The sequence below is a fragment of the Pan troglodytes genome, chromosome 9 (assembly GCF_028858775.2).
Source record: "Pan troglodytes isolate AG18354 chromosome 9, NHGRI_mPanTro3-v2.0_pri, whole genome shotgun sequence".
NCBI lineage: Eukaryota > Metazoa > Chordata > Mammalia > Primates > Hominidae > Pan > Pan troglodytes.
The window spans coordinates 37,856,811-37,928,719 of NC_072407.2; the positions used below are offsets into that span (position 1 = coordinate 37,856,811).

General features: G+C 44.8%; 1 protein-coding gene across 19 annotated transcripts; it reads right to left on the minus strand.

Moving 5' to 3' along the window:
* Positions 1–9,709: 9,709 nt before the first annotated feature.
* Positions 9,710–46,089, minus strand: LMO2 (LIM domain only 2). 19 transcript variants are annotated; one of them, XM_063782839.1, is made up of 7 exons: positions 42,794–46,089; positions 33,228–33,320; positions 32,868–32,931; positions 20,847–21,142; positions 20,483–20,720; positions 15,732–15,947; positions 9,710–10,704 (listed from the first exon to the last, which is right to left on the minus strand). In XM_063782839.1, the coding sequence occupies exons 4-7, from the start codon at positions 20,851–20,853 to the stop codon at positions 10,485–10,487; spliced, it is 681 nt and encodes a 226-aa protein (XP_063638909.1). In that variant the 5' UTR covers positions 20,854–21,142; positions 32,868–32,931; positions 33,228–33,320; positions 42,794–46,089; the 3' UTR covers positions 9,710–10,484. The 19 variants fall into 19 exon arrangements, with proteins under 19 accessions (XP_063638909.1, XP_063638910.1, XP_063638921.1 ...); XM_063782840.1 differs by having other exon boundaries at positions 32,868–32,968; XM_063782851.1 differs by lacking the exons at positions 20,847–21,142; positions 33,228–33,320 and adding an exon at positions 18,273–18,385.
* Between the last annotated feature and the right edge of the window lie 25,820 nt (positions 46,090–71,909).

Here is a 71,909-nt window from a genome sequence, read left to right on the forward strand (position 1 = left end):
ATCTTTCCTGACATTCGGTCCTAGCTCAAAGCCACTGCCTCACAAAGGCTTTCCCTGACCACGCCCTCCCTCCTCTAAAAACGACATCTCTCTGCATCTCTTGACATTCTATCGCATTGCTCTATTTTATCCTAATTCATTGATCACTTTCTGAAATAAATTTGTTCATTTACTTGTGTATTTATTTATTTTGTTTCCTCCCACTAGAATGTAAGTGCTGTGGTAACAGGGACCTTGCTGTCTTGCTCACCACTGTATTTCCATTGCCAAGAACAGTGCCTGGCCTTTTGGAAACGCTCAATACATATTTATTGAATGCATGCATGCATGAATGCCAGCAACTGTTCTCATTGCTTCATGTAGATTACCCATAACTTTTACAATGATATGCTAATGTAAGTATATTATCTTCATTTACAAATGAGAAGACTAACTAGAACCACATCCATTTGTCTCCAAAGATGACTCTTATACATTTACACTCCCTCCCATTTTGTTAGGTAACATTAAATGCAATGAAAACATTTATTGTTGGCAAATGCTTTTAACACTTGGTTTACATTGGCTATATTAATATTTTTGTTTTACACAGGGTCTTACTATGTCATCCAGGCTGCAATGTAGTGACACAATCTTGGCTCACTGCAGCCTTGACCTCTCAGGCTTAAGCTATCTTCCCACCTCAGCCTCCCCTCCCCCCAGTCCCTCAAGTAGCTGGGACCACAGGTGTGTGCCACCAGGCCCGGCTAATTATTTTATTTTATTTTTTGTTTATTTTATTATTATTATTTTTGAGACGGAGTCTTTCTCTGTTGCCCAGGCTGGAGTTCAGTGGCACAATCTCAGCTCACTGCAACCTCTGCTGCCGGAGTTCAAGCGAATCTCCTGCCTCAGCCTCCTGAGTAACTGGGATTACAGGCATGTGCCACTATGCCTGGCTAATTTTTGTATTTTTAGTAGAGACAGGGTTTCAGCATCCTGGCCAGGCTGGTCTTGGACTCCTGACCTCGTGATCCACCCCTCTAGGCCACCCAAAGCGCTGGGATTATAGGCATGAGCCACCGCACCCAGCCCTTGTTTTATTTTTTATAGAGACAGGGTTCTTGCTATGTTTCCCAGGCTCATCTTGAACTCTTGGGCTCAAGCAATCCCTCCACCTCAGCCTCCCAAAGTGCTGGAATTACAGGCATGAGCCAGCGCACCTGGCCTAGGATTTGAATTCTGTCTCTTTTTCCTTAAAATAAGTGAGAAAGTAATTTCCAGCAGTCTGAAAATATATATATATGTTATTTGGTTCTATAAAATTAAGTTTTGGGAGATAAACAAATTAATGAAGCTAGAGGCAATATAGTCTAGAATGAGATGACCTCGATGAATTAAAGTCTTGGCTTTATCCCAAGCTTCAGTTTCCTCTTCTGTAAAATTAAGATAGAAATATTTGCTGTGTAGAGTTGGTGTAAAGACCATAAAATACTTAGGATAGGGCATCTACCTGGCAAATGCTCAATAAAAGTCATGTTTAATAACATTGATGGTGATAATGCTGCCAAGAATTAGAATTTTATTGCTAGAAAACTGTAAGAGACAAGTTATTCACTCAGTGAGAGGATGGGCTGGATAATTTCAAAAACTTTTTCAGCCTTCATCTAAGATTGTACTATTCTGATCAGCGCTTTTCGAACTCTGGAGTTTTTAACTTTCAATCTACCATGGATTGATACTTTTGTACAATATAATAAAAAGTGGATGACTGGGAAGATAAGAATTTAAAAATGCATACAAAATAAAAGCTTGTTGTATAACAAATTGCCCCAAAACTCAGTGGCTTAAAACAACAATTATTTATCTTGTATCACTTCTGTAGGGCAGAAATTGAAGAACAGCTTGGTTGACTGATTCCAGCTTGGGGGTTTCTCACGAGGTTATATTCAAGATATAAGCTGGGACTGCAGTTGTCTGAGGCTTTGACTGGGCCAGAGGCTCTGCTTTCAAGGTGGCTCATTTATAAGATGGGCAGATGAGTGCTGGCTGGTGGCAGGAGGCCTCAGTTCCTCTTCACCACATGGAGCTCCATGTAGAGCTGTCTGAACAGCTTCAAGGCATGACAGCTGTTTTTTTGTTTTTGTTTTTGTTTTTTTTTCTCCAGAACAAGTGATCCAAGAGACAGCAAGGTGGAAGCAACAGTCTGGATCTAGCCTCAGAAGTCACATTCCATCATTTCAATATCCTATTGGTTAGACAAGTTAGCCCTATTCCATGTGAATGGAGACAACACAGGAGGTGAAGCCAGGAAACAAGAATCACTAGGGTCACCTTGGGGAGTGGCTACCACAAATGCTTCCTCCCAAATTCCATACTTACCTGTCTGTAAACCAAAGTCTGACTACCAAATTCCTAGAGATCATCTACTGTAAGCTCCTCAGTTTGCAAATGAGGAAACTGAGACCTACCTAAAGACACTCCACTAATTAGTGGCAAAATCAGGTTTCCTGATTTCAGTGTTCTTTCAATCACATCACATAGGCTATTTTGCCTACTATATATCTATTTTGCCTGGGATGTAGTTACAGGGGGGGCATTTGCCTTGAGCTGCTCATTAAGTGATTTGAATGAATGGGGTGGGGTGGGGAGGCTGACACAGAGATACTGCTGTGGGTTTGCTGAGGCTCACAACAAAGCCATCTTTAAAGTGGTCATCAAATAGGATAATTCAGTGAGCCCAGTTCAAAAGCATCACAATGTGACAATGGAAATTGACTTGATTTAGCTTCAAAGATTCTATTAACTCGGAGAAATGATTTTCCGGGAGAATTAATACATGGCCACTGGTAGAGAATGGATGTGACTTCTTCATTGCTTTGAAACATCTTTTAACTCAATTCTTAGATGTACATACAAAACATTATAGCTTAGATTCCTACCCCTATAATATACACATTTCAGGGCCAGATGATTACATCTTGATCCTAATTACAAAGGAAATGCAGAATTTCTGGTAATCTCATTTTATAAGGTTGAGAAATAACCTGCTTCAGAAATAAGCACTAAGTGAACCCTTCTAAACACATTCTTCCCATTATGGGGAGTGGGTGTGGAGAGGGGAATTACTTGCTTGAGGTACATTTGTAAGGTCAAAAGTACATTAAAGTTGTGACAAATGAACAGTAGTACATTACTGAATTCTACACTATATTTTTTCCTCTCTTTATCTGCCTTGTTCTTCTCCTAATCAAACCAAAAAGCCCAAAACAAGAAAAAGCCGAGATTTGTGAGTGAAAAAAAAAAATACCTTTTTATTTGGAAATAGTTTCAAACTTACAGAAAAGTTGCAAGAATAAAAACAGTGTACCAGTACATCCTTTACCTAGACTCACCTGTTGTTAATATGTTCATCTCATTTGCTTTATCATTTCTCCTCTCTCCTCTCTCTCTCTCCCTCTCTTGAAACACACACACATACACACACACACACACACACACACACACACACACACACAGAGAGACAACTTTTTTCTCAACTATTTAAGTTACATATATAATGGCTCTTTGATGCAGGAGTTTTTCTCCACCCCTTCATCAGACTTGCGATAGGCGTGCCCAGTTCACTCGGCCCGCCATGCTCAAGCTCTTCTTGCGAGGAACGCGTGGGTGAACAAGTGCAGGATCTGGCCGGCTGCTTTGGGCACCGGCAAGAGTAGGCTCCCTGCAGGCCCTGCAGCAGTGCCCAGGTGGGAATGCCTGTGACCCCCAAAGCCCCAGAGGGCATGTTACAATGCTCTCTTAGCTCCGGTGTCTGTGGACAGTGGTGTGTTGTCAGCTCAGTGGGCCTCTTGCCTCATCGCATGGGGAGGCTGCCCTCCACCAGTGAGGGCAAAGGGCCAGTGTGACAGCCTTTTTTGGGTACCATCACTCAGTGGGTCCCGAGCTCTTGTTCAGCATCCAAGAAGGATGAGGTCGCACGGATTCTTGAAGGATGGTGGAGGTGGAGAATTGTATTTATTGATGGAGATGGCTCTCAGTGGAGAGGGGAGCTGGAGAGGGGATGGGACAAGCAGATAATCTTCCCTGAAATCTGGCCTTTTCCAGCCGGCTCTTCTCTGAAGTTAATCTTTCCTCTGAAGTCCAGCTCTCCCTCTGAAGTCAAGTCGCCTCTCTCCAGTCAAGCTGCTTCTCTCCTCTACCGACTGAGTCTGGGGTCTATATAGGCACAGGATGGCGGGGGGGTGGAGTGTGCCATAGGTAGTTTTGGAAAAGGCAACATTGGATTGGTAAAAAGACATTAATCAGAAAGAACCAATGGGGAGAGAGTGGGCAAACAGGGATAGAAGTTCTCACTTTGGGCAGAGGGTTGCAGGGTTTTTGGCTGGAAGGTGGGGTTTTGCCAGGGACCCACCCCTGTCTGCCTAGAATTTCTCTTCTTCCTGCGTCTATCACTTTAATCCTAAATATTTCAGGGTGCATTTCCTAATAATAGGGACATTCTCTTACATAAACAGTACAATTACCAATTTCAGTAACATTTACATTAACACCTAATACATTTTAACTAATCTATCCATTCATATTCTGACTTTATCACTTGACCCAATGATGCCCTTTGTAGAATTTGTTCCCTCCAGCACTGGACTGAGTACAGGGGCCAGGTGTTGGATTTAGTTGTCAGGTCTCCTTAGCCTTCTTTAACCTGAAACATTCCCACAGCCTTCTTTATTATTCATGACATAAACATTTTCAAAGAATAGAGTCCACACTCCCCCCCCATCAACTTTTAAAACTAGAATGTTCATCATTTTGGGTTTGTCTAATGATTTGTCTCATAATTAGACATGTTATATATTCTCAGCAGAACTACTAAAAAGAGTGATCCTCTCTGTCCTTTTCGGATATCACATCTGGAGGCCTGAGATGCTCATCTGCCCCACATAGATCACCTGGTCAAGGTGCTATCCAATTTCTCTACTGTGTAATTAGCGTTTTTCCTTCTCATAGCTAGTGAGGAATATATGGGAAGGTACTTGAAGACCATCCAAATATCCATATCTTGTTCTTTGTTTCTCTGTTGAAATTTAGCATCTATTGATAATGCTTGCTTGATTCTATCTTAACTGTCACAGTTGCAAAATGATTTTTCCAGCTCTCATGCTGTCTTCCCATTTACCAGTTGGCATCCAAGATTCTGCTGTAAACACAAGTCCTTCCTTCTCCCTCATTTATTTATCACTGGAATAAACTCATGAATTCTGCCCCCTGCCATGCTTAAAACTCATTACTATCCTTAATTCATTACTGTCCTTAATTGTTTTGATAATCAAATTGTCTTAGATTTGGCTATTGAGAGCCCCTTTAAGCTGGCTCCTTTGTCTTTATGACATGTTTACATCATTTTTTTCATTTCATTTATTTATTTAGTTTTTACTATTTCCTTACTTTCTGGAATAACAAGATGTTGCAGACTTATCTTCTATCTTCCTTGCCCCTTCCCTGCAAATTCCTGGGTTTTACTTCCTACTTTGACTTTGATTTACCATTTATTCTTAAAATTATAGAAAACCTCATCTCCCCTATTTATTTACTTACTGGCCCTCTCTCTTAGCTACTCATGCCATAAATATTTGTTCCTGCTTTTCCACATGCGTGACATTGGCCTAAATGCTGTGAGCGATGATAAAGAACTTAAAGGCTAGTTTCAGAAAAGGCCTTCTTCTCAAATCAAGTTTTAAAGTAGAGAATAGGTGGGGCGCAGCGGCTCATGCCTGTAATCCCAGCACTTTGGGAGGTCGAGGTGGGCGGATCACCTGAGGTCAGAAGTTCGAGACCAGCCTGGTGAAACCCTGTCTTTACAAAAATTAACCTAGTGTGGTGGTGCCTGCCTGTCATCCCAGCTAGTCGGGAGGCTGAGGCAGAAGAATCTCTTGAACCCAGGAGGTGGAGGTTGCAGTGAGCCAAGATCATGCCACTGCACTCCAGGCTGGGCCACGGACTGAGACTCCATCTCAAAAAAAAAAAAAAAAAAAAAAAAGAAAGAAAGAAAGAAAAAAGCAGAGAACAAAGTTTTAAATAAAACAAAGAAAATATAACAATCAGGCTGGGAATGGTGGCTCAAACCTGTAATCCCAACACTTTGGGAGGCTGAGGCAAGAGGATTGCTTGAGCCCAGGAGTTCAAAACCAGCCTGGGAGACAGAGCAAGACCCTGTCTCTAAAAAAAAAAAAAAAAAAAAAACAGGAGGAAAGAAAGGGAGAAAGAGAGAGGGAAGGGAAGGGGGGAAGGAAGAGAAGGAAAGGAAGAAAAGGGAAGGAAGGAGGAAGGACGGAAGGAGGAAGGAAGAAAGGAAGGAAGGAAATATATTGGGCACTACGTGCCAGGCAGGTGCTACAGTCTGGCAAGGGTAAACCAGAGACAGTGTCCCTGATTTTGCGGAACTCAGGGTTCAGGGTTTAGCAGCAATGTTCTATTGAAGTCAGGGGACAACAAAGGAAGAGGAGTTGCTTGATGAATGTGTAGATTCCTGGGTCCCATCCAAGAGATCCTGATTCTGTAGATTTGCAGTTTGGTCCAGGAGCCAGCATATTAATAGTTTCTCCTATTAATTAGAAGATTTCTAGTACTTGAGAATGATTGGATGAGCAGCTATAAATTGGAGAGATTGAGGGGGCTACCTGGAAGAGGCGGGGCTTGAGCTGAGGGTCCAAGGTCAAGTCACAGGTCAGCAATGTCCACAGGGCCCAGATCTTGTAGAAACTGGCAATTAAGGGCACCCCACCAGAAAGTGACAGCATCAAAATTTAAACCCTTCACTGGCTGGCCTCCAGCCAACACCCATACACAAACTGGGCTCACTGAAATACTCATGCTGCAAGTCAAGGTCCCCAAGTCTTTGCTCTTCCAGGTCCAAGGCCATTTCAAATGTCTCTTCCTCTTTACTCCAGACAGATATGCTTGGGCCAATTTAATTGTTCCCTTATCTGCGTTTCCAGAGCACTTTTTACATTGCTTTATTGTGGTGCTAATCCTATATCATTGTGCGTTGTTTACATTTCTGCCTAGACTAAACTCAAATATCCCCAAATAATCTGGGACGGAAGGTGTTCATTCTCCCTCTTTTGCAGATGGGAAACCTGCTGTTCAGTGAGGTGAGACTTCGAGAGAGCAGCAGGGCACAGGGTGAAGCGCCTTGGTTAAAGCGACTTCTGTCACTTCTCAGCCGCAGGACCTTAGGAAGTTAGTTACTTAACCATCTGTGCTTCATTTTCCTTGGCAGCACAATGCAGGTGATAAGAAGTAGAAACTGCCACCGAGGCAGGTTATGTGGCCTCAAGGAGTTAATATATGTAAAACTAGAAGAGTGCCTGGCAAATGGTAAGCGCTATGTAAATGGTTATTAAGCAATTAAAGTCATGTCACTGGAATTCAAATCCAAGTCTTCAGATGATAAATCTCCTAGATGCTTGTTCTATTTTAACTTTGTAGGACTCCAAGTTTTCCTGAAAAGTAGTAGTTATTTTAGAAGCAGCAATAAAAGGAAGCTGGTTTGGGGCAAAAGACATTCAAGAGATAAGAGGATGGTTCCAGCCAACTGCTTTAATGAAGGCACGGACCAGGGAAGAGAGCAGATGTCAGTTCTCCTGACCCTAGGTCAGGCACACACAGTAACACATTCATGCAAGGACCACCAGGGTAGACCTTGGGAGCTGGTCCCACTGAGTCCCTTTACATGTCTTTCCTCTTAAGTCAGTTGTGGGTTAGATATTTGGGCCCCTGGGGTGACGTGCTACAAAGATTGCCTGCGCATCCACAATTCTGCAAGATGGTGCCATTGACAAACGGAAAAGGTTAATTATTGCTTTGTTGAGCATGACAAAAATATTGGCTGATTTCTTGAATCTTAATGTGTGTTGTGCTACAATGGGGATTAAGAATAAAGTTTAGATTTCCAAAGCAATGATCATTTGTATTTTTACTTAATACTGCTTATAAGATAATTGCATAGATAAAATCTATTACCATTACTATTATTACTGTAAATATGGTTTAAAATGGTGAATTAAATTGTGATTGATTTTGAAGATGATGTGCAGAACAAATGAGTGATGAATGTATGTGAAAGTTTTCAGTTTAGGAACCAAGGGTAGACAGTATCTACATGTGGAAGAGTTTCAGTGATTAACCTTTGCATCAAATATTAATAACTTAGAATGCTTGATCTTCCTAACTGGGAGATATTTTAGAATAGCCATTCTCAAACTTGAGCATGCGTCAGAATCATCTTTAAGGCATATTAAAACACAGGTGGGGCACGGTGGCTCATGTCTATAACCCAACACTTTGGGAGGCCAATGCAGGTGGATTACTTGAGTCCAGGAGTTCAAGACCAGCCTGAGCAACATGGGGAAACCCAATCTCTACCAAAAAGATAAAAATTAGCTGGGCGTGGTGGTGTGAGCCTGTAGTCTCAGCTACTACAGAGGCTGAGGTGGGAGGATTGCTTGAGCCCAAGAAGTCAAGGCTGCAGCGAGCCAGGATCATAACACTGCACTCCAGCCTGGGGGACAGAGAGAGATCTTGTCTCAAAACAAAGAAACAAACAAACAACCCACAAATTGCTGAACCCCATCCCCAGATTTTCTGATTTAGGGTATCTGGGGTGGGGCCCATGAATCTGTTTCTTTATTATAATAAGTTACCAGGTGATGTTGATTCTGCTGGTCCCCAGAGAGTTTGAGAACCACTGACTTAGAACAAACATCCCCTCGCTGGTAATGCCTTTCCATCACCTGAGCTGGAATGCAATGTAACTGGATTTGTTTTAAATAGGCCACCTTAAGCAGTCAAATTTCCCAACTACTTGTAGCATTTTACAGACCAAGAGAGCCATCACTTCATTATTTCTCCTCTAGAAGAAAAAAAATCATTTGTCTCTCTGTCCTGGGATTTAAAAAAATTAAAAATAACAAAGATCACAAACCTTAGGAAGATTTAAAGGAATCTTATAGTTAACATGCAGCCTTAGCTGCATGTTTCTTGTGTCTTAATAACTGAACACATTTAGACTTCTTGCATTTCCGAGTACTCTAAGGAAATCATTGAAAAGCATATTCTTCTTCATCTAGGTTTGTCCTACGTCGGGACCCTCCTGGGCTAGCGCGCTTCAAGGTGATGGCCAGAAGGTGGCGCTCTGCATCAGTTCATGGGGGCGGCCTGACTCGGAGGAAGGCAAACACACAAACCAAGGTGCCTGCTTTAAATCCGCAAAGTAAAGGTCCTCTTAACCACTTGTCATAAAACACCCTGAGACACCCGTCTTGGAAAATCGAAGTGTCAAGCTCAGCATCTTTGCCACATTTCAAACTAGGTAATTACCTTCTCTCCCAAAGGGAATCTGCTTTATGTATTTGTGTCCTTTCTAGGTTACAAGTTTCCCAAAGGCAATGATCTTGCCTTCCACTCACTCCATACAATGCTGAAGTGAAATGCATATTTTACAATAACAATTTAATTATTCTACATTCCTCGGAGCTACATGATGACCTGTTACATAATTGCCAGTAATATAGAAATGTGCCTGCCTCATACAAACCCTTGCAATACACAGAAGTTTTTATTTGACCTAAGAGTAAATTGCTTATTTGCTTCTCCTTTAGAAAAGAAAAAGCAGAGCATTTCCCCGCCATCCCAAATTATAAGTCGTAATCAAATAAACAACACTGTATTTCAGTCTGTCATTTTTATTAAGCCTGCAGAGCTGTTTTTTTTTCTACACACGACAAATACTTTGATATAATCTAGGATAATAAAATAGTTGAACAACTTTTTAAGATTTATATTTGTATAGAAACAATCTGTGGAACTCCTCACCTCAAAATGAAGGTGTCTAAAAACAGTGATTCATCAGCATTGCTTTAAATAATTGTTTGGTTAAAACTTGTGGTTTCCATTCTCAACCGAAATGTGTCTCCATGCAGTTTTCCTTGGGTCCAAAGCTTAAGGCCTTGGGAAGGGGGCCAAGAAAAAAAGAATGGCCCCTCTCCTTTCTGTCCTTCCCTTGTGTGGAGGACAGTGATTGAAACAGGGGAGTTAAAAAGCCAGGAAGAAATCAATTGCACGTCTCTAGTTTGCAAGCGTCAAAGTCACAACAAGTCTGTACACAACAACTCTCTATCTGTAGATATGAAATTCCATCATGATAGCACAGCGCCCGCTTGCCCCTAAATGTTCCTTTCTTCTGCTAATCATGTCAGTTACTATGGATGGGCTGTGGCCCTAAGTTCTCCCTCAAGGGCTGGTCCTTCTGTCACCTTGAAGTGTTAGCCCCTGAATTATGCCACTTGGATGCTATGTCTTGATACCCAATAAAGGTCTACCATCCCCTAAGAAATCCCTTACCCCACCCTCAAACCCCCAAAGTGCCTAAGAGTGAAGACGAAGATGCCATGGAGACGGCGTCTTCAGTGAACACCTCCCCAAAAATGCCCAGGGACTCGGGCCTATATCATCCCATTGATCTTAGTCCACTCGTAGATGTCCTGTTCGCACACTATGTCAGAGTTGATGAGGAGGTATCTGTCACCTACACAGAAATGCTTCTGACAGGCGGCGCATTTGAAACATTCCAGGTGATACACTTTGTCTTTCACCCGCATTGTCATCTCATAGGCACGAATCCGCTTGTCACAGGATGCGCAGAGACCGTCTTGCCCAAAAAGCCTGGGGCAAAAGAAAGAAAAGCTAAGAAGACAGTGAAAGGGACAATCCTGGAAGACAGGGCTCGGGGATGAGCCCTAGAAAGGAGGCCGAACTTTCAGGATGTCAGGAAGCCAGGGAAGGTCGGCTCCAGAAGGAGGGCCGGCTAGTGCAGTCTTTACCAGCAGGCAGAGGGAACTCAGATGAAACTGGCATTTGGATCTGGCATAACTCCTCCCTTTTCTGAGCCCTCTCCCTGTCTGCAGCAACCGCTCATCATTCCCCTAGGCTGCCCCCTGGCTCCTCCTCTGTGGGCAAGGCTCTCAGCTGATGTGATCTATCATAAGGAGTTAGGCAAGTATTACCTGTCCCCTCCCAGGGGAACCCTCATTTCAGAAAAGCAGCTGGAGAGAGACCCTAGGGGCCCCTTTGAGAGGGTACTGACCAGGAATGCAATAAAACGGGCATTCTTCTGAGGCTCCCAAACTCTATCATGTCAACAGCCACTGATTCTACCCATGGGGAGAGCTGGCCTTGAATACCTCCATAAGCTGCAAAGCACATCTCCCCCTGATTATTCGCTGGGGCCCCAGCTGCTGGGAGACAGGGAGTTCCACAGAAAACAAGCGGTGCAGCTAATCGTGCCTCTGAGATATGGAGAACCAACAGCATCTCTCCACCATGAAGGGAAGATCTTAATTCATGGCCCTCGCTGCCCACTGGCATGAATCAAAAGGGAAACTTCTTTTCTGACATTTAAATCAAGACTCTCCCAAGCCTCAGTTGATCAGTCACTTATTTCAGGCAGTATTCAGTGTCAAGGTGGGAGACAGAACATGGCAGGGCTCAGTGCAGTGGTTCTCAAAGTGTTGGTCCTGGGACCAGCAACATCAGCACTGCCTGGGAACCTGACAGAAATACAAATTCTCAGGCTGGGCGCAGTGGCTCACGCCTGTAATCCCAACACTTTGGGAGGCTGAGGCAGGCAAATCACTTGAGCTCACAAGTTCGAGACCACCCTGGGCAACATGGTGAAACTGTGTCTTTACAAAAAATACAAAAATTAGCCGGGTGCGGTGGTGCATGCCTCTAGTCTCAGCTATTAATACTTGGGAGGCTGAGGTGGGAGGATGGCTTTAGCCCGGGAGGTGGAGGTTGCAGTGAACCGAGATCATGCCACTGCACTCCAGCCTGGGCCACAGAGCCATACCTTGACTCAAAAGAAAAGCAAAAACTAAACAAACAAACAAAAAAACAAATTCTCAGCCCTCCTCCCTCCCTACGCAACTGAGACACCCTGGGGAGAAGGCCCAGCAGTCTGTGCGTTAACGAACACTTCCGGGGGACTGGTTGACATTTGAGAATCAACAGCAAAAGTGCAGTAACACAAGTACCGGAAGCAGAGAAGACCCAGCTTCAATGTCCTGGACCAGCCCTGAGTGACCCTGGAGAGACCTCTGATTCTCTGAGCCTCAGTGAAATGGCAGCCATCGTAGGCTCCACCTCACTCAGCTGTTAAAACAACCAAACGAAGCATGTCAGGGCAGCCATGGTCAAGGGCTAAGCCAACGCTGGTTATGTTTTAACACATCTTGGGTGTATTCCCAGCTGCGCCAGTCTTGCTGCAGGAAGTAATTTTCACTCGTGGCTGAAAACATAGCATGTTAGCAGGTGGTTTCTACATAAAACCTTTAGGATAGTTTTAGGTGAATGCTTGCTCTTATTGGAAGTTCTGGTTGATTTCAGGATATCAGAGAATCAGTGGGTACATTCTGAGAGGTTGTAGGGGACGTAAGGGCAGTTGACACATTTTGCAGTATTTGGGCAAGATTAATGGAATTGACAAGAGGTGGTCTGCGAGTGGAGAGCTCATTGTTCCGGCCAGGGCCAGCTAATTTGCCTCTGAATCCTGCTTTCCATTTGAAGATCTCCGAGTGTTTTCAAAGCACCGCCTGGGAGCAAACTCATTACTGGGGGAGAACATTTTATCCCAACGTAGCAGATGGTGGAGCTGCAGGTAACCGCCACATTGGAGGTCACAGAGTGGAAAGACAGTTCTGGTTTCCTGACTGCTCTGTAAGTTAAGTTTGGGCCTGAGCAAGGATGAACGACTGAGAAAACAGTGTGCATGGAATGAATCCAACTGCCTGGGGTGTGCGATCCTTAAGGAAGGAGGGAGCTTATTAAAGGGAAGTCAGGGGGTAAATTACAATCCACATCAGGCAGCTATGAAGGGAAGGACAAAGGACGAATATGTGGGAGACAAGTTCAGGTCCCAGCATCACCTCTAACTTGCCAGGTGACCTGAGCAAATGGAGTCCCCTGTACAGGCTTCTGTGACTTAAGCCGTAAAGCAAGGGAACTGAAAAAGAAGGTCTCTGTAGCCCCGTCCAGCTCTGGGATTCGGAGATTCTAATATTAGTAAAAAATAAGCCAGGACTTGACACCTAACTTGAGCATTAACCTCTGGCACCAAGAATTGGTATCTTAGGCTGGATATCCCAGAAGCAGCCCCTGAGGCAAGGATTGATGTGCCAGTGATTTACGAATGAGGCATTCTCAGGAAAAACCTGGAAGGCAGCAGGGGAGGCTGGAGGGAAGGGGAGGAAGCCAAGCCAAGTTGTATCCTCAGGCAAAGTCCCTCAGAGGGGAGGGACCCTGGAATATAAGTTATGCCTGGCTCCAGGCAAGGCTGCGGGGCTTGATACTCCCACCATGTCTGTCACTGGTTAAGGTCCGTTGGGGGTCTAGTTGGGGCAGGCATACTTCTGGCTCTAACAGATTCAGGTGCTGGCTGTTAAAAGCAAAACCACTGCCATCACCGCCACCCCACCACTCCCAGCACACAAGAATTAGTGAAAAGGGATCCAAGGAGATCTGGCTCAGCACAGACATGAACAGCTGCTCTCGGGTTCCCAACAATACAACACAGCAGCAGAGTTGAGGTTCTGCATGGGGGTCTCATGAATATTTGAAGCTAAATGTCGGAAAAGAACTGTAACAGGCAACTCAGCCATTGGAAATCCTCACGGGGACAAGTTATCCTAGGGGTGAAGACGAACTCAAACACATTAGAGGGCCCGTTCAGTTACTCCTCCAACTTGCCTTGTTAAAAGATCCTGCCAGATATACTAAGAATGCCAGTAAACAAGACCTTGGCTAAAGGACCATCCCTGACGCAAAAGACAATTTTTCTCCTCTGTCAAGAGATGTCCCACCTTAAGCTCTCTGCTGCCCATTTTAATAACAATAATATAAATATTAAAGAATGGCTGGAAATGCCTGCACTAATGCAGAGTTAATTAACATGTTGCCTAGGAATGTGGCAGGGAGAAGAATTATTTCATGTCACCAAGACACAAGTTAATTAACATTGGGTTCTCCCAGACTGTTTTTTTTTTCCTCTCCTTTTTGAAAATGGAAAGGATTAACAAGCCCAGGCAGCACTGGTTTTATTCCTGAATGTTATATAAAACGGTAGAGATAGGGAGAAGCTGGGGCTCTTCTGACCTTACTCTATCTGCACTTCAGTTAATAAGATTCAAATGATTTGACAGAGATGGAATCAAGGGTCCGATGGGAATCATTTACCCGTCTGCCTTCTCACTGACTTGGCAAACTGGGAGTGAGCAAAACCAGGTCTGTATTTATCCAAGTTCTATTTTCTGTGACTTAAAAAAAAGAAAACTGACCAAAATTATAAGCATGATCATTGCAAAATCCTACTTATTTTCTCGGAACCACCATATCTGCAAGGACTGCAAGGACTTTATCTGGGAATTCAACAAGGACAAAAAGCTTCTTCTAACAGTCTTTAGGTAAAGCGTCCTTCACTGTGAAACTGCCTGCAGTTTTTTTTTCGGTTTTGTTTTGTTTCTATAATGTAAAATGCTCTGAGGGCAGGTTTGGGAGGAAAAGCTGGCCCAGCAGCCAAGGGCGCTGAGGTCTCAACAAGCTTCCATGGGTTGGATGGTCCTGGTGTATCAGGGAAGCATGCTTCACAGACCCTCTGCTCCAGGAAAACGGAGAAATACTGACAGCTACACAGTTGAGCAGATCTGACAGTAGAGGGCACAGAGACAGTTACCTCCACAGCAGCTCATCGGAAACTAGAAACGCTAGTACATTCTAGGCAAAGGCATTCACACAGTGCTGGAAAATTCGGATGGCCAATAGGATGGCCCAGAGCACGGGAGATGTCCTCAGCTCCTGTCTTACTTGGCGTTGTCGAGTTCCTATTTTACTCTTCCATTCTTCCATCCCTTTGCTCATTAGATTGGAAAATAATGATTATGTAAGAGCAGCTAACATCTATTTGATCCATACCAAGCCAAGTAGTTTATCTGCATTATTCCATCAAATCCTCCCCACATCCTTAGAGGTAGGTGCTATTATCATCCCCATTTTACAGATAAGGAAATCGAGGCTTAGGAAGGTTAAGTAACTTGCCCAAGGCCACCAGGCTGGGAAGCAATGGTATTGGGACTCAAACCTCCAACTGCCTGCAGGGCCTTTGCCTTTCTGTTCTTCGAAGACTGCCTTCCTGCTATGAGTCAATGCTTGGAGCTCCATATGCTTTCTATTTTTAAATTTCTCATCATATAATACTGGAGTCATACAAAAAAAATTTATAACATACATATATGTTCTGAAGCATTCAAATGAGGTCCTCAGAGCCCACCTCCAAACTTAGAAACACTCCCAGTCCCTCTGATCCTCCGTGTGTACTCCTCCTCAACCCCATCCCCTAGCTTCTCCCGCTCCCCAAGGGAACCACTTTTCTGAATTTTGGGTATACAATTCTCTTGCCTTTAAAGATATTAGTATTTTACCACATAGGAACGTAACCCTGAGAACACGCTTCTCAAACAGGAAGAAATGCCCTCTGCTTCTCAGCACAGGAGCTGAGACTCAGCCTCTGCAGTCTGACCTCTTTCTATAGGTGGTGTCCGAGCCTGGAGCAGGGTAAGGGGCAACACACACCGACTGCAGATGTCCATGGACCACCCAGCCTCCCTTCCGAGGGCCCAGTGGAGTGCTGGGGAGGGTACCTGAGATAGTCTCTCCGGCAGAGCTTCCGGCCCAGTTTGTAGTAGAGGCGCCGCCCCACCTCGCCCAGCCGGCAGCCACAGAGGTCGCAGCTCAGGCAGTCCTCGTGCCAGTACTGGTCGATGGCCTTCAGGAAGTAGCGGTCCCCGATGTTCTGCTGGCAGCCGCCACATGTCAGCAGGGATGGGGGGATCTGCAGCACCTCATCCACTGGTTCCCTGGAGAGAAGGCCAAGCATCAGGGACAGCCTCACCAGAGTGAGACCAGCACCGAGGGTCCGAGATCGTTTTGGGCCAGACAGGGCATCTCACCTGACTGCCTTTCAGTGACCTAAGGGAGAAGGGACAGGACAACACATCCCTTGGCCAGACTGCAGAGTCCCAACCAACCTTGGGTTAAGACGGGAAAGAGCCAGACCTTACTCCCTAGATCTCTAAGAAGTAAACACAGGGCACCAAGAGGCATCAAAGGCAACTGCAGGCGGCACTGCGCCCCTGCCCATGCCCAGCACTACCTGGGCACCTCTGGTCTTCTGCTTTTTCCCACTCTCCCCGCTGACTCTATCTTCACAGATCTCCCTCATTTTCCTCCTCCTATAACCTGGACACCCAAGGGCACTGCCTAACCTCAGAGGACGCACTCTGGACTAAAAGAGTCGCTCACTGCCAGGGCAGCAGATGACCCAGAGTGCTAAGAATCTGCAAATCCCCAGTGCCATCCTCCCTCCAGCCCTAACCAACTGCACAAAAGCAGAGGTGAGGAAGAAAGAAGAATGAGACCAAAAATTATTTTAGGTTGCTTTCTCTTTCCAAAATCAAAATTCCATCAGGATATAATAGGAATTCTCCTAATTTTACTTTTTTACAGAAATTCCATTTTCCATTCTTCCTACTGAAGGAATACTTGGAGGAAAATCCCATATCGTAAGGCCATTGTTACACTTAAGAAGGACATCAAATAGGCCTTTCTTTCCTTACCTGAACATTTTTATAAGAGTAAAATTGATTTGGATAAAGTTGATTTGAGGAAGAAAATGAAGTGGGGGCAATGATTATTTCAAAGAGAGTGGAAGGCAATTAAACAGACACTGACATCTCAATCCAGCAATTGTTAATAGGCTGTGACACGTGTTCTTTCGTTAATACGCCATGCACAGCATCTCCTGTTCACTTTGCTTCACTGGAATCTGAATACATTTTTACATTTAAAAATAAATAACTTTGCTAAAAGAAAATAAAGGAGTGGAAGGAATTATTCTAGTGTCCCCCACATGGGACACAGCAAACACTTAATACTTGTTGATTTATAATAATTGGCAAGTGTTCTCTGGAACCTTACTTAAACACAAATCTATTTCTTAAAAATCTATTATGTTTCAAAAAACAGACCTTCTTCCAACTGTAAAATTTCCAAAGGGAGTTTCCTCCTGGGTACCCTGCAGGTATGAATCCATGTCTCCTATTTCTAACTGGTACTAACTTACCAGGTGACCTTGTGTCCTAATTCGTCTGTGCCCATAAAGCCCAGCAGCCATTATACTTGGGGACAGGAGGCTAGGTGGCTCAATGTCTATAACACTCTGACAACTTCAGGTGATCCCGTCATGTGAAGTATGAAGTGTTCCTTATGAATATTTAGGAGTGCTAAAGCCATGCCCACACTTTCTAGACACAGTGTAACAGCACTTCATGAGACTATCATCTTTGGAACAAGAAAATGGGAAGCTCAAGTTAGTTTATCTGGGGGAAAAAAATGGCCAGGTACAGTGGCTCATGCTTGGAATCCCAGCACTTTGGGAGGCCAAGGCAGGAGGATCACTTGAGCCCAGGAGTTTGAGGCCAGCCTGGGCAACATGGCAAAATCCTGTCTCTACAAAACATATAAAAAATTGCCCAGGCTTGGTGGCATGAGCCAGTAGTCCCAGCTACCCAGGAGGCTGAGGTGGGAGGATCATCTGAGCCCAGGAAGTTGAGCCTGCAGTGAGTACTGCACTCTAGCCTAGACAACACAGTGAGACCCTAGCTCAAAAAAATTCAAAACTATAGTTTTTTGTTTGTTTGTTTGTTTTGAGACACAGTTTCACTCTTATTGCCCAGGCTGGAGTGCAATGGCACAATCTCGGCTCACTGCAACCTCCACCTCCTGGGTTCAAGTGATTCTCCCGCTTCAGCCTCCCGAATAGCTGGGATTACAGGTGTCCACCACCAGGCCCAGCTAATTTTTTTTATTTTAAGTAGAGACGAGGTTTCATTCACTGAAGCCTTGCTTTCTTTCCTTTGTTTCTACAGATTGTATACAAGGACTGCCATTTCCCCTTCTAATAACTAATACCCTAGCTTTTTCATGTGTATCAACTCAGAGTTGCATCTCTTCTCTTTCCACCGCCCATGGTCTTACTCTGGGCTTTCAAAACCACTCATGGAACCTCGACGCACATTGGATGTCCCGATGTTGATGCTGCCAAAGGACTGTGAAAGAAGAGAATTTGCCCTTAACTGGTGCAAAACTGCCTGGAATTCAAATGAACTGCTCTTGTTACTCACAGGGGAGGCAGTGGGGGCCACCAGTAGCACAGCAAGGGAATCTCTGTGTTCATGAATTCTGGCTGGCTTTCTGTCCAAATGTTTCATTTGCATATAGCTAGGCAAGTCTCCATCTGTAATTTGGAGATGCTGATTGTAATGACCCAAGCTGGATTTGAGGAAGTACACAATGAAGCATCTAGTAGGATACTGGACAACAGGAGGAATGTAAAGTAAAAGAGTTACGGTGATGGCCTGAGATGAGATGGAGAAGTAAAGTATAAGATATTGGCTCTGTCTTTCTGTACTTAATTAATGATAATATCACATTATACTTAATGGACAATCCAAGACAATGACTGAATTAGATTGATTCACCCTCAAATTAATATTTTATATTCTCCCAGACCCTTATCTTGAATATTACACCTGAGTATCATTTAAGCCTGGATTTCTGGGATAATCATAACAATTTCTAAGGGCATGGGGAGAATGTGCTGCAGCAATTTCTCAACTGGCTTGTCCCTCTTTGATCATAACCTGTCTTCGTTGGGCAAATAGTGAAGTGAAGGAAGGAGCTGGTGAGCCTCCAGCAGTAGATATCTGTTGTATTAGGAAGTTAGGATGTTTCAGTTTCTAACCTCAGTGAAAAAGCACAAACTTTGAAAGAAGCAAACTTCCTTCAGGGAAATGAAACCTTCAGATTAATCTTCTATTGAAAGGATTAGTGACTAAATTCTGCTGATCAAAAAGGCATGAGGCACCAATTCATCCAATTCACTCCCTTATTGTGTTACTATGATCTTGCCCAGTCTCTGAAACTCAGAGCTCAGTTTTAAGTTTATTTTAAAAAAGTGATCAAACCACCCTTTAAACCCATTGTTTGCATAAACATACTTTTAAAAAGGAATGTTATTTTTCTCCTGAGAATTTGTTGAAGGAAGTGGGGGTTTTTGCTATAACAAACCTAGCTCATTACAGAACTGGTGTCTTAACCTTCAAGACTGAATAGTGATGTTTATATTCTCATTGGATGGTGGTACTTCCTGTGTTTTATGAGAACATGCTGAGCTTTTATGCTGGTAACTGAGGGTAAAACCCAGGTAAATAAACACTATAGAAAGCCGAAATTGAAGGGTGTATGTGTGTGTGTGCGGTATTTCAAGCAGGAAAGCACAATTCTTTTAAAGCAGGAAAAGAAAAAACAAAACAAATGTCTCTTAAAAGCACAAATGGACAAGTCATTAACCAGCTCCTTTGGTCTTGTGTAACAAATCCCTTCAAAGGATTAGAGGGGGACTTCAAAGGAATAAAAATTCTCAAAACCAGACAGCTAATGACTCTTAAAAGGGCATTTGCGTTGACAGGAAAATGATATCTTAAACACCCCTTACTCCCCATGTTAACGCTAAAGAATGGGTGAGGGATAGAAAAACATTCCAAACCAGTACGCGGCTCAGAAAACAGATGCGGCCAATGCTCATCAGAGCTCTGGTTCCCTGACCCCAAACCCTTTTAAGACTCTGCTAAAAACCAGGAGACTCTACTCCCCAGAATAATTCATCTATACACAAAATGGTGCATTAACTTTCGAGGTTCACATGTCCCCATCGGTGGACCCCGAGGAGGGGTACACCTACTCAGATTTACTCCGGATTTCGCTGCTCTAGAAATCCCTGGAGGCCCAGAGCCAGCTCCGAGGTGGACGGTCGGACCCCTCACCCGCCCGTTATCCGCAAGGCTGGCAGCGGCTCCACCTGCAGACCGGGAAGGCGGCCGTTGGGGACCCCGGAGGCCGCCACTTGGAATGTTCCCCTTTCCAAGACCAAATGGACAAAGAGAAAGGGCCGAGAAGGAGAGAGAAGAAGGGAGCAGAGTCAAGCCCAGAACGCTCTCCGGACTGCACCTGCGCGCCTCCAGGCTCTCCTCGTGCCTGCTCCCGTGCAAACTTTCTGGCCCGTGGTGGCTTTGGGGAGCGTCCCAGTAGCCTGGAGTGGCCCGCAGAGGCGCCGGGCCGACCCCTCTCCCTGCCGCCCGCCGCCCAGTCCCTCTCCCAGAGCCCCCGGAATCACCCGGGAGGAAGGGGGAGCCCAGCGCTCGGCACAGGGGACCAAGGGCACGCCGCGAGCGCGCACCTGGAGCCCCCTCGCGGGCCGCCCGGGTCCCCCCGACGCTCCGGGACGCGAGGCCGTGGACACCGGGGGTGGCAGGGGCAGGGGCGCCGCACTTACTCTGAAGGGTCCAGGCTCTTCCTTTCGATGGCCGAGGACATTGGGGAGGGAGGCGGGGTGCCGGGCGGCGGGGGCGCTCCCTTTGTGGCGCGGGGCTGGCCGGCTGCCGGGGCTCGGACCCCCTCGGGTGCTCGGGCGCCGCCGCCGCCGCCGTCGCCGTCGCTCCTGCGCCTCCGCTTGCTCCGGCGCTCCGGCGGCGAGCTCGCCCCTCCGCGCTCAAGGGCAGTCACCGCGCTCCCTTCAAACGCCAAAGAGAGAGAGCGAATCACCGGGCTGCGGGCGCGCCGCGGCCGAGGCGGGGGCCGGGGCGCGCAGCCTGGCTCCGGGCGGCTGCAGCTGCTGCTGCTGCTGCTCAGGACTTAACCTTCCATCCCGGTCCCGCCGCCGCCGCCGCCGCCGCCGCCGCCGCCGCCCGGTCCCTCTCGCGCGCTGTCGCCGGCTCCGCGCCGCCCGCGGGGATGGTGCGCGCCCGCCCGGCCGCCCTGAGTCCCTCGCACCTTCGGCCCGGGTCGCGGCGCGCTGCTCGCCGCCGAGGGCAGAGAGGGGGCGGCGGCCTAGGGGCGGGGAGGGGACCGTGCGTCTCACTCCGGGCTTCCTCCTCTCTCGGGAAGGTCTATTTTCGCTCAGCTTCCCTCTGTCTCTGGTTTCATTTCCTTTTTCCTGATCACGATTCAAATACAATAGAAGGAAATCACATTTAAAGAGACAGCTGCCCGGTCCCCCCACCTCCCCTTTTTTCTTCCTTTTTTTTTTTTTTTTTTAAACGGGGCTCCTGGGGATTAGCAATACAAACAGCAGCATCAGGACTGACTTGGCTTCTTAAAGGGGCCAGTGTCGGGGACGGGGAGAGCCGCTCAGCGAACACCTCTCCTTGGAGAGGAGGCTGGGCAACCACTAAATCATTCTTCAGGGCTTCCCCTCTTCCGCCTTTCCCTTTTGGTTTAACTAAGGCAGAAAGTAACCCACGAACAGCTCGAGCAAGCAAGAAAAGACAAGAATGTGAAATAAGCACCTACAGAAATGCAAGTGTTCCCAGTGGATTTTGCGCCCGTCCCAGGTTCGAGGTCCCAGGTCCACGGACGCCGTGCACCGGGATGCCCCGGACAGCGCGGCTCTGCGGGCTGCGGGCTACGGGCTGCGGGCCCCAGGCTGCGGCCGCGCTCTGCAGAGGCGATGGTGGTGCGCGAGCCGGGACTGCACGGGCTGGGGACGCCTAGAGCAGAGCCAGGGCAGCTAATCCCAGAGGGAGGGTGGCTGGGAGGGACCACGCGGGGCCGGGGCTCCTCTCAGTCGGCTGGTGGCTGAATCCCCTCCCTCTGCACCTTTCAGAAAGCGGACTCCTGCGGTTAAACTGCCCCCCATGTAAAGTGCCAGTAGTATCCCGACCAGAGAAAGTGCTTTTTCAATGATCAAGAACAGGATCAGAGAGATTATTTTGCCCTGGGTCAGGCACAGAGAAAGAAGGCGGACTTGATTTGGGGGTTCAGGCTTCCCCCTCTCAGCCTCCTTCTAGAAAGAGGCAGGAACGCAGAGGGGAAGGGGGGGAGGCTAGTAGTCTGCCCTTCCGTGGAGAAAAACTTTGGCTCTCCTGGGCCTCAGAGTTCCTTGAAAATATCTGCGTTCAGAAACTGAAAGGCCTATTTGTGCGTGATGCCAGTCATTAAGGCTTGTAAAGAGGGAACGTACTTTCAGGATCCATGGTTTTATATGATCAGTCTGGATCATAGGCATACATTTCTGTTCCCATTTTAAGTATAACCACAGTTTACTACTGCCTGCATGCTCTTGTCATTTTCTGGTCCCTGTGTCCCAAGGCTTGGGTCCCTAATGGGTATAATCAAAAGCTGTGTGTGTGTGTGTGTGTGTGTGTGTGTGTGTGTGTGTGTGTCTCAAAGGAAGCCTTAAGAGCAAATTTTTGTCCTAGTGGAGACTTCAGTATACAAAAAGACTTTTTCGGCTGTGTTCGGTGGCTCATGCTTGTGATCCCAGCACTTTGGGAGGCCCAGGCTAGCCTGAGCAACACAGTGAGACCCCGTTTCTACAAAAAATAAAAATAATTAGCTGGGCGTGGTGGTGCTTGCCTGAAATCCTAGCTACTCGGGAGGCGGAGGTGGGAGGATTGCTTGAGCCCAGGAGGTTGAGGCTGCAGTGAGCCATGATCGCACCATTGCCCTCCAGTCTGGGGAACAGAGTGAGACCCTGTCTCAAAAAAAAAAGTTGGGTTTTTTTTTTCCGATAGACCCTTGTTTTTAATTTAAAAAAGAAAATACTTAGAATTTAGGCAAGCCTAAACTATGTGATAAATATGTAACCTACCACACTACTTTCATTTCTAACAGAAATGAAAATAAATATATAGGTTGTGATGAACAGTTTACCTACTTATAACCAGTCAGTGTGGTGGTTAAACGCTGGAATTTTGGAACCCAACTGCCTGGGTTTGATTTAGACTCTTACTTATCAGTTAGCATGTCCTAGGAAAATTATTTAATCTGAGGAGGCAGTATGCGGTAGTAGCTCTGGAGTCAGACTACCTGGATTCTAACCCATCCTTGACCAGCTGTGTCAACCGGGGCTCACAGCAGGAATTTAAACTCCCAGTATCCTGGCCGGGCTCGGTGGCCCACACCTGTAATCCCAGCACTTTGAGAGGCCGAGGCGGGTGGATCACTTGAGGTCAGGAGTTCATGACCAGCCTGCCCAACATGGTGAAACCCCATCTCTACTAAAAATACAAAAATTAGCCGGGTGTGGTGGCACATGCCTGTAACCTCAGCTACTCGGGAGGCTGAGGCAGGAGAATCACTTGAACCCGGGAGGCAGAGGTTGCAGTGAGCCGAGATCGCGCCATTGCACTCCAGCCTGGGTGACAGAGTGAGACTCCGTCTCAAAACAAACAAACAAACAAACAAACTCCCAGTATCCTCATCTGTAAAATGGAGACGACAGAACCTATTGCCTAAGTTATTGTGGGGATTATATGAGTTAGTGCACAAAAGGGTGGCACATAGATTTGTAATGGCATGGCGGTAATAACAGATATGAGGTTGCTTGCATGAAAAGCAACTGGTATATAGTAAGCACTCATAAATGGCAGCTGCTATGTTATAGCAAAGGGCATCATTAAGATAATTTTAAAAGAGCTTGAAATTAAATTTAAAGGTGAAATGGGGGTTTAAAATAAGAATTGCCCACCCAAATTTGGAAACTATTTCCTGTTTTTTAAAAGCAGGAAACAGGATTCCTTCACCTCACCCCCTTCTTCTCCTAAATAAAACATGTAAGTGTTTTCCATTTTAACGTTCATTATCGTGGTGACTAAATGACCTGTTTGCATCTGCTTGGGTGTTTTTTGTTTGTTTGTTTGTTTTTTGAGATGGAGTCTCGCTCTGATACCCAGGCTGGAGTGCAATGGTGCGATCTCAGCTCACTGCAACCTCTGCCTCCTGGGTTCAAGCGATTTTCCCTGCCTCAGCCTCCCGAGTAGCTGGGATTACAGGCGCTCGCCACCACGCCTAGCTAATTTTTTGTATTTTTAGTAGAGACGGGGTTTCACCATGTTGGCCAGGCTGGTCTCGAACTCCTGACCTCAGGCGATCCACCTGCCTCGGCCTCCCACAGTGCTGGGATTGCAGGCATGAGCCTCCGCGCCTGGCCACATCTGCTTGTTTTTATTTAATCTGATAAATTATTTCTTTCCTTGTCACAGTTTTGCATGGGGCTCAAGTCAGTTTTTAAATTAAATATATCCTTGGGTTCCAAGAGGTAACCTCAGAACAGCCAAATTCAGGGCATAAAGTTTCTTTTTAATAATATGCTTCTACTTTGACCTGAGTGTGTAAAGAAAAAGAGATTACTGCATATGACTTTGGGTCAGTTTCTTATCTTTCACAACTCTTTGGGGAGAACTTCCTTAGAGAATGTGAATATTTGAAATGGTATCTTAAGATTTCAATTTCACACACAGTGGTTGTAAGAAATAACTGCCTACTGGTGGGATTTCATTCCTATTCAACGGGCAATTAAATCACTCAAATTTAAGTTTAACATTTAGAATCAAGTCTCAAAATGTGTTTTTATTATGAATAATTTTAAAGCAATCATGACCTTATTGTATCCTCCCTTAACAACTAGTACATGCCTTATGCAGAAGAGAGACTCAGGAACTATGAGGTGATTGAGACATGTAAAACGGTTCTTTTAAAAGTTGAGAAAATCTCTATTTGATCCCTGCCAGTGGGACTGAAATTTCATTCCTTTTCCCTTTCCCCCAATTCCTTGCAAATCTTAAATATCCTAAAATCTAGAAAATGTTCAAGTTTTCCTTCCTGAATAAGAATGCTAGAAGAAGAATGAATCAATCTACACGATGGCTCTGACCCCAGATGGATCATTTTTTTCCCCTGTGGGCATTTTCTATTCTTTTTGCTTATTACATTTACAATTGTTTTCTAAGGGAACAGCAGTTTCAAGTACTAAGGTTACATTCCTTTGCTAAAATGGACTTCTGATAGAAATGAAAATGCAAATATAATTGAGAAGATCCCAACATTATGATAATTTACCTCTCTTTTTTTTTCAACCATTAGAAGCCAAGTTGCAACATATGCTTTGTCACTTGTGACATTCATATACAAATATATGACATTTTGTTTCTAAATGTGGCATTCAGGAACAAAAATAAAGATCTGTCTTAATAGGGTTTCGGCTCCCATGGAGAATTTTTTAAACTATTCGGTTGTCACAGGCATCTTGTGCTCAGACTCATTTCAGAACATTTCAGGGCCAGCTGACAGATAAGTTTTCACAGATGTTAGGCCTATTAGTAAGCTTAGTGATAAACAGATTCGGTTTTCTATATAGTAAAGAGCCCAAAATACATCTTTTAAAAAATCCATTTCAACCGAGCCTTAGGATGAGCATAGAAGCTCAGCTGTTTGCTAGCTGTGTGATCTGGGGGAATTCACTTCTCTGAACCTCAGTTTCTGTACCTATCAAATGGAGGATGGAGGCAATCATAATGTCACCAGGGCCAGAACTAGGATGAGGCCACTGGGGTGCCTGCTTGCCTCACAGGAGTTTTGAGAGGAGTCAATAGGATATGTATAAAAATACTTTGCACAGTGATGCTGCACAGTAAATGGTCAGGAACGATAGCTGTTGGTATTACCCCATCTTTCAGAAGTAATCACCACTGTATCAGGAAGCAACAATCTCCCAGCCAATCAGGACATCCACCAAAGAGTACTGAGACTGGGGTGCTGTAGAAAGAGCTGAAGTTCACCTAAGACCTCGGCAAGCCTCAGGCCAGAAATGCAGGGCTGTGCCCATTTCGGGGCCTGGGTAGGCTGCTGACAGCTTCTCTGCTTCTCTGCTACACTGCTACACTGACTGCTTCAGCCACATCCCTGATTTCATCTGATTTTCCCCTCCAACAACTTTCAAACCACCATTTATAATTTAAAAAAGAAGCCAAACAAAGCACTGAAGGAGCCGCCCCCAAATGTCACCATTCCTCAGTGAGTTCTTAGCAGTGTTAAGCTCATAGTGTGTCCTAGTGGAAGGGGCCTGAGAAGTGGGATTTTCTAGCTTGCTCCTTGGAGCAGTAGGAGTTTGAAAGCACCTCCCTAGTGGGTGTCACCCACCCCTGCTCCCACTGCAGCAGTTCTGCATTCATTGACCTTGGGCATGTTGCCCAACCTCTCTGCATTTGAGCTTCCACATCTGTAAAGTGGGAGTATTCAGAGTACCTGCTTGTGGAGCTGTTCTAAGGATTCTGTGAAATGAAGCAGATCAGGTGCTTGGAGAGGAAAGTGGCACACAGTCACCTTCTATGGAAAATTTTGCTTATAAAAAGAGATTCTAACTTTAAAATGTTTGGGCGGCCGGGCGAGGTGGCTCACGCCTATAATCCTGACACTTTCGGAGGCTGAGGTGGGTGGATCACCTGATGTCAGGAGTTCGAGACCAGCCTGGCCAACATGATGAAACCCTATCTCTACTAAAAATACAAAAACTAGCCAAGCGAGGTGGCTGACGCCTGTAATCCCAGCTACCCGGGAGGCTGAGGCAGGAGAATTGCTTGAACCTGGGAGGCAGAGGTTGCAGTGAGCTGAGATCGTGCCATTGCACTCAAGCCTGGGCGGTAAGAGCAAAACTCCTTCTCAAAAAAAAAAAAAAAAAAGTTTGAGCACCCATTGATAATTCAGACCCTTTGATGGACAAAGCAAATGAGACATACAGGGTCAACAGCTCCTTCTTCCACCTCAGGCCATTGTCAAACCTTCCCCCACCTTCTCCTTTGGGTACCAAACCCTGGGCTTTATTTGCTGCTTCAAGTTCAAGGTGGGAGTCAGAGCCAGGTGAGCTGACTCACTGAGCTGTCTTTGTGCTTTTTGTTTAGGCAGTCTGTCTCCTCTCTGTAGCTATGCAGAGGCACCACACCAGAGTGACACACCACAGTGCCTGGGAACCCGGCACAGTATATTTGAGATCCAAATTCACTGTGGCCTGGAAGGCCCTATTATCTGGCCTCTGCTGCCCCCCTGTCCTTTTCTCCAGCATGCCCCTTCACTCTGTCTGCTTGAACCACACTGGCCTTCTTTCTGGTTCTTAAAACAAACCAAGCTGACCCCTACTGGAAGGCTTTTGCATTTGCCCTTTTCTCTGCTTGCAATGCTTTCCCCCTGGATCACCCCATGGCTCCCATGTACTTCATTCAGGTCTCTGTTCAAATATTTCATCCTCAGAGGGCTTTATAAAATCCTTCTTCTCCTCACTCTCCATCCCCGTTATCCTTCTTTGTTTTTCTTCCTAGCATCATCACTATTTGCTCTTTACTACAGATGTATGTGCAGGGTTTTGGGGTGTGTTTTGTTTTGGCCTTTCCTCCCAGCTAGAATGTAAACTCTGTGAGGGTGGAAACTCTTTCTGACCTGTTCCCAGTTGTGTCTTCAGCACCTAGAACGTGCCTAATGTGTGGCTGGCCCTCAATAAATATTCATTAAAAGAATGACTGTACAAATGGCAGCACCATTCCCCTTGGCCAAAGCATGCCTGCATGATGCCCTCTGGGTGAAAGTGTAGAAGGAACTTCAAGGTCCTTTGTTTTTCTTGAGCATCATTACTGGGAGAAGAATAATGGTCCAGATACCATTTATATTTGGGACCAAGAGTTTGGTTTGGGAAAGAGATCAGGCTCTTGGCTCCCAGGAACAGAGAAACAGGTGGTGTCTGGAATTAACAAGGCCACTCTTTGAAGCCTGACTCTCCACTGCAGAACCTCTACCCTCTACAAGGACTAAAGTGTAGAATGCAGTCAATCATATGAGTAAAAGCAAAGGCTTTGGAGAGAGAAAGGCTTGTGTTTGAGTCTTGGCTCCTTTAAGTACATGGTTTTAGGCAAATTATTTAACAGCCCTGAACCTCAGTTTCATCATGTGCAAAACAGGGATAATAATATCTTCATTATGGGGTTGTAGGAATAAAATGAAATCATGCATGCCAAATGCTGAGCCCAGTGATCAACATAGAATGAGTGCTCAATGGATGGCAGCTATTATTAGAATTAACTAAGCAAAGAGAACCTCAGAGGACAATAGTCAACCAGGGCAGGGCTTTCTTGGCTGGACATAGATGGATAAGTGGAGTTCTGCCCTACAAGGGCTTAGTTCAAGTAAGGTGGGGTCAACATTCTTGCCTGGGGAACGGAGTGTCTTGTCTTACCTCTCCTGGTATGGTGGCCTCCATGGGACAGGTGAGTTAGGTTCACAGAGGCCTGGCCCAGGCTCACATTCAGGAAGGCAACATAAAGAAGGTGCCAGAAGCCATTCCTGGCCATTGGCTCTTCAGAGTCACGTGTCTCTGATCTAAGACATTGCACCCTAGACAGGCTTTCTATTGGAGGAAGTGGGGAGGATGAGGACAGGCCGCTGCTGGGGCAGCTGTGTTTTCTGGCATCTGGGCCATCAAAGGGCACTGAGCCTGGCAGGGGAAGGTGATTCTGACCTTTCTGATAGCACTTGCCCCTACAAGCTGTCTCCAGATTCTTTTTTTTTTTTTTTTTTTTTTTTTTTTGAGACAGTGTCTCACTCTGTTACCCAGGCTGGAGTGCAGTGGCGTGATCTCAGCTCACTGCAACCTCTGCCTCCCGGTTTCAAGTGATTCTCCTGTCTCAGCCTCCTGAGTAGCCGGGACTATAGGTGCACACTACCACACCTGGCTAATTTTTGTATTTGTAGTAGAGTCAGGGTTTCACCATATTGGTCAGGCTGGTGTTGAACTCCTGACCTCAGGTGATCTACCCGCCTTGGCCTCCCAAAGTGCTAGGATTACAGGTGTAAGCCACTGCACCCTACCTGTCTCCAGATTCTTAAGCGACAAACCTCAGCAGGAAGGAGTAGAGCTGGAATCTTGTTAATGATGCTCCCTAGAAATGCCCATTGTTGAGGGAGGTATCCTTTGGCAAAAAAAAACAGAGAAAGAGCTGCTTGTTTTTTCTGCCAGTTTTTGCTGCTTCCCTTCAGTCACCCCTCATGTGTTTTACTGCCACACTAACTGATCTGGAATACTGTTTTCTTCCCTGTCAACACCATGCTCAAGAATTTGCAATAGTTCCCTATCGTCCATGACCATCCACAAGTTGCTTAACCTCTTGAGACCTCAATTTTCTCATTTTATAGAGAGAAGAGGCAGACTGGAAGGTTAGAGCTGAAATTCTATGTGTGATTCTGTCATTCTAGCAGGTCGAGACCAAATTTCCCATGCTTCCATTAAAGGCACCCTGTAATCCTGCTCACTCCATTGATCCAACTTTACATCCCACAGTCCTGGACCCTGAACCTTCCCATCCAGCCTGTTCTCCTCTCTGATCTTAAATATCCTGCTTGTGCCATTTCTGTGCACTGTGTTATTCTTTTCTCTCTATCGGGGATGTCTGCTTTCTCCCTGTTCTAAAGCTTTGGTACTAGAATAGTAGAGTGATTAAGAGTAGAGGCTTTGAGATAAATAAACCTGGCTTCAAGTCTCTGCTTTACAACTTACTATCTGGGTCATCTTAGGAAAATCTCTGAGCTTCAGTGCTTTGAATGATAAAATACAGACAATGATAAATGTAGGGTTAGGAGTAGTCATTGAGATAATGTATGCAGTGGGCAGAGCACAGTGCTTGGAACATAGTAGGTGCTTAGTAAATGGCAATGATTATTGCAGTTAGTACAAGTTCCTCTCCAGTCTTCTCTGCTTCTCCAAATCTTGTCCAATGTGGACCCAGATCAAGCTACATCTTTACCCTGAAGGTTTCTCTGTCCCCTGAAGCTCATGGTGGTGATCCCTTTCTGAGTTCTTATAGCCCTTGGTCCTAGTGCCTAGCTAGGTGCCTCATTAGATTCTGCCTTGCAATGCAATAATTTCACGTGTGTGCCTGCAACATCTTGCCTTAAGTCCTTGGAGAAGAGAGACCATGGTTTTCATCTTCACCAGCTCCCAGGGTACTGATATAGATATGGAGATACTTAATCATTCCTTTTGAATTGAAGCCTTCAAATATCACATCCATGTTATCAATTGCCCAGTTCCTAGATTCACACTGATATTTACAAAGCCCTGAGGGTCTTTGCATTGGTGAGGAAGGCCTCCCCAGAATCATTATTGAAGATAGCCCATGCATTGTCACAAACCTTTTAAAAACCTGGTAACTAAAACTATAACATTCTTAAAGAAAACACAGGAGAACAGCTTCATGACATTGAATTTAGCAAGATTTCTTGGATATGACTCTAAAGGCACAGGCAACAAAATTAGAAATAGATAAATTGGACTACATCAAAATTTAAAACTTTGGTGAATCAAAAGACACCATCAACAGAGTGAAAGGGCAACCCACGGAACGGAATAATATATTTACAAATCATATATCTGATAAGAGATTAAGATCTAGAACATATAGGCCGGGCACTGTGGCTCACACCTGTAATCCCAGCACTTTGGGAGGCTGAGGTGGGTGGATCACCTGCGGTCAGGAGTTCGAGACCAGCCTGGCCAACATAGTGAAACTCCTGTCTCTACTTAAAAAAAAAAAATAGCCGGGCGTGATGGTGTGTGCCTGTAATCGCAGTTACTCAGGAGCCTGAGGCAGGAGAATCGCTTGAGCCCAGGAAGGGAGACAGAGGTTGCAGTGAGCTGAGATCGTGCCACCGCCTGGGCGACAGAGCCAAGATCACACTTCCAACCTGGGCGACAGAGCAAGACAGGCTCTGTCTGGATTTAAACAATCCAGTTTCAAAATGGGCAAAGAACTTGAATCTCCATTTCTCCAAAAAAGACATACAAATGGCCAATAAGCACATGAAAAGATGTTCTACATCACTAATTATTAGAGATGCAAACCAAAACCACAATGAGATACTACTGCATACCCATTAGGATGGCTAATGCACAAGTGTTAACAAGTACTGGTGAGGATCTGGAGGGTTTGGAGCACTTGTGTATTGCTGGTGGGAATGTAAAATGGTGCAGGCATTATTGAAAACGGTATGCCGGTTCCTCAAAAAATTAAAAACAGAATTACCATATGATCTAGCAATTCCATTCTGGACATAAACCCAAGAGAATTGAAAACAGCAACTCAAACAAATATTTGTACACCCATGTTCACAGCAGTACTATTCACAATAGCCAGAAAGTGGAAGCAACCAAGTGTCTATCAACTGATGGATTTTTTAAAGTGATATATGCATACTATTTTATGTGTACATATATATATACATATGATATATACATATGTATATATATATCATATATATGATATATACATATGATATATATCATATATATACATATGATATATATCATATATATGATATATATATCATATATATACATGCAAACACATATGATTCCACCTTAAAGAGAAAGGAAATTCTGACATAAGCTACAACATGAAAGAAATTTGAAGACATTGAGTGATATAAGCCAGTCCTGAGAGGACAAAGACTATACATGATTCTACTTTTGTGAAGTACTTAAACAAATACATAGAGACAGAAAGTCGAATGGTGGTTGCCAGGAGCTAGGGGGAGGGGATAGTTATTGTTTAATGGACAAAACATTTCAGTTGGAAAACATTAAAAAGTTCTAGAGCTATATAGTGGTGATGGTCACCCAACAATATTTATGTGCTTAATGCCACTGAACTGTACCCTTGGGAGTGGTTAAATGTTAAATTTTACGATATACGTATTTAACCCCCACACGCCCCAAACAAATCTGACAAAAGTTAAAGACCATTCCCTAGGTGTAGCTCTGTTCCTACATGCAAAATTTTACATATTGTTCCAGGGAGCTCACGGTCTTCTCAGGTTCATCTGTGGAACCATTCGACAACCAAATGTTATGGGGAAGCCAGTCTCATGAGCTCCAACACATTCTTCAGTGCAATCAATGGCAATCCCTGCCCACTTAGGCCTTTTCGAATAGTGCTCATCCCTGACTTCTGGATAAACTTCTTTGCAGAAGCCCATTTGGCTCCAAGGACAGAAAAAAAGAGTGCAGGTTGTTATTACGCAAAGCCACAGCATTAAGGAGCTCAACATTCTTCTAGACATCTGCCCTCCTGTCTGAGAATCCAATACTTAGAGTATAGCAGGTCCCATCTCCATTTGGGATGGCGGTGGTGGAAAAGGGGGCATCTCTGATGAGCAGAGAGCATTTTTAATGCCTGCTCAGGCCAGAGCCCCTTTCCAAAGACTTCGAGACTGCCGTGGGCCTGCTGACTCCTCTCACGCTTTCAAGCTACAGTGCTTCCCATCACATTGCAGAAGGCCGCCTTGGGTCATATCTCGCAAGGGAAGAGCTATTAACAAATATTCCATTTGTATTTCCTGCGTGGCCCTCCATCTGGAAATATCTTTTATCTGGCAACTTTTGCAAAATGAACCGAATCTTGAAGGAGGTCTTGGCAGGTTTATGCTAGACTCTCTATCACTCCAACAAGTCATTTCCATCCTCGCCTTCACAAGGGTCAAGCAATTGTGACTTGGGTTGGGAGATGGGGCTGGCACGGAATGGTAGCAAGTCATCTAGGCTCTGAGGCATCTTTTTAACCCTGAAAACGTCCACTTGGAGGGCAAGAGCCAAATCTAAAAAATTATTATACACACTGTCTCTCAGCTCAAATATGTATGCTCTCACTCCAAGTTCAGATCACAATTTACAATTCCACATTTTGTAATTGTTAAGTGCAGTCTGGCTTCCCCAAAGACCGCAAGTTCATTCTGCCCAGGATTAAATCCAAGAGCCTTCTTAGCCCAGTTTCTGGCATGCAGTAAGCATACAATAATGGAAGGAATGAATGAATGAACAAATGAATTAATGAAACCCACCTTACCTGCCTCTCCACTAGCTACTGCAAGTTCAGGTTGAAAAATATCTTCTTTTCAGAGCAGTTGTTACTGAAAGAAAATGAGAGGAACCCTCTGGTTTAGACAGCTAGAAGTAGAAAGGAGAAAGAGAGAGAAAAAAAATTCTTATCTTCAGTTAGAGAAATGTTTCCACAGGTCCTTGATAAACTAGGGAAAAAGACCCCCAGGGCTTTCTGATAGCAGGCGGGTGTCCTTGATAGCGTGACGGGTGGGGCAGGCGGAACTTTGGCATCAGGGCGCAGGGATGGATTCTAACGGTTTCTTTGCTGGTTGAAGAGGCTGCTTCCTGCCGACTTCTTTTTTTTTTCTTCTTATTCTTCACTTACCAGCCCAGCTTGTGAATGTGAAGGAGTTGTCCCTTTTCCAAATGAACAGGACTGGTGTATCAGGTGGCCTTGCCATTGGATGCACCTGCCGGTCTGAGAAAGCAAGTGTTCTGTCTGTGTCTGCAACTGTTTGTGTCTCACGCTTTGCAAATCTCTTATCCCTCTGAGTCTCAGAAATCCCCCATGAGTGAAAAAGGGCAAGTAGCCTGGTGCCCATTTGATAGGAGAGGAAATTAGGCCAAAGCCCTTTCAAATCTCAAACATGCCTAAACTAGAGAACTGGATGACCCTTGTTCCTTAGACTTGGGCATTCTTGCTCACAGGAATGTCTTTTGAAAATTTATTTTTCAAGAGGAAGAGCTTCATGAGGCAAAAGCCAACATGCAGACACTGTATTACCTAGCGGCATTTATTGGATTTGTCTCTTGAGTGATTCAAACAAAAGATTACGGTTATAAATAGATAGACCTAATTGTTGCAAACAATGCCTACCTTTTATTGAGCACTTATTATGTGCCAGGCATTTTAAATACTTGATCTTATTCAATCCTGATAAAAAACCTCCTGAGATCAGTAATATTATTCCAATTTTACAGAGGAGGAAAGTGAGAGAGAAATTTCAATAACTTTCCCAGGGTCATACAGCTGCATAAATGTAGGAGATGGAATTTAGACCTAGGTCTTCTGACTATGCCCTCACCTCATTCACTATGCCAGTGTTTCCCAAATTTCCTACGTTTGCATGTTAGGAATACATATTCTTAGGCCCATACCCAATCTCCCAGATCAAGGGAGAAACCTCAGAAGGCCTTTCCCTGGATACCTGATCTAAAAAATAGCCTCCTCCCCAGGCACTAACACACCGTTATTTAATTTTCATCATTATATTTGTCACTACTTGATATTTTCTTATTTGTGTATTTGCATATTATCTTTCTTCTCCACTAAGGGATGAGTTCCATAAGTGCAGATACAAGATGTCCAACGTTTTAACTTCTAGAAACTGACCAAGGGGGATGGTACCTACGAAGTACTCAAAACATATTTATTAGATAAGTTAGTAGACACTGTCCAAAGTATTGTGTTAAGAAGAATTGTGAGTCTGGACCCAGGTTCTGGAGAGAAGATGAGAACACTGGTGTGTGTCCTGAGGTTTCAGGATGGGAAAGTGTTGGCACATATGCCATGTATTTGCCATCCCAGAGAAAGAAACTCAGTCTCCCCAAAATTAAGAGGAAGATGACACAGCAAGTCAGTAGGAGAGCCAGGTAAAATGCAATCACTTCTTTCCAAGACCTTTATCTCTTACTTGGAAGTCAAAATGAACACATTTGTAATGGAGAAGAAATCCATGGTCAACAGTGAGGTGCTGATCAAAACTGCAATCAGATTGGATTAGGGAGAGATCAGAGTGGATGGACATCAGCATGGAAGGCTTTCTGGAGGAAGCAGAAAATCGAGTTGCCCCTTGATGAGCGATTATCTGGAAACTTCCTTTGTTGTCAGGCTTGTACTTTGAGCTATACATAGAGTGTTTTTTAGGCCCTTGCAACACCCTAATGAAGTAAGTATTGTAATCATAATTTTATGGGTGATGAAACTGAGTCACAGAAAGCCTACAGAACTTGCTCCAGCTCACAGAGCTACTAAGGACTGAGTAGGAATTAACAGCCAGTGATTTCAATAATGGTTTTCTTAACAGAGCAGGTGTGTCTGGTAGGAAACAGCCCAAGTAAGGGTCTGGGTATGGGGTCAGTTGGAGGAGCTGGAGGTGCAGTTCACAGGTAGTAATGAAGTCAGCTGGTTGCAGAATTGGACCATAACAATATTCCAGTGAAAGGAACCAGATCTGCTGTTCTCTCCCATTTAAAAGCCTTGGATGCCAAAACACACCACACCTGACCCGGTGATCACAGGCAATTCAAAGGTGTATTACTTATGCAGGCATAGGCAGCAAGGGAAGCCCCTGGTTGAGGGCCCCACTGAGAAGAGGACTCCCTGACTTCTGGGGAGGAGAAAGAGCCTGGTGCTGGGGACCTACGTAGATATAGGACAGGGGCCCACCTGTTGAATAATGCCGAGAGGAGGTAGTGGGGGAAGATTAATTTTGAGTGATCTGCTCCAGTGGGGGTCAGGCTGGGGGCGGTCAATCAAAAAGAGCAAGGGTGAGTTTTCTTGCATATGATTACTAGGTGCTGCAGAGGTGAGTGGGGCTGAGTGGGTGGTGAGGGGCGGGGTGCCCTGATGGTTTCTGCCCCAGTGGGTGTTAACTATTTGGACAAATGACATTTTGCTGGGAGCAACTTTTTGCACTCAACTCAATTTCTTCAAAATTCACTCCCTAACATTTGGTTCACCATCCAAAGAGCTAATATACTTGTATATAGGCTGTACCAATTTTACATAGCCAGTGCAGTATGTAAGTCTACTTGTGGGCAGGAGGGCTCCTAAAACAAGGTCACCCCAGGCTATAGGGGACATCCAAGTCCTAGGGAGTTCAGAGTACCACATGTAGAATTTGGTTTCTGTTTGGTGGTACATCCATTGGGCTATTTGGATTACTTTGCCTTGCAATATTTATCCACGTCCAGCAGGATACACTATGCCCTCTGAGAGCATATACTCCTTCTGGGAAGCTGGCATATCATCTGGAGCTAGTCTCTTATCTGCCACCCTGGCAGTTAGGGGGTTTTGCCCTTCAGTGAAAGCTTCCAGTGCTGCTGTTTTTTGTGTTACATGGGCTGATAGAACCTCGGACCTTTCTCTGAAGTATCTGCTAGTTTTCCTGGTGTGATCATATTGTAAGACCTTAGTCCCACTCTTCTGGCCCCAAGTCATGCTTATACCCAGGACAATGGGTAGGAAGACTGCCCATCACCTCTGACTGGGGACTGTGACCAGCAGGGTTAAATTGCAGAACAGTCAGAAAAATGTGAAGGGGGTTGTCAGACTTAGCAGTGTGCAGGTGAGTTTAGGTAGTTGGGACGTCAGGAGGAAGTTATCTAGGAGTGGAACAGGTGAAGCAGGTTCCCTCTGGGGCTTCCAATCTCTTGTGTTCCTTTAATATCTGGGGTGGGCCATGACACTAGTTGTGCTATGTGGGCCTAGGAAGATACAAGCATAGGCATGTATTTATACATTTGGATAGATGTATGATCTGGACTCATGAGCCGGGGACCAGACTGGATAACATCTGAGCCAACATAGGACAGGGCAAGACCTAGGAGCCTAGACCAGAAGTGTTTGGTGTTGGTGGTTTTGTGGTGCAAATAAGGGAGTGGCCTGCTCATGGGGGCAGATAGGAGGCCCAACATTGCATGAGGTCCAGCCACTGGGATGTGGCTTTATCTCTGTGTACATACAAGTTAGCCCGGAGATAGCCTTAGGCAGTAGAATTGCTTTGGGAGGCCCAGGAAGGGAAGTTCCAGCCACAATGGCAATGAGGTTTATTGTGCCCAATGGGGAGGAAGTGAGAGGAGAGAGTTATAACTTTGGTGGCCTGTGTGGTGGCCACCCTTTTCAGGTATGTGACAAATGCTGATTGAGGGATCCCCCAAGGGAAGCTGTTTGTGCTCCAGCAAGGGGGTCCCTTGGTAGATGATGTGGGTAACTGGTGGGCAGCCTCCAGGATGCAGTGGTTGGCTGGGCTGTGGTCATCACCTGCAATGTGGCCATTGTCTCCCTGGGCTGGTACACCTTTTTTTTTTTTTTTTTTTTTGAACCAGAGTTTCGCTCTTGTCACCTAGGCTGGAATGCAATGGCACAATCTTGGCTCACTGCAGCCTCTGCCTCTCAGGTTCAAGCAATTCTCCTGCCTCAGCCTCCCAAGTAGCTGGGATTGCAGGTGCTCACCACCACGCTTGGCTAATTTTTTTGTATTTTTAGTAGAGACGGGGTTTCACCATGTTGGCCAGGCTGGTCTCAAACTCCTGACTTCAGGTGATCCACCTGCCTTGGCCTCCCAAAGTGCTGGGATTACAGGCATGAGCCACCATGCCCGGCCACAACTCTTAAGTCAGATTTGGGTCATGGAGGTATAGGCTGACATCTGGAAGGGTGTCACAAAGATGCACAAAGCAGAAGGGGTGCTTGAGGGCACATTTAGAAGGGGTGCTGGAGGACACCACATGCGCTGGGCTGACAATTGGGCATCATTACTATGATAAAAGTAGTTTGTAGGGGAGGTGGGACTAAACATACAGGACCACATTCCTTTTTGTTTGTCCTGATGGCTGCTCAGGATGATGTGATATTCCTGGCCCATGGTGTTGTAGAAGAATTGTACATTCCAAACAGATAGGGATGACACTGTGGGTGCAGTATTGCCGAGGTGTCCCAGCGCTGAGTAGGGAAACTGTGTCCCAGGCCACCAGCTATATCAGGCATAGCCAGCTATAAAAAACCTAAAAGTTTCACAATAACATTTTCAGTTTTTAGACTCTGTAATAGCATTTAGGGCTGGCCTTTTATAATGACAGGGGCATCTGTATCCCACAGCTGTGAGTGGCTGTCCGTGCTTTGGCATCCGTGGTGGGGAATAGACAGCCTCAGGCATTGCTATTTCAGAACACGAATGTTGGGGGGCTCCTTCGTCTTGCTCCAAGATCCACATGGTGGTAGGTGTCAGCCCAGGGGCCAATATTCTATCCCCTGTGGAACAAGCTTAACATTAGCCAGCCTTTAAATCCATCACAACTGGTAGATGTGTTAGGGGATGGGAGAGCCTCATTTCCAGGCTGGTAGAAACATGTTGTCAGGGACTTCCCTCTTCCATCCATAGCCAGCAGGTCCCACTTATTATTTGCCATTGGTCTGACACCGATGCTTTGTGAATTGTGGATAGATTGAAAAAAGATATAGGAATGAAGGATCAGAGGAGCAATCCCATATGGGAATCCATGACTTGGAACCTGGGACTCTTGTCAGAACTAGTAAGTGTAAAATGAGGGCATTTTATTATGGATGAGGGGCCCATAGGGGCAAGTATCAAGGGAGATAAGAGCAGTAAGGAAAACTGATTTGGAAACCACAAGCCATTTTGTAGCTTTAAGAGAATATACATCGTTGTGGAGTTTGCGGTAGCCTGGTGGGAGAAGTGAGCCAGCGACAGACAGGAATACATGTCCACCATGGTTAGGGCATATTGTGGGGTTGGGGAACCTGAGGGAAGGACTCATTACCATCAATTTTCCATCATGAGTGTGGTCAGTTTCCTCAGTGATTCTGCTAGGAGTGACATATTGCACCCACCCATACTTCTCCACAGATATTCAATATGTTTGGGATAGCAGTTGATTATGGGTGGGAAACGTAAATGCAGCATCTTATTGTGGAAGGCCTTAGCTGCAAGTCTCCAGGAATGTGGATTTTTTTTTTTTTTTTGAGACAGGGTCTTGCTCTGTTGCTCAGGCTGGAGTGCAGTGGTGATACTGTGGTTCACTGCAGCCTTGACCTTCTGAGTTCAGGTGATCCTCCCACCTCAACCTCCCAAGCAGCTGTGTGTGCCACCACGCTTGGCTAATTTTTGTTTTGTTCTTTTGTTTTGTTTTTTGTTTGTTTGTTTGTTTGCTTTTTGTAGAGATGGGGTTTTGCCATGTTGCTCAGGCTGATCTCAAACTCCTGGGCTCAAGCCATCTGCCCGCCTTGGCCTCCCAAAGTGATGGGATTACAGGTGTGAGCCACTGCACCTAGCCAAGAATGTGGATTTAATGAGCCACTAGTCCATGGAAGACTCTTGAACAGGGGAAGGATGTGAGTGGAGTTGCATTTGGGTTGGGTTGGGGTGGGGAGAGGCTGGAGGTGAGGCTGCTGTGCTAGGAGCTTAACCACCAGTGAAGGGTTGAAGAAAGGAGGTGGGGGCAGGGGGAATGACTGAGTGGGCAATGACAGAGGCACTCACGTGACTGGCCAAGACTTGTCTGCAGGAGACCAGGGAGCTATAGCCAGGCAGCTGCAGGGCCATTGATAGAAGCTGCCATGGCTTGAGCACTTGCTCTATGCATACTCACGCAAGCGCATTCGTATATGATCTCGCTCATCCCTCACACTGAGGTCATTTGTGGGATGCAAATGGCCAGCCTTATGCTTCTGCCCCATCCACACAGGTCAGGGGCCATACTCTGTGCCGCTGCCAGGGGGATCCTTTCATAACCTGCATCAGATCATTTCGCTCCTCTGCTTGAAGCTCTCCCAAGGTTTCCTTCTTGCCCAGAGTAAAAAGCCAAAGTCCTATAAGGCCCTGCATATCTGGCTCTAGCCATCTCTGTGTCCCCTTCTCTTACACTCCCTTCCTCCTTCCCTCCCTCTGCTTCATCCACACAGGACCCCTTGTCATTCTTCAAACTCTTACTTTAGGGCCTTTGCTCTTCTCCTTCTTCCGGGAACATTCTTCCCCAGATGTGATTTCTTCTTATTAGAAAGGTCTTCCTTCATCACCTGAGTAAGACACTAATAACCCGGGCCAGCGCATTCCATTTTCCCTCACTCTGTGTTATTTTTCTCCCTAGCACATATTGCCATCTGGCATACTATATGTGTACTTGCTTATTTGATTGGTGTCTGTCTCCCCCTCTCAAGTTTGTAAGCTCCTTTCAGGCAAGAGCAATGTTTGTTTTGTTGACGTCTACGTATCCGCAGTGCCTAGAACAGTTCCTGCTGTGTATGAGGCGCCCAGTAAACACTTGCTGAGTGGAAGAATGAAGTGTGTATTATCATCCTGATTCAATGAAAGGGAAAACTGAGGCTCAGGAAGGGTACGCAACTTCTCCAGGCAGGACAGCTAGTAGTCGCCAAAGCCAGGGTTCAAGTCTGACTACAAAGCCTGTCCTATTTCCGTTAGGGTAGAATACCCTCGAGGAGTCTTGGATCTTTGTAACTGAAAAAATGGATCTTTAATAAACAGAAATGGGGAAATTGAACAGGTTTGGGTAATAGGGGAAAGATGACAAGTTCATTTGGAGCTCTGCTCTTCTTTGAGTGCAGTGGGACCTCAGAGGCTAGGGGTAGCCATTTGAGCATCTCCTGTGTACCAGGCACTGTACTGGGCACTAAGAATTTAAAAATAAACAAGACACCATACCCACCCTTGAGGAGCTCACCAACTAGGGGTGAAATGTCCAGGACACACTCTCTGAGTTCCTAGGGCTGCAGCTAACCTTAGCCAGACCAGAGCACAGAGATGAGCTCGCAGCCAGACTCTCCAGGCCAGATACGGGCCAGGCAGCAGCATCCGTTCAACAGAATCGCTGAGCAGTTCTGTTGTGCCAGACAAAGCAGTCACACTAGAGATACAGAAGCAGGTCAGACAAGGGTCCATTCTCAGAAGCTCACAGCAGTGAGGAGGAAGCATCCTTCACTCATTTGTTCATTCATCTGTCAGCTAGAAAACAAGTACTTGCCATGTGCCAAACACTCCTAGGCTCTTGTTATAAAACAATGAAGAAAAGAGACATGATCCCTACATTCAAGGAACTTACAACCTAGTGGCGATGTGGAGAAAAGGAAACTCTTATACGCTGTTGGTGGGAATGAAAATTAGTACAATCTCTAGGAAGAACAGTATGGAGATTTGTCAGAGAACTAAAATTAGAACTACCATTCAATCCAGCAATCCCACTACTGGGTATCCATCCAAAGGAAAAGAAATAATTAGATACCTGCACTTGTATGTTTATCATAGCACTAGTCACAATAGCAAAGATGTGGAATCAACCTAAGTGTCCATCAATGGATGATTGGATTTAAAACTGTGGTGTATATATATGCAATGGAATACTATTCAGCCATAAAAAAGAATGAAATCATGTCTCTCGCAGCCACATGGGTAGAACTGGAAGCTGTTATCTTAAGTTAAAAAAGTCAGACACCGAAAGACAAATATCACATTGTTCACTCATAAGTGGGAGCTAAATAATGTGAACACATGGCATTAGGGTATGGAATAATAGACACTGGAGACTCAGAAGGGTGGGGGGAAGATGATGAGAAATTAATTAATAGGTACAATGTGGTGATATCAATCTGGTGATAGATATCAATAGATATCAATCTGGTGATAGATACCTTAGAAGCCCTGACTTCACGACTATGCAATTTACGCTTGTCACAAAATTGTACTTGTTCCCCATAAATTTATGTAAGTTTTTTTGTTTTTGTTTTTGTTTTTATGAGATGGAGTTTCTCGTCACCCAGGCTGGAGTGCAATAGTGCCATCTCGGCTCACTGCAACCTCTGCCTCCTGGGTTCAAGCAATTCTCCTCTCTCAGCCTCCCGAGTAGCTGGGATTACAGGCATGAGCCACCACGCCTGGCTAATTTTCATATTTTTAGTAGAGACAGGGTTTCACCATGTTGCCCAAGCTGGTCTTGAACTGCTGACCTCAGGCGATCTGCCTGCCTCGGCCTCCCAATGTGCTAAGATTACAGGCGTGAGCCAATGTGCCCGGCCTCTAAGTTTTTTAAAAACCTAGAGGTGAGTAATTATAATAAGTGTTATTATTATTATTATTACTCTTATCAACAATGACAATGATGACTGATGAGGGCTAAGTGCCAGCTACTATCCAAGCACTTCCATGATTTATTTCTGTTATTTCTCACAATGACCCTATGGGTACCCCTATATTACAAATGAGAAAACTGAGGCTGCCATCTTTCTAAGGTCTAAAGTGATTTTCTGGGAGCACAAACAAGAGCTTAATTAATTTTAACAGATGAAGACAGAAAAGGCTTCACAGAAGATTCACTTTTTCAGGGCAACCTAAAGAAGTATGGGTTGGTTTTCTTTAAGCTGAAACATTAGGGCAAGAACCTGGAGTAATATCTGCTTCAAAGGGGAGTTATGCAAAGTCAACAAGAGAAGACGTGTAAAACCCAAGCACAGTACCTGGCACAAAGTAGATGCTCCCAAATCTTTGTTCCCCTTCATTGATCCTCTGTGATGGAAGGAACTTGTAGCCACTTTCCCCATCCGCCTTGGTTTTTCAAAAACACCCTTTGAAGTTATAACCTCCTTGGGAGCCAAGGCTTCTCTGAAGCACCCCATTACAATCTTTGCCCTCAACTCAGAACTGGAATGTGTTTGAAAATGCTAACAAGGGCAGCAGCCCCACCTCTTCGTCATTGCCTAAGGTTGTTAGGCAAACACACACACACACACACACATGCACACACACTCACACAGTTGCTGGGGAGATCATGGTAAACACAAGCCTCTCTTTGGGATCAGAATAATTGAGTGGTCTCCCTTTGTGGCCAGTGTACAGGAACAAATTAGATGGGTAAATTAGCAGTTCCCGAAGACATTAGCAACCAGCGGCTCACACAGCAAGCGCCTGACTCACCGTGGGGCCTCTCCAAGTCACAGCCTATGAATAGATGCTCTTCCTCCCTCCGAAAGAGAAGCCAGAGTGCCCGGAACACCATAGGGGAAGCTTGAAGACTTGTACCCCTTTGGAGTCTTTTTATTTTAAAAGACCAATTTAATTACCACTTCTTCTGGCTCCTTGAAGATGAAAAAAGTTCCCTTGCAATCCTCCATTCATCGGAGAATTAATGAAGCCTACTCACCAGCAGATGATGTAATCCTGGTGGCTTCCCCCATCAGATCTAGGCTGCCTGCCCCACGGATACCTTCTGGGCTAATTGCCTGCTTTGCACCTGTTCCTTCTCGGGAGGCCCTGGCACCCTAGCACCTGGTGCCTGTGCCATCTCCCCTCTCTGCCAGGACACCCACAGGCCCTTGTGAATAGCAAAGCCCACTTAACGGCTGAGGGCAGGTGGGGGTATTTCCTTCTCAATTCTGCTCAAGGCCCGTTGCTGTTCTTTGAGGATGTTGCAGATCCAGGGTTTGGAGGGCTGGGCCTCTTGGTGGCCTGGTTGTCTATCTGATAGGGTGGAGCCTTCACCCTTGCAGCGAGCTCTGTCACACCAGATGTGCTCTGTGTGGAATCCTAGGCCATCAGGGGATTCCTTAGCAAGCCCTGCAGGACCCAAATCCTAACTCAGACCCTCATCCTCCTACTCAGAATGTGGAGACTTGTGATCCTCAGTTTGGACGAATTCCAAGAGATCTTCCAATTCCAAGAGGCCGTCTTTGGTTCTGTTCACACATAGCTCCCTCTCCCTCCTAGGCCTTCTCCTTTTGAATTTCTCCCCTACACCATCAGCCTGTATTTACTTCTCCTTCTTGCTTAATGCATTACTATATTATCCCAGTTAAGGGGGTCTGCAGGTTTTATCAGAAAGTTCAGAGGCTCACATGACCTGGATTGGAACTTGGCTCAGCCACTGACTAGCCAGACAAACTCAAATAACGTACACAGCTTCTCAGCACCTCACCCCCTCATTCATAAAAAACAGGGACAATGGTACCCACTTTGCAGGGTTGTTGAGTGGATTAAATTAGACAACACAAGGAAAGAGCTTTCCTAAGTTCCAATGCTATGTAACACACACAGTATTGTCTTACCCAGCAATAATTTCGGTGCACGGATCTGATCATCTCTTAATTAAATATTGAATTCTCCTAACACGGTTCTTTTTTTGAACCCCTCAGGGTCTGAACAGTTATAAGTGCACAGAATTTGGGTCTTTATGAGCTGAATAAAAGGAGACTCCGGCTCTCTTCTCTTTTGTCCTTACCATAAAGCTCTTATCAGCTGCTCTCCTGGCCCTGCCTCTGACCCTGGGCTTTGGGGCCACTATAGGCTCTCCTTTCCTTGTCCCCCTCTGAGTCCTGAAGTCCTGGTTTGCAATCTGCTGTTGCAGTTCTCTGGAATGGCTGCTTCCCCATGCGCCCCTGTCTGTCAGCTACCTCCCCCGCATGCATGTCTGTCTGCTGGGCAAGGCCCAATTCCGAGGTGACAGCTCACCGGGCCTCACCCACAAGTCTCTTCCAAGCATTAGCAGCCCACCCCAGTCCAAAGATATCTTTTATAGCTGATCTCTGGTGGCACCTCCTACCTTCCAATTAGGAGCCTGTCAACACCCAGGCCATCACTCTTCCTGCAGTGTCTGACAACACACACGCCTGCCACGGCTGCGCCGGGAGAGTCAAGCAAAATTATTTCCGTGGTGGTGGTGGTGGCCTGAGCACAAGAGTTGAAATCTAGGTGAATCTGAATCTAGTTCTGCCTTCTCACTTTGCAAGGAGGTGTCTTATTTCTCTTTGAATTGGCAGCACCAAGCATCATGCCTGGCACACAGTAGGTACTCATAAATAAACACGTGTAAATCAAAAAGGCCGAAGATACATTGCTAGCTTGCAGACTCCCTTTCTCAATGTCTAATGATATCCAGTTCAATTCTTTCTCTTACACGTGCAAATCAGAAAGTTAGCTCATAACTCATCTGTTGTGATTTTTTCTTTCCTTTACTTCTGTGGTTGAAAATAAATTTACCCCAGAAAAGAGAGAGAGAAGGTGCCTGATTCCTTTGTCCTCCCTCTTCGATCCTCTCTAAATCCCTGGGTCATGGTAAGACTCTCTGAAATTCAGGGCCATTTTCAGACACTGGAGCCAATGAGGGAAGTATGACACAATCGAACATTTTTCTTATCTGGCAGTGTGGTCTGGTGGTTAGCATACGGGCTCTGCCAGTCGGAAGTCTGCCTTTCTATTTCTGGGGCTTAGGGGAAACCATGAAGCAACAGTCTTAGCAGCCCACTCACTCTTGCTTTCTCTTTCTCAATGTAAAATTGAGTTCACATTGGACCTGCTTACCCACAGCAGTCACCAGCTCAACCAGGGAAGGAAACGCACCACCCTGCTAGCCCTGCTTCAGCCTTGGGTGAGGCTGTGAAGGCTGGTGGTAAACCGATGAAAGATAATCCAAAGAAATGAAAGTGAGGGTGATGAGTAGGAGAGCGGTTTGGGGCTGAGGGTACGAAGATGCCATGATGACTGACTTAACCACATCAAACTAAACCATGTCTCCTACTACAACTCACCAGCCTGAAATTGTGAGAGGATCTCGGGGGTGGAGATTTCGCTGGCTAAGGGGCACCCTGTGTGCCTACAAGAGGAGGTGGGAGGGAAGTTAACCTTGCGTTGTCCTCCAGGGCGCAAATCCAAAAGTGGGAAAAAGGGGAAGTTCTTTGATCTGAAGTAGAAAAAGTCGGGGAGAGAAGGATAAACACCCAGAATGGCAACAAATTTGATGAAATCAGAGGACAAAAAGAAGAGAAGGGTATGAAGATCAGATCTTCTGAAGGGCAGAGAACTATAATGACACAGTTGCTTTATTGCTGGACCTAGGACAGTTTATACAGCAGTTCGGAAAGGCCTCTTGAGGGGTTATCTGTGTCAGCCCAGCCTAGCATCGATAGAAACATGAATCTCTGGGAAATTATCTTGTGCCTCAGACTTCAAAGTACATAGAGATTTGAACAGCCTTGAAGTCGATAGGAAAACTTTCAGCATTTGATCAGTCGAATTATCCCACCATAACTCTGCAAGTTCTTGAGCCACATCTAGAAAGAACAAGGCAAGTTAGGGAAAAATCATCATTTAACATGTCATTTCCTTCCTCATTTCTACCCGAATGATCTTTAGGTCTCAATTCCTGCTCCTGTTGTCGTTTTTGCAACCAGGAAGCTGTGAGACCTTTGGGTTATCTTTAGAGTGAGACCCTCTAGAAGGTTTTAGGCCGAGCCTTGGGCTGGGTGATGAGATGGCATTGACTGTGGGCTGACTATTGCTTTGGAGTTGTGAGAATTTCCTCTCTGCAAAGGAGGTTCAAATACTATGTTTTCCCAGCTAATTGTTCATTATGCAGAGTGTCAGACTATGGTCAGAATATAGTGTTTTACAGGATCCCAGTGTTAATATCACAGAAAAGTCCAGCTGACATTATGTGATGTAGGGTGCTTTAAAAGAAAAAAAAAAAAAAAAACAGTTCCTCTGCAGGGGGCAACACTAAGAGAAGGATACTAGCTTTTTTTTTGTTTTGTTTTGACAGAGTCTTGTTCCTGTCGCCCAGGCTGGAGTGCAGCAGGGCGTGATCTCAGCTCGCTGCAACCTCAGCCTCCTGGGTTCAAGCAAGTCTACTGCCTCAGCCTCCCTCGTAGCTGGGATAACAGGCGCCTGCCTCCACACCTGGCTAATTTTTGTATTTTTAGTAGAGACAGGGTTTATCCACATTGGCCAGGTAGGTCTCAAATTCCTGACCTCAAGTGATCCACCTGCCTCGGCCTCCCAAAGTGCTGGGATCACAGGCATGAGCCACCACGCCCCGCCAGGATACTAGCTTTGTGACGTCAAAAATCTGCGTTTGAATTCTGTCTTGGCCCTTATTCAGGCAAGCCACTTACTCTCTCCTCCTCCACTTTTCATCTGCAGATGAGGATTACAAAACCCTCTTAAGGCTGTTGTGAGAATTTAATCAGATATACAATTAGTATAATCTCTGGCACATAGCAAGTTGTAATTTATTGCCCCTCTGTCCCAGAGTGCATGTGGAGACTTAATTTTTAAATATTAAAAACAAAGTTTTCACTGGGTTTCCAGTCTGTTGATGTTTATGGAGAGAAAGCTTTCAACTGACAAACGCTATCCAAGTGACAGAGCCCATTTCAGGATGGCGACTAAGGCTGATGATGTCCTGCTCTTAAGTGGAGATCAGCAAATGTTAAACAGGAGCCCCACCTGCTCTACCAGACAGCAGCAAAGTGCTTGTCTCATTTTCTTTCCAACATGTTACCATCCTTGTGTAACAGACAAGGTAATTTAAGCTGGGTCTAGACATGTCTGAACCAGTCTGGAGGGCCAATAGGACACCCTCCCCTCCCAGACCTAATTACTTGCAGGATCAAGGAGCCTCTCAGAGAACAACATGTCCCATGGAGAAGCAAAGTTGAAGGGGCATTTGTTTTATTCAAGAACAACAGGAAATAGCAGAGGAAGAACAGCTCTCGGACCCCCAGTGGAGTCCTAGAGCAAGAGAGCTATAAGAGAGGGAGTGAAAATTGAATCAAAGGCTTTTCACTGAGATATCTGGGGAAGAGCAAGACACAAAGCTCTGGGGCCAGCTGCTTGGCTGTGAATAAAGATGATGGCACTGGTGGCTTCAGGGAATGGTGCCCTAAGGGCCAGTTTCGATGACCTTGGTTTAGGCAGCATCACTCACCTTTGAGGTCATTCACACTTACACATTCATTCATTCATTCATCTAACACATTTATTGAGTGGCTGTTATGTGCCAGGTGGGGCATCAATGCCTTTGGTGTGGAAATGAGTATCCTTGATACATGTGAATCCACAAGAAACATTCCTGGGGATTTGCTCCCAAAACTTTTTGTAAAGGGGCGAGGAATGTGACAGATCTAGCGCCCCCATAGTGCAGGAGCCAGGGGAATCCACCAACTCCTGCCTGGTTACCACCTCTGCGACCCTGTTTTTATCTGAAGGCGTGTGTGGTCTGGGACCTGTGATGCTCATCTGTAAAATGAATTGGCTTGACTGCATGATCTCTAAGATCTGTATTTTATTTAAACTTCTACAGATTGAAACTCTAAGTCCTCATAATAAGCAATAATGAATCATGAACTAGACATTTTGAAAGCAGCATATATTACTTTGTGATCCAGCTTGACTGCTTGAATTATCAGTGTCCGAAATGATCCCCATCCCTCATTCCTCCCCTTTATCCTCTCTATGGTAGGATCAGGCACGACATTGCTTCAGCCCCTTCTACCATGTAGATTTACAGGCCCAGAAATGTTCGTTAATTTGGATTTCAAAGTGGATTCTTTCGTCTTTTAAATAAAGCCAAATATATATATTTTTTTAATTTTGTTTTCAAAACAGGGTCTTGCCCTGTCACCCAAGCTGGAGTGCAGTGGTGCGATCATAGCTCACCACAGACTACAACTCCTGGCTCAAGCAGTCCTCTGCCTCATCCTCCTTACTAGCTGAGACTACAGATGCAAGTCATCATGCCTGGCTAAGTTTTTTAAAAATCTTTTTTTTTTCTTTTGTAGAGATGGGGCTTGCTTTATTGGCCAGGCTGGCAAAAATATTTTTTAAGTTGTTCACGAGCCAACACTGAGGACAAAAAATTAAAAATCAGCAGGCTGACTTTAACTAATGGCCACCAGTTTGCAACCTTTAATTTTAATAATTAGGTATGGGTTGATTCAGGAGAAATGGGATCTAGCCATATCTGGCTCCTACCTGGCTTGAGCGGATCATCAAACTTCTCTGAGACTCAAGTTTCCTCATCTTATGATGAGATTTTAGAATTCAATATTCCTTCCAACTCTTGACAGTCTGTGCCTGTGTTTTACAGCAGTAATGTCATGTGTGTACTTGTTGGCTCGTGAATATGTCACCGCTTTTGCATTCAAGATTGGAAAGTGTGTGCATGTCCTTTTTGCTGGGAGGTAGGAGGTTCCAAAAAAGTATCATGACTTTACCTTTCCTCTTTGTATTAGAAACAACTGAGAAACAGACCAGGAAGCCAAGTGAGAATTAAACTATAATATGTGCTCTCTTGCTGGCAAAGTGGAATAGTGACTGCCCTTTCAACCTGTGGTCAAAGTAGAGATCATTACCTCCTCCTCAAGTTTAGGCCAAAGGATCTGCCTGTGGGCAGAATATGGGATGCAGAATAGAACTTTACACTGACAGCCATACTGAGGACCCGGCCTTCTCACACTGTGGGAGCATCACTAACAGTCAGTGCCCAGCACATCCCACCTGGGCCATGTTCCAGGTGTGCTTACCTGGCCCAGTGACTCCAGGAAGCAGGAGATGAAAGGAAACCTGACTCTACATGCAGACAGATCACTGAGCAACAAACTTCAGAGGAAGCAGGGCTACTGCTAGCCCACATGATGCCTCTGTAAGAATTAGAAAAAGCTGCCTCTTCCTCTGGGCAGACACTGCCACATCAGAGTGCGTGGCTTAGCAAGCAGGAAATAAATTATATTTCAGCCCAAAACTCATCTACCCTGCTGCATAATCACAGCAGCAGCTTGGGCGGGGCTCCCATTTTATGGGCTGAGGATGGGACTGCAAGATGAGGGCCTTGAGTCATTGTCATAAGTTCTGTGGCTATACTGTCCAGAATAGCAGCCACTAGCTGCATGTGGCTATTGAAATTTACATTCAAACTAATTAAAATTAAATAAAACTAAAAATTTCACAGCTCAGTCTTACTAGCTTCCTGTAAAGTCCTCAATAGGCCGGGCATGAAGGCTCACGCCTATAATCCCAACACTTTGGGAGGCGGAGGCAGGCAGATCACTTGAGGTCAGGAGTTTGAGATGAGCCTGGCCAACATGGTGAAACCCCGCCTTTACTAAAAATACAAAAATTAGCTGGGCATGGTGGCGTGCGCCTGTAATCCCAGCTACTCAGGAGGCTGAGTCAGGAGAATCTCTTGAACCCGGAAGGCAGAGGTTGCAGTGAGCCGAGATTGCACCACTGCACTCCAGTCTGGGTGACAGAGTAAGACTCTGTCTCAAAAAATAAAAATAAATAAATAAATAAAGTGCTCAATAGCCACATGGGGCCAGTGGCTACCATATTGGACGGGCAGATGTAGAACATTTCCATCATCACTGAAAGTTCTCCCATTGTCCTATGGGACCACTTTCAGTTGTATTAGCCACTTCCGAGTCTTGACTAGCTTACCTTTCTCATCTCCTCCCCTGCCATCCCACATAACAGACTGCATTCTCTAGTCCTTCTCATGTGTTCCCAATATCCCGAGTGGAATCCAAACATCATACTTTTTGCTCCTGCTGTTCCCTCTTCCTGAAATGTCATTCCTCTGCCAAGAACAATCCACCCAATCAAATCCAGCTCGCTCTTCCAGGCCCAGATCAAATGACAACTCCCTAAGTTTCCTAGGTGGGCACTGTTATCTCTTGAGAGCACACTGTACATTTATCTGTCATAGTACGTTTAGCATTGATTCTAGTCGAGCGTTAGGCTGTCTTGTGGCCCCTGCTCACTGTGTGCCTTTGAGAGCTGGTACCTGTCTTATTCACCCCTGTGTCTCTAGGGCCAGTGTACAAAAGCCCCTCAAAGCTGCACCTCTGGGAGGAAAAGTCTCTTGAACCGTATCATTAAGACTTTGGGTCAGGTAAGTGTGTAACGATATTTTAATGCGATTAATAATTTTGATAATTTAATGTTTAATAATTCAGCAATATTTTTCATCACAATGCCTTCAGCACTCTCTGCCTGTTGTTTCTCTGAGCCCTTCTAGATGAGTACAATTTTCCCCAACTCACTGCTGAGAGAACAGAGGCGCAGGGATGGGCAGTCATCCAGGGTGACTCAGCTAGGAAATGGCAGAGTGACATTTGGTCAGAGCTCTTCCTGACTCCAGAGCCCAGATGCTGGAATGCCTCTCATGTGAGGGAGTGGTCTATGGAAACGGCCTGGCAGACCTGCGTTTGTTTAATTGAGACAGAATGGAGGGTGAAGAGCTCAAATTAGGCAGAGGATTCGTTCGGGACAGCTGCCCCTGCTGCACACGGATAAACCCAGAAAAGGTCAAGGCGAAATTGAGGACGGGTCTCTGGGAGGCTTTCTCAGGCTTCATTCCTCTGGACAGGGTTAGGTGGGTCAAGTGACCTTGTTTGAACTCTCCTTTTCCTCTCCTACTCTCAGTCCGTCACTTCTTGCAAAATGGGATGTTGCAGAAAGGCAAGTTTGATTCTGTCTGGGAGAGGATTGTGTATCCCCAACTTTCCCTTATGCCTCGGCTTCAGATCAGATGCTCTGATCTCCTCTCTGTCCTTGGAGGCACCATTTCCACGGCAGGGCTAGGTGAGCTGGGAAGTTTTATGATGGCATTAAAAAAAAATTCCTTTCTGCAAAAGGCTTTTCACCTGAGTGTCAACTAACTCTGGACATCTTGTTACTGAAGCTCTTCTAGCCTGGGGAGAGACATTTTGTCTCAAAACTCATTAACGAGAGTGGGAAAACTGGGGGAAGGAAGCACAAGTTATCAGGTACAGCCTGTCCACCCATGGCTCCCTCCCACCCTGGTGTAGGTTTCTGAGGGGCAGCGCTGTGGGGCAACTCCAGTAATTGCCAAAGCACAAGTCTCTGACCTCCCGCTAGAGTGGCCTCAGTTTTCTCTTTTTTTGGCCTTGTCTTCCTTCCTCTTCTAGTTTTCATGTTCTTGTTTCTCATTTTCTCTTACCTCTGTACATGCCTTAAATCTCCTAGTGAGTCCCCTGGGCATCGTGCGGCCCTACTGGGGGTATTCAGCTCAGAAAACATCTTCATACGGTTTTTGAACTCTAGCTCTCCACCTCTGTCCCCCTTCCCAACCCATAGTAAACATCTCTGTTTAATGTTTTGAGGTCCAGATTCTATGAGTATAAAGGGGTTGAATCATGAGCCAAGATATGCACTTGAGGAAGGAAACATCTGCATTTAAGGGGGCAGGTCAATTGCCTCCTGGCAGATCACCTTTCTCCCCGGCCCTGCCCTCCCCAGATTTGGGCACCTGCACTTGTTATTCTGACCTTAGCAACTGGATTCTGAGCCCTTGTGTTCCTGGTCTGAGTTCCTCCCTGTTGGTGACATTGGCTGAGACCAATCTCTAGGTTAGGACAGCCTGACAACCCATTGCCAACTCCTGGTGATGGTTCTGTTTTGGTTTGGCATAGTCTACCTGGGACTGTTCCCCAACTCTGGGTAAGCCCTTTGTAAGAACTGAGCCTCTCCCCCTAAAACTGAGCACTATCATGTAGAAGTTAGGAGCACAGCCCCTAGTGTCGGACCGGCTGTGTTTGAATCCTAGTTCTGTCCCTTGCCAGATGTGTAACCATGGACTCGTTATTTTATCTTGCCATGCCTCTATTCTATTCTATTCTGTTACCTGTAAAAGGTAGGAATTATAATGCCCATTTCATGGTGGTGTTGTAAGGATTCACTGAGATAAGACCAAAGAGATGGGACCTTTTCTCTTGAGAACTTGACAGGTCCAAAGGAGTGTGAGTAAAACCCAAGTGCAATTTAGGCAGGTGACAATAACCACGGAGCCCAACCTGATGGAATAGGCAGGAAGTTGTATGGGGAATCGATGGCAACAGAGTCAGAAAACAGAGCGGTAAGTATTAATGCAGAGAAAAGTGAGATCCATAGGCAGAAATTCTACGTAAGGCCAGGCTCTTTGGCTCACACCAGTAATCCCAGCACTTTGGGAGGCCGAGGCGGGAGGATCAAGGTAGGTCAGGAGTTCAAGACCAACCTGGCCAACATGGTGAAACCCCATCTCTACTAAAAATACAAAAAGTAGCCAGGCGTGGTGGTGTGCGACTGTACTCCTAGCTACTCGGGAGGCTGAGGCAGGAGAATCACTTGAACCCAGGAGGCAGAGGTTGCAGTAAGCCAAGATCACACCATTGCACTCCAGCCTGGGAGACAGAGAAAGACTCCGTCTCAAAAAAATAATAATTAAAATTTAAAAAGAAGAAATTCTACCTAAGAGCCCGAAGCTGCCCTCTACCCTCTCCCGTCTCCTGCAGGACATGGCGCCAGCTCCAGGTTAGGGTAATCTGGAAACTAGCCTTGAGTGAAGGGGCTGAAAGGGCTCAGGCAAGTGGGACAGGATTTAGAGCCTGCTGCTGGAGTTCTGAATGGACTTAAGTCCCCCTTCCCAGGATTCAGAAGGGCCAGGGAGGTGGGTTAGCACCACCAGAGCAGGGAGGTGTAAAGGTGCAGCACAAAGCTACAATCTGAACATAGCACCCCCTCATCTCTTGGTACTCGGTGTGGTTGGCTCCTTGGCACCCATCTCTCCCCCTTGATAGTCCCTTGGAAAGCCATTCCTTCCTTACTCTTAGTCCCTGTGTTCTTGGTGGAGTTCCCACATCCAACTTCCAGAGTAGACCACGTGACCATGCCTGGCTAATCAAAGCATGGTGCCTCCCAGGCCACTGGGATTGGTTCAGAGAAGGGTCACCTTGGGTAGCTGATGTTGCTGCAGCTATCTTGCCACCGTATGCAGCCAAGACTGAAGGATGAAATAGAGCAGGGAAAGGAAGAGAGGCCCAGGAAGACCAAGTCCTAATGACATCGTTGGAGCCTTCGAATCCAGCTGTGCCTGGAGCCAGCCCCTGACCCTGGAGTTTTCAGTTACATGGATCAATAAATTCTCTATTAGCTTAAATCAGCTTGATTTGAGTTTTCTATCACTGTTAACCAACAGCATCCTAATCAAAGGCTAAAGCAGCTGAAAATAGCCTATTTCCAGACCACATGTGCTCATTAATAAAGAGCAAGTTCCTGTGGTACCATGAAGCCATGATACCATTGGCCTCATGTCTGGATAAGGCTCAGGCTAAAGATGCCTGACATTACTATAAATACCTGGGCAGGGGTGAGTTGGCAGAGCAATGACCAGGGATACAGAAAACCAGGTTTTTCCTGATGCCTTATATCCTGCTTTAATATTTCCACCTGCCAATGAAGGAGTTCAATTGGTTGCCACCATTTTAGAGAGCATAATGGTTATACTTTACCTTCAAAAAAATCTATTATCTATCTATCTATCTATCTATCTATCTATCTATCATCTATCTATCTTGCCATGGAAGAACCAAGGCAAAGAAAAGTGTAAAGATGATCCTACCAATTGTCCCAGAAGACAGCACCTGGAACAATCATAAAAAGAATCCGAAACCCTTTGAACTTTTTTGTCTATGACAAATAGCAAAAGCATCCATTGCTGTTAAATATCTGTTACTACTACTCATTCCTTCCATCTTACAGATGTAAAAGTTGAAGAATTAGTTGCTGTCTCAGTTAAATTAGAATAGCTGCTTAAACAAGGGATCTCAAAATATATAATGACTCCACATCCTTGAAGTTCACTTCTTGTTCCCCTAATAGTACTGGATTGGTGAACAGTTGGCAGGGCAGGCTTCTCCTGTGTAACTGTTTAAAGATCCAGGGAGAGGGAGGCTCTGCCGTCTTCAACGTGTGAGGTCCTCTCAATTCCAGCCAGTTGGATGGGGAAGGAGCGGTGTGTGGGAAACCTTTATGGGCCAGACTTGAAAGTGATGAACAAAACTTCCAATTTCGTGCAATTGGATAGAATTCCATCACGCAGCTATAGCTAAATGCAAGAGAGTCGGAGCCAGCTGTGGTGGCTCACACCTGTAATCCCAGTGACTCTGGAGGCTGAGGAAGGAGGATGACTTGAGGCAGCAGTGAGCTATGATTGCACTCCAGCCTAGGCAACAGAGCAAGACCTCATCTATCAAAAAAAAAAAAAAAAAAAAAAGGAACGGAGTCTGAGAAATATAGTTTATCTTTGTGCCCAGGAAGGAGAGGAAAATATGGATTTGGTGAGCAACTATTAGTCCCTGCTACACCATGCAGTGTTTCCTTTCTGAATTTGAATGGCACTTTGAGCCTGCAATTTCATTTTAGTCTCTTCTGTGCGTCTTTGCAATGCCCAATAGATATGATAGTATAATCCCCACCCTAGAGAAGTGAATTATTTCCTCGTATATCTTTAGGTGGATACTCAATACATATTTATTAAATGGATAAGTCAATTCATAAGGTAAAAACAAATGGAGCCTGTTAAAATATGTTGTTTATTAGATCACTCTTTAGCCTTAGAAGACTTTCTTAGAATGTTTGTATGACTAGCCATCTTCTTTTACCATTTTTGTTTTATAAATATCATAGAAAGGAAAATTTCAGGAAGTAGAAACATATACTGATGTTTTTTCCCACTAAACTCAGCTATTATCAAGTACCTGTTAACTTCTGCATTCCTTTGTATATTTAAAAAAAAAAAAAACCATACTCCCTTATCTCTTGGTGCCTCCAGAATGCAAAAATCCCTGAGCTCTCAACTTACGAATCTCCTATAAGGCTGCTGGAGCTTGGATGTTAAAAGTCCTCATGAGGGCTTTTCAATAGTACGGCTTCCTCTTGCAACATTGGCACCTCACTTCTCATTCAAAAACATTTGCTTATGTGCTTTTCAAAGTGCTTTTATAGCCAGGGTCTGATTCAGTCCTTACAAGTCTGTGAAGGTGGCATGAGGTCATCATCACCCCTAGGACCGAGAAGGGTTCACACATGAAAGTGAGCGCAGAGCTAGAACTAACACCTGGTCCGTCTGCCTGCCATGTAAACCATCTCCTGGAGGAGTGCTGTGTTAATGACCTCAGATCGGCTCCCTCCTCACCCCTTACTCCTGTTTTCTATTCCAGGTCAGAAAAAGGCAAAAAAAACAAAAGAACAAGATCAAAGTATACCTCTTTACCTCTAACTAACACAGAGCCTCTGTCCAACCCCAGAAGTGGTCCCCCACCAATAGTTGAGTCTTTTGTCCACTCAACTTTCTGCCTACCTTATTTATCAACAAGACGTTTGCACAAGTTCTCTTTGTCAGCTAAGAGGCTTTCTACTATTACAGGCTGCCCCTTACGGGAAGTAGACCCTTTGCCTCCTAGCCTTTAGAATTGTGTTTTGAATATAGCAGACCAGAATTTTGATTAGATTTGTTTTTTCAATTATACGGTGGTTCCCTCACTTTTATAATCACCTAGAAGTCACTGTTGGCAACATGTCACTAGGGGCTTAAAGACAGAAACCAGGTTGATTTCCACATAATGATCCAAACAAAAAAGGCTGAGGAATGAATCCTGAACCACGAAGCCCACTGCAGTTTACGTAAGTGGTTTATGTTGAGACGCGGCCATAGCAAATTTCCCTGATTTCTGAGCATTTTCCTGTGGATTATTTCTAACCTGCACATTTTTTTCCATAGCCAGATTTGCCTTGACCCCAGGGGTGAACATTTAGAGAGCAATACTTCTCAGTCGCGGTTCCCATGATGCTATCAATTCCATCGTAGGGCCAATAATTAATTATAACAATAAGAAAGACATTATTCAACTAGGCCTCCCTTCCTGCCATTAAATCCACAAAACTCCCTGCCACCTGGGCAGTTGTTGATGTGTGTTTCTGTGTGTGTGTGTGCATGTGTGTGCACATGTGTACTTAAAATAACCGGATTAAAATTGTGTGTAAAATACACAAATGAAAAACTTTGAAAAAGAAAGCATCAAAATAACTAAAGTAGTTGTCTAAGAGTGGTGACGTTAGTGGAAGACGGGTCTGTTACTCTCTTTTTCTATAATAACTATTGTAGTGTTAGTACTTAAATAACTAAAATTCATACTATTAATTTTACATTAATTCAACATAAAAATTCTAAGTACTTTACTATTCCTCCAATGTTTATGATGTATCTACTACATGCCAGGCATTGTCTGGGTCCTAGGGATATAGGATGAATAAGACACAGTTCCTTCCCCCATAGGGCTTCTACTCAAATAGGGGAGACAGACCATAAACAAGTAATTATATTGGTTTATTAATTAATATGTGATATGGTTTGGATCTGTGTCCCCACCCAAATCTCATGTCAAATTATAATCCCCAATGCAAGGTAGGGCCTGGTGGGAGGTGATTGGATCATGGGGGTGGTTTCTCATGGCTTAACACTGTCTACCTTGGTGCTATCGTGGCGATAGTGAGTTCTTGTGAGAACTCCACCCTCTCTTGCTCCTGCTCTAGCCATGTAAGACAAGCCTGCTTCCCCTTCGCCTTCCACCATGATTGTAAGTTTCCTGAGGCCTCTCCAGAAGCCAAGCAGAGGCCAGCATCATGCTTCCTGTACAGCCTGTGGAACTGTGGGCCAATTTAAGCCTCTTTTCTTTATAAATTACCCAGTCTCCAGGATTTCTTTATAACAATGTGAGAACAGACTAATACCAAGCATACGACAAATATTTTTGGAGCACATACTATGGTCCTGAATATGTTTATATGCTTTGGATCAGCAGCGAATGAGGCAAGCAAAGACCCTTGCCTTCACGGAGCTTGTGGTCTAATGGATATAGATCATCATTTGTTCCTAATCATAATGACTGTAGTGAAGAGAAAGTGCTAGCGGGGGACCTGACCTAGCCTAAAAAGCCTGGGAAGACCTCCCCAAGGAAGCAACATGATTTTAAGTGCTTCAAGTAAAATAGGGCTTTGTTTTGCCATCCAGGACAGAGGGGGCTGCCCTGGATGTGGCAGGAGTTAATTCTGGTGGACACTGAAGTCTGTCTCTCAGTTCCATCTGCCGCAGAGTGTAGCCTGGTGCAAGAGCTGCCCCAGGCAACGTGTAGCCTCTGGGCCTTGGGCTGACTGTGTGTAAGGGGATTTGGAACCAAGTTTCCATTAGTAGTCCCTGTCCATTTTTGCTCCCATGCACTGTTTCTGGTAAGTCCTGATATAGAAACCAGCAAGGCCATCCTTCCCTTGCAGCACAGACAGTAACTAATGGGCCTTTCTTCTGCAGACGGGAAAACTGGAGCAGAGAAGACAAATCCAGCCTGAGCCAAGAGGCCTCTGCATCGCTGGTCAGGAAAAAGCAACTGCTAGATTTCTGGTTTGCCCCTCAGACCGTGGAGCTCCGGGTCACCAGCCTGAACCGCTTAATGCACATCACGCCTGGGTTTAGTTGGAAATGGCTGAAGGCACTTAAATGGAACTCCCAACCTTTGTCCTCAGCTTCCGAAACCACAGGTAAGTATTTAGGTCTGTGTCGTATCGATCATGCCTCCCACCGGCATCAGGAAAAATGCTGTGAAGCAAGTCAACTTTCTAGTGACAAGGGAAGTCATTCTCCTAATCCACTCTCACTGGACAATCAGGTTGACAAAAACGATTAAGTTTTCCGAGATTAGAAATTCACTGTCAGAGGGAGCCGTGTATAGAGTTTTCCACTCCATTACACCCAGGACAATAACCAGAGGCCAAGTGACAGGAAAAGGCTGGGGCTTTTTAAAGTTTCCTGTGTCCTTGAGTAGAGAAAAATAAATTCACAAAGTGTCTCCTTTTTTGTAGGATGTGGGTTTGTATATCATCTCATTAATCAATGCAACAACCTATGAGGAGAGGTCTGTTTATTGCATTTGACAGAAGAAGAAGCCGAGGTTCTGCAGGAATAGGTTTGCTATCTAAGATCACCCAGCTAGTTAGTGTCGGATGGGGCTGAGAATCAGAGTCAGAAAACTGGAGGGGTCTAGAGACTAAATGACCTGCTTTCTTCTAGGCAGAATAGCACTTTAGCCATCCTTGAACCCACTTTCCCCGGAAAGACCCCATAGTTCTGTAGCAAGTGGAAGTGGGCTGGCACAGGGGTTAAGATCACAGGCTGTGGTGCCTGACGGATTCACATCCACGCCCCAACTCTGCCTCCCACCGTGTGCCTTGAGGCAAGTTCTTTCCCCTCTCTAAGCTTCCTTCTCCTCCTCTTATTCGTAAGAAGATAATAACCTAAAACACTACCCCATAAGGGTTCTGAGGATTAAATGAGATCACACTTGTAAAGCATTTAGCATATTGACCGGCGCATGGCAAGTACTTTGAAAAACAGAAGCCAGTCAGCAATAGGAAGTGGTTTCTTACTTATGTCTTTACTACAAACTTACATAAACACAGAACTGAAAGTTTGGAAAACCGAAGAAAAGAAAAAATCACCTATATTCGTAACAACTGTTACCATTACAATATATTCCTTCCAGTACTTTTTTCCAATGAATCTATTTTTTTCCCACATATATAATTTTTTTTCTGTAGCATTGCACTCCATTCTTTTTCACTTAAAATTATATTAAAATCATTGATTCATATTGCTGTAATTTTTCTTTTCATAACTGTACTGTATCTTATCATCCGAACATAACCATAATTTTCTTATCCATTCCTCTATTGCCTGACATTTGTTTTCAATGTCCCTTATTATAAATAATGCTGGCTCAAGCCTGTAATCCCAGCACTTTGGGAGGCTGAGGCAGATGGATCACCTGAGGTCAGGAGTTTGAGACTAGCCTGGCCAACATGGTGAAACCCTATCTCTACTAAAAATACAAAATTAGCTGGGCGCAGTGGCATGTGCCTGTAATCCTAGCTACTCGGGAGGCTGAGGCAGGAGAATCACTTGAATCTGGGAGGTGGAGGTTGCAGTGAGCCAAGATCATGCCATTGCACTCCAGCCTGGGCAACAAGAGCGTAACTCCATCTCAAAATAAATAAATAAATAAATAAATAAATAAATAAATAAATAAATAACATTAATAATCACAATAAAATAAAAATAAATAAAGTGCTGGGATTACAGGCATGAGCCACCACACCCAGTCTAAAATCTGACAAAACCAAGTGTTGGTAAGAACGTGAAGCAATAGGAACTTTCATTCACTGCCAATGGGAATGCAGAGTGGCACAGCCACTTTGAAGAACTGACATCATCTACTAAAACCGTTAGAAATGCCTATCCTATTACACAGTAATCCCAACTCAAAAGCATATATTCTAAATCAAGCATTAGAAAACCTTTTCTGTAAAAGATTAAAAAGTCAATATTTTAGGCTTTGCAGGCTATGTGGTCTCTGTTGCAACTACTCAGCTCTGCTGAGCATGAAAGTGGCCACAGACAATGCAGAAAGAAACTGGCGTGGCTGTGTGCACTAGAACTTTATTTATGGGCACCAAAATTTGAGATTTTTAAAATTTTTATTGTTATTTTGAGACAGGGTCTCACTCTGTCATCCAGGCTGGGGTGCAGTGGCGCAAGCACGGCTCACTGTAGCCTTGACCTCCTGGCCTCAAGTGATCCTCCCACCTCAGCCTCCTGAGTAGCTGGCACTACAGGCACACACCACCACACCCAGCTACTTTTTAAAAACATCTTTTAGTAGAGATGGGGGTCTTATTATGTTGCCCAGGCTAGTTTTGAACTCTTGGACTAAAGTGATCCTCCCCTCTCAGCCTCCCAAAGTGCTGGGATTACAGGTGTGAACCACTGTGCCCAGCCCTGAATTTTATATATTTAATTTCATATAATGTATCTTCTTTGGATTTTTCCAACCATTAAAAAATGTAAAAATCATGTTTAGTGCATGGACTGTACAAAAGAGGTAGTGGGCCCATTCTGGGTTATGGGAGGTAGTTTGCCAACCCCTGCTCTGTAACGTTACTCAAGGCGTGGTCCAGGGTTCAGTAGCTCAGTAACAATTTGTTGGAAAAGAAAACTTAGGGGCCCCACCCTAGACTTACTCAATCAGGATTACTAGGGAAAAAAAAAAATAGGAATCTCTATCTTTGCAAGCTCACCAGCTATTTTTATGCACACTGAAGTTTGAGAATTACAGATGTGGTTCTCAAACATACATATGTGCAAAAGCCTGTATGTACAACAATGTTCCTAGCAGCATTATTTGTGATAAACCCAGACTGAAAACAACCCAAATGTCCAGGAACAGTAAAATGTCTAAAAGCAGTAGAATAGGTAAACCAAATAATATTCAGTAATGAAAATACACAAAGTAGGCTTTATGCTCATATTATGCAATATGGATAAACCTTTTAAAGAATGTTGAGCACAAAAGAAAATCCATTCAGGAGGCTGAGGCAGGAGGATCACTTGAGGCCAGAAGTCCAAGTCCAGCCTAGGGCAACACAGCAAGACCCTATCTCTACAAAAAAATTTAAAAATAGCCAGATGTGGTGGCACACACCTGGAGTCCCAGCTCCTCAGGAGACTGAGGTAGGAAGATCACTTGAGCCCAGGAGTTCAAGGTTGCAGGGAGCTATGGTCACACTACTGCACTCCAGCCTGGGCAATAGAGCAAGACCCTGTCTCTTAAAAAAATCAATAAATCAATAAACAAATACATCCAGACACAAAAGAATATGAACTCTATGATTCTGTACAACAATATAAAGTTCAAAAATAGACACTATTGTTTTGGAGTGAGCACTTAAATGGCAAAACGGTCAAATGAGGCAAGGAAGTTATACTTAAAATCAGGATTGTGATCTTTGGGAGGAAAAGGGGTGTTGTGTTTAAATGGGCACATAGGACTCTTCTAGTGAGCTGACAATGTCCTATTTCTTGACCCGGGTGATTATAGCATCTGTATTCACTTTATGATAATTTGTTAAAGTGTACATTTATGTTTTATGCACTTTTCTCTATGTGCGATTTTTTCACAATAAAAAATTAAAAGGAAAAATAACTGCGAGGAGTGGCAACTTTCTGAGCTAGCCCTGTGTATAGAACCTGCCAGATCCACTTCACACCTTGACTTCCTGCTTGGCCGATTCCCTATAGCCCACCCAACTGCAAGTTGCAAATTTATAGGCCAACTGAGCCCAGATGGTTTCCTGCGATAGCTGCTAGGGGCATAATAATGAATACACGTCTCCCCGCACGTTCCCGAATGCGTTTTGGCAGGATTTTTCCTGCAGGCAGTAAAACCTTGTTACAAAGTCTCTCTCTGTCTCAGGGGCTTGGCCACATTGCAATTGAGCCACACTGCCTCCTGTTCCAGGCAGCCATCATCCTTGCTCCACATAGCATCCTTGAGAGCTGGCTTTTTCTCCATTGTCTTGTGAAGCTGGTTGATTGATTGTTACTAATAATCATTGCATTTCAGAAACTCGGATTCCTGTCCTCACAGCTGGAACTTTCTCTTCACACTAATTAGAAAACCATCCTCTGGGAAATGGGGCATCTTTATTGAGTCAATCTTTGGCGATGACTAAGTCAACTGGCAAGATGAAGTTTACATCAGGGAGATGAAGGCACTAAAACCCTTCCAGTACACTGGTCCCAGGCCTGAAGCCAATAAGCCAGGCTGACCTGACAGATATCCAGACCCCCACATCTAGAGAAACTAAGGGTTGCGTTACAGAAGGACTAGCTAGAGGTTGGGGTCAACCCAGGGGTCAAAGAGCCATGCCAGCTATGATCCCCCAGTTTTCTTCCCCTTCTTCCTAATTTACAGTAGCTCTGGGTATTAGCTGCATAATTAAGACCACATTTCCCAGACTCTCTTGCAGTTAATACAGTCATGTGACTAAATCCTCATTAATAAGAATGCAAGCAGAAGTGGTATCTGGAACTTCTAGGAAAGGTCCATGTTCTTCTCCTTTCCCTTCTGTGTTGCTTGGAAGCTTTAGCTTCCATACCAATGAATAGCAAAGCATCATACAAGTTCTGGACTAATTTTCTGCCTTTTTTTTTTTTTCAAGACAGGGTCTCACTCTGTCACCAAGGCCTGAGTGCAGTGGCGCGATCTCAGCTCACTGCAACTTCAACTTCCCAGCTTCAAGCAATCCTCCCACCTCAGCCTCCCAAGGAGCTGGGACTACAGGCGTGCACCACCATGCCCAAATAATTTTTTTTTTGTAGAGACAAGGTCTCACTATGTTGCCCAGGCTGGACACAAGCAATCCTCCTGCCTCAGCCTCCCAAAGGGCTGGGATTATAGGCATGAACCATGGCACCTGGCCTTAATTTCCTGGCTTTTGTTAAAAAAAAAAAAAAGAAAAGAAACTTCTATCTTGTCTAAGCCACTGCTTTGGAGGAGTTTCTGTCACTTGTATTTGAACCCAGTCTTAATTGGTACAACAGCTTTTGTCAATGGTAAAGAAGTGGAAACAACCTTAGTGGCCCACAAGAAAGGACTGGCTAAATTCGTTCACTCATTTACTTACTCATTTATTGCATTTTTAATGAGTGCCCACCACATGCTCGGCTTTGATCTAGGCTCTGAGCTATGGGGGATATAGTGGTAAAAAAGTATTGTCTCTACCCTGAAGAACTTTGTTAGAAGAGGAGGCAGAAGGCATAAGTAAATGCGCAATACAATGATATGTAATTAGCGGAACCACAGAGTCTAAGTAGTTAAAAAAATATTTTAAAACAGGATAGGAAAAATGGTGACGCATTGCTAAAAAGGGGATAATTAAAGATCATGCACAGTGAGTTCAATTTGTAAAACAGCATATATATTTGCATGGAGAAAAAACTAAACTGATATATGCTTTTTCTGAACACCTTGAACAGCAGTGGTATTTAGTAGGTAAACAATAAATGATTAATGAATGAAAGAATCTATTTCAAGATCAAGGGATTATTTTTTCTAGGTATTTTTCTGTACTTTCCAAATGCCGCCCAATAAGTATGTATTACTTTTGTAATAAGGAAAAAATATCACCATTAGGAAACTGTGAATTAGGGAGTTAAGGATCAAGATGACGTGTAGAGCAGCGATTTTTGTTAGAATGCAAACTAAGTTGTGCTAGACTTAGTCTCAAAAAGAAATGTAAGTTTGAGGTCTGAGTTTGGCCTCTCCCTAAGGGGCGGAGACTGTGGCTCTCCACCCCATGCACGGTCTGGAAGCCGGCAAGCAAGTTTGCCCTGGGCTTTGTTCTACATTTTAGTGGGGCAAGGCCCACTGCAGCCAAGTTATTAAGCACTAGGTCTCTCACTTCTCTTCCCGTGGCTCCTCTCTGCTGGGCCTCCTGCCCTACCATCAAGGCAGCTGTTGTTGTTTTGTAGAGGCTAATTAACTCCACACTGCATGAAGCCAGACGCTAATTGGCCCACTCACTTAATCAACTTTAATGTCTCTCTTCTGGTGGACACGGCTGCTGCTTTTTGTTCCCCTGATCATCAACAAACGTGGTTCCAGGCGAATGGCAGCAACAGCCTCTGGTGGTAACAGCCCTCAGCCTGTCACCTACCACGGGAAATACTGAGGCTCATTTTGACACCTCAGCTCAGTGGACAGGCCCTCAAGTTCATGATCACCGAAGCATCTTGAGACCTGAGCTTATTGCTTCTCTTCCAAACATTGCATGATGATATGAGTCATCAGATGGTTGGTTACTCAAGAGAATTGGCCTCATCTCTGTCTGTTGCTGACACATAGTAAAGGCTATAACATCTAACTTATACAGCTACCTTTTGCTGAGTGTTTTTTTTTTTTTCTGTAGCACTGTGTCGGGGCCTTTCCAATGGAACATGAACACAACATTGCACAGAGTAGGTAAGCAATACAGATTTTTAACCGAATGAGGAAGAAACATCATTCTTATCCCATTTGTCAGATGAGGACACTGAGGCAACAATAATGTTTACATCTGTAATTGAAATGATGTACATATTCCTATAAGATTAGGACCAAGAAGTATTCTAATCCCCCCCAACCTTTTTTTTTTTTTTTTTTGAGAAATGGAAGCTTTCCAAAAGAAAAATGACTTTCCTAAGGACAGAAGAGTATGACAAACAGAATAGTGCTACCCTTCCCAAAGATGTTTACCTGTGGCTGGGTGTGGTTGCTCACGCCTGTAATCCCAGCACTTTGGGAGGCCAAGGCGGGCGGATTACGAGGTCAGGAGATCGAGACCTGGCTAACACGGTGAAACCCTGTTTCTACTAAAAAATTCAAAAAAATTAGCTGGGCGAGGTGGCAGGCACCTGTAGTCCCAGCTACTCGGGAGGCTGAGGCAGAAGAATTGTGTGAACCCGGGAGGCGGAGCTTGCAGTGAGCGGAGATCGTGCCACTGCACTCCAGCCTGGGCGACAGAGCAAGACTCCGTCTCAAAAAAAAAAAAAAAAATGTTTACCTGCTAATCCCCAGAAGCTATACATTTGTTACCTTAGATGCAAAACCACCTTGGTGGTGTGATTAAATTAAGATCTGGAGATGGGAAGTTTCTCCTGGAGCATTTAGTTGGGTCCAATGTAATCACGAGGGTCCCTATAAGAGGGAGACGGAAGTCTATGAGTAGAGAGAGCTGTAAGAACAGAAGCATATGTCAGATAGGAGAGAAGAAGCTGCTGGCTTTAAAGATGGAAGAATGGGCCACAAGCCAAGGAATGCAAGAAGCCTCTGGAAAATGCAAGCTGGAAAACAGAAGGAGATAGATTTTCCCCTGAAGTCTTCAGAAGAAATGCAGTGCTGCCAACACCTTAATTTTAGACTTCTGACCTCCAGAACTATAAGAGAATAAAACTTAATGTTTTAAGCCACTAAGTTTATGGTAATTTGTTACAACAGCCATGGCAAATGAATACTGATTTTGTTACTGCAGCAATACAAAACTGATACACACTGCAAGTGGAAGATTTAAAGGGCTTGACATTTAGGCATTAGGATGTGAAAACCCTTTTTCAATGAATTGATGAGATTTTTCCATACCTAATCGGTGTATGGTGATTTTGAATTCTAGCTTCCCATAAAGATGAAGATAACTGTGCAGGTGGAACTGTTGGCCTGCTTTCTCACCGCCAACGTTTCCTCTGTCTCCTTCCTAGTCTATTCTACACTTCCTGCCCTTTTACTTCCTCTTCTTCCTCAAGCATCTAAAACCCAACCTTGCCAGGCACAGTGGCTCACATCTGTAATCCTAGCACTTTGGGAGGCCAATATGGGTAGATCACCTGAGCCCAGGAGTTCAAGACCAGCCTAGGCAACTTGGCAAAACCCTGTCTCTACAAAAAATATAAAAAATAAGCCAGGTGTGGTGGCAAATACCTGTCAAGTCCCAGCCACTCAGGAGGCTGAGGTGGGAGGATCACCTGAACCTGGGGAAGTCAAGGTTACAGTAAGCTGTGATTGCGCCACTGCACTCCAGCCTGGGCAACAGGAATGAGACCCTGTCTCAATAAATAAATAAATAAATCCAGCCTCACAATATAGCTCATCTGGGGGAAACCATGTTTCTGTGTCAATCTGAAGGTCAGCTTTAACCAGGGCAGAAAGAGTCACAGAACTTGTGGGAGGTTGGTGTTTGGGAGACGGTAGACAGAACATTTAAACTCTTGTGTTTGAATTCTACCTACCCTGCCTGCTTCCAGCGTGCCTCTATTTCATCCTCCATCTGAAAGGCTGTTGTAAGGATGCAATGAAATAACCCATGCTGGGCCAGGTGCGGTGACTCTCGCCTGTAATCCCAGCACTTTGGGAGGCCGAGGCGGGCAGATCACCTGAGGTCAGGAATTTGAGACCAGCCTGGCCAACATGGTGAAACCCCTGTCTCTACCAAAAATACAAAAAATTAGCTGGGCGTCATGGTGGGCGCTTGTAATCCTAGCCACCTGGGAGGCTGAGGCAGGAGAATCACTTGAATGTGGGAAGTGGAGGTTGCAGTGAGCCGAGATCATGCCACTGCACTCCAGCCTGGGCAACAGAGTAAGACTCTGTCACCAAAAAAAAAAAAAAAAAAAAAAAAGAAAGAAAGAACCCATGTCATGCTTAGCATAATACCTGGCAATGATAAATGCTCAACAGATGTTTGTGATAATGACACTGACTCAAGCTGAGCTCCTGGTTCTCAGGAGCCTGGGTTTACTCCTCAGAGGCTTAAGATCTAGAGCAGTGGTTCTCAAACTATAGTATGCACCAGGTTCCTCTGGAAGGGACCGAGCCTCTCTTCCAGAGTTTGATTCAGTAGGTCTGGGGTGGGGCCTGAACATCCGCCCCAGGCAATGGGGATTCAGCGGCACCAGGGACTACACTTTGAGAACCACTGATTTAGAGCTGAGACTCAACGATGGTGCCTTCATTATTGTTCCCCAGCGCCCAGCACAGTGTCTGACATATAATAGGCATTCAACAAATATTTGTGGAATGAATACATTTTTTTCCACTGTCTCCCTGAGGCTTTAAATGTCTGGGAAGCTGCCCTTCTCCATAAAAGAATTCCATTCTCTATCTTTTTTATCGCCATCATATTTACCACAACTTGGTGCTGACAATCTCCTCTTCATAGACTCCCTGTTTTCCCCTTGAATACCCTCCATTTCCACAGCGAGTGTCTCTCCCCTGGATCTCAACCTTTTCCATTAACTCCATGCACTGCACAGCCTGTTCCGGGACATCAAACTTTAATTTAAACAGAAAATAATCAATAAGCTTAGCAAATTGCCCATGGCAACCTCTGCTGAGTGAATCAAAGAGTTTTATAGGCAATTTAAAGGGTGTCTTCACTCATCCCTCAAGGTAAAGCTTAGCACATTGACAAGAGCCCTTTTCCGCCCTGGCTCAGGAAGCTCTGGAAGGAAATGGAAGAGAAAGGACTTAGGTCCTGGGGTTGGAGGAGGCTGGGCCAGGAAGGAAAGATCTGTCTTTTAGGATTAAAAGCTTCTAAGAAAAAAACACCGACATTAGATATTGAACCCTGTGTGAGTTGGGGGGTTTTGGATTGCAGAAAACAGAAATAGACTCTGGATAACTTTAGAAAATAAAAATAATTCCACTCTATATGGTGTAATTGAAGAAAAAAGTTAAATAGCTGGGTCTTATATTAGCAACCAGGGCTGCTTTCTCATAGGTGCTGTTTAGGGATGTATCTGCGCTGCTTTCTCTCTTTGTGTCTTTTGATTCAAGATTCGTATTCCAAGTAAACATCTGAGCAGGCTCACTGGGTTCCAGTCATGGCCTTCACTTGGCCCCAGGGGAGAGGTGCCTGATGGAAAGTCTCACCAAGAATGTAAGTGGGAAGAGAAGAATAGCAAGGTGGGGAGTTACTGAGGAAGGGAGTGGTGAAGCAGGACTGGCAAACACATGTTTCTACTAAGGAACACTTCTGATGTTAAGAGTTATTTTTTTTCCAAATGAGAGCAGCCAATTTGCCAGAATATATGAGTATTTATGAGATCCTGGGGTCCATGCAGGACTTTGAAGGACCATCAAGCACATAGCCTGTTTATGTGCCCAAGCCAGGGAGCTATTGTTTTCTAAGAATATCCCCAGCCTCCTCTGAGAAGATTGTCCACTTCTAACTCCTTACAAACAAGGCATTCTTCTCTCTATCCAGGGTGACATTAGAAATATTTGATGACTGGCATGCCACAGGCATGGACTAATCAAAAGAACAGCTGTAAAGAGCACAGAAGACCAAACTGGTCCATGCCACTGATCATCAGTCTAGCGTCTCATGAACTCAAGTAGGGCATTGAAAGCCCATTCCTTCTAATCTGCACAATGAATGTCTAGAATGGCTTCTCTTTCCTTGGGAGAAGTACTGGGGTCTTCTTTCCTGAGTTTCACAGACTCAGAGCTTTGTCAGTGACTTCAGAATTTAGTGTGGGAACAGTCAGATGGATCTAGCCTTCTGAACAGGGCTGCAGTTATGCCATGCAGTCTACTACTTTCTCCTGCCTGTTGGACTCTGGAGCCAGACTGCTTGAGTTTGAAACCCAGCTCTGTGACCTTGATCAGTTTACCCTTTCTGAGCCTATCTTTCATGTGTAAATGGGAGCTAATAGTAGACCTGTGATATGGTTTGGCTGTGTCCCCACCAAATCTCATCTTGAATTGTAGCTCCCACAATTCCCATGTGTTGTGGGAGGGACACAGTGGGAGTAATTGAATCATGGGGGTGGGTCTTTCCCATGCTATTCTTGTGATAGTGAATAAGTCTCATCAGATCTGATTGTTTTATAAAGGGGAGTTTCCCTGCACAAGCTCTCTTCTCTTGTCTGCTGCCATGTGAGACCTGCCTTTCACCTTCCTCCACGATTGTGAAACCTCCCCAGCCACGTGGAACTGTGAATCCATTAAACCTCTTTCTTTTGTAAATTGCCCAGTCTCAGGTAAGTCTTTATCAGCAGCATGAAAACAGACTAATACAGCCTACCTCATAAATGTTGTAAGAATTAAATAAATTAAAGCTTACAAAGTACTTAGTCTTATGCCTTATTAATAGTTAGCACTCAATAAATGCTAGATGTTCTTACTAATATTATTAATATTTATCTTCTAAAAACATCCAGGGCAGAGTGTCCTAGAACCAAAGAACTGGGTTCCTTGAGAAGATCAGTGTTGAAAGATTCTTTGGAAACCAATGGATCTAATCCTTTCCTTGAATAGAAGGGGCACTGAAGCTCTCATTTGCCTGAGACCACATAGCCAGTTAATGGAGCATCTTGACTGTGACCCAGCCTGCTGCAGTGAAGGCAGCCTGTGTGCATACAGTAGCCTAGTCAGTACCTGTAGGGGTGGCGTCAGAGGCCTGAGAGGCCTGATAATGGAACCTGCCTCACCATTGGCTGTGCATTGCATCCAGCCATCCTGGCACTCCCTGCCACCCTTGGGGGAATGAGGAGGGAAGGCAAGGTGGGGAGTGCAAGACCCCAGAGTAAAGAGTCAGAGATCCTGGCTTCTCACCCTAATCTTGCTTTATGCCAGCCTCCTCCTGATGGGAGTAACAGGCATTTCTGACCACCTTTATTCAGCTCAAAGTATTTTCATATACCCTATCATTTTGCTTAATCTCCACTCTTCCTGTGTGATAGGTGTTATTAGTCCATTTAAAAATGAGACAGAGGATGAGTGATTGGTACTTAATCCATTTTTAAAAAATATTTTCTTATGAAAATTTTCAGACATGTATAAAAGAAAAGAAAATAAGACCATAAATTTCCATTTATCCATTCACAACTTCAATAATTATCAACAGATGGCCATTCTGGTTTCACCTATACTCCCCTCCCTCACTCTTTCTCTTCCACTATAGAGAAAATTCCAGACATCATATGACTTCATCCATAAATATATCTGTAAATGATAAGAACTCTTTTTTTTTTTTTGAGACGGAGTCTCGCACTGTCACAGGGGCTGGTGTGTAGCAGCACAATCTCAGCTCACCGCAACCTCCGCCTCCCAGTTCAAGTGATTCTCCTGCCTCAGCCTCCCAAGTAGCTAGGATTACAGGCACCTGCCACCATGCCAAGCTAATTTTTGGTATTTTTAGTAGAGATGGGGTTTCACTATGTTGGCCAGGTTGGTCTTGAACTCCTGACCTGGTGATCCGCCCACCTCTCCCTCCCAAAGTTCTGAGATTACAGGAGTGAGCCACCGTGCCCGGCCAAGAACTCTTTTTTTAAAGATAACCACAACTGGCTGGGCACAGTGGCTCATGCCTGTAATCCCAGCACTTTGAAAGGCCGAGGCAGGTGGATCACCTGAGGTCAGGAGTTGGAGACCAGCCTGGCCAACATGACGAAACCCCATCTCTACTAAAAATACAAAAATTAGCTGGGTGTGGTGGCAGGTGCCTGTAATCCCAGCTACTTGGGAGGCTAAGGCAAGAGAATCACTTGAACCTGGGAGGCAGAGGTTGCAGTGAGCTGAAATCATGCCACTGCACTGCAGCCTGGGAAACAGAGTGAGACTCTGTCTGAAAAAAAAAAAAAGAAAAAAAAGATAACCACAGTACTATAAATTTTTTATATCAAGATGTAGCTGCTCCTTTTTTATGGTTCTTACATAATATCTTAATTGTTTTCCTAGAATAGTAGTAATTATTATTTTCACTTAACATAGTATCATAAACATTTCCTATGTCATTAAATGTTCTTCTAAAATGTAATATTTAAGCATGCATGATATTAATAAATCAATTAATTTATGGAGCCGATCATTATTTTAGATATTTATGTTATTTCCACATTTTTAACATTAAAAAGTGCTTCAAATAAATGTCTGTGATAGACAGCTCAGTGTCTTCAAATATCCATTCTCCTCTTATTCTTTGGAATGAGACCCCAATTTTACTTGGTGTGACAAAAGATAAGCTAAAAAAATTTCATTTCCCAGCTTCTTTTGCAATGTACTGAGGCCAGGTGAATACATCAGCCAGTGAAAACTAAGTAGAAATGTAAGTGGGACCTCAAGAAAGGCTGCTCAGAGAGAACTGACTCAGCCAGGAAGTGCTCTGTTTTTGCCCTCCCCTTCCTCCTTCTACTGCTGGGAATGCACGCAGAGTGGCTAGGGGTCCAGTGCCATCTTGAACCATTCAAATGGAAACCACACTTCCATTCTGCACATTCCACTTTCTTCTGCTCAAGGTGATTGAGCAAAGGAAAGAAAGAGCTTGGATCTCTGACGTCCCCAGAGTCAGGATGTTTACCCCTGGACCTCCTTTATGTGACAAAGCAATAGATCAATAGATGTCTCTCTTACTTAAGCCTCTGTTACTGGAATTTTCCTTGGTATGCAACTGAATCTACTTCTAATGGAATCTTTGCACATGTGCATGATTATTGTATGTAGCATTTCAAATTATTACCTTGTATTATAGATATTTATGTTCCTATCTCACCCGTCTTATTAATCTGTAAGTTCCTTGAGGACAGGGTATTTTTGTTTGTTTGTTTAATATTTTATCTTCTTATCCCACATAACACCTACCTAAGTTTCTGGCACAAAATATAGGTTTAAAAACATTTTTTTAAAAAAATGAATGAGCATATAAATATGGGAATGTGTGACCTTGAGCAATTGATTTTACTTAGCCAAGACTCGGCATTCTTAATTTCAAAAGAAGGTATAAATTCCTACTACAGGTGCTTTTGAGAAAACTCAATAATCTGTTATTGAAAGATCCATGAAAACTATACAAAATAAAGGTTTATCGTGAAGGAGGACAGGAGAGCCGAGTGATGAGAAGGTCTCGAGATTGGGAACACGTGGGTCTTCACAAGGGACAGCAGGAATGTCGTGGAGCTGGGGTAGAGTCATTGAGTGGAAGAGGAGCAGCATGAGGTTGGAGAGGGGTCTTGCAGGTGATGGTGAAGATTTTTCTTTTTGAAACAGGGTCTCACTCTATCACCCAGGCTGGAGTGCAGTGGTGTGATCTTGGCTCACTGCAGCCTCAACCTTCCAAGCTTAAGTGATCCTCCCACCTCAGCCTCCAGAGTAGCTGGGACTATAGGCACATACCACTATTCCCAGCTAATTTTTGTATTTCTTGTAGAGATGGGGTTTCACCATGTTGCCCAGGGTGGTCTTGAACTCCTGAGCTCAAGCAATCTGCCTGCCTCGGCCTCCCAAAGT

What these genes read in the sequence shown, in the direction of transcription:
- LMO2 (XM_063782843.1), bottom strand. An exon ending in AAGAGCCTGGACCCTTCAGA is followed by an intron (nt 15,948 to 20,482) that starts GTAAGTGCGGCG and finishes CCTTCTCTCCAG; the next exon opens with GGAACCAGTGGATGAGGTGC. An exon ending in TGCCGGAGAGACTATCTCAG is followed by an intron (nt 10,705 to 15,731) that starts GTACCCTCCCCA and finishes CTTTTGCCCCAG; the next exon opens with GCTTTTTGGGCAAGACGGTC.